This window comes from Gymnoscopelus braueri, assembly GCF_963280865.1.
Source record: "Gymnoscopelus braueri genome assembly, chromosome: 17".
Taxonomy (NCBI): domain Eukaryota; kingdom Metazoa; phylum Chordata; class Actinopteri; order Myctophiformes; family Myctophidae; genus Gymnoscopelus; species Gymnoscopelus braueri.
In genome coordinates, this window is record NC_137617.1 from 35,619,904 (window position 1) to 35,691,992 (window position 72,089).

General features: G+C 41.1%; 4 protein-coding genes across 4 annotated transcripts; 3 read left to right on the plus strand and 1 right to left on the minus strand.

The window, feature by feature from the left end:
• Positions 1-2,898: 2,898 nt before the first annotated feature.
• LOC308103996 (zinc finger CCHC domain-containing protein 24-like) lies at positions 2,899-34,569 on the plus strand. The gene is made up of 4 exons (XM_080454238.1): positions 2,899-3,673; positions 6,676-6,873; positions 31,562-31,726; positions 33,473-34,569. Exons 1-4 carry the CDS (start codon positions 3,440-3,442, stop codon positions 33,584-33,586), a joined length of 711 nt encoding a protein of 236 aa, XP_080310364.1. The 5' UTR covers positions 2,899-3,439; the 3' UTR covers positions 33,587-34,569.
• A 1,297-nt stretch (positions 34,570-35,866) lies between these two features.
• Positions 35,867-38,297, plus strand: LOC308104912 (zinc finger CCHC domain-containing protein 24-like). The gene is made up of 3 exons (XM_080455554.1): positions 35,867-35,958; positions 36,570-36,725; positions 37,170-38,297. Exons 1-3 carry the CDS (start codon positions 35,947-35,949, stop codon positions 37,287-37,289), a joined length of 288 nt encoding a protein of 95 aa, XP_080311680.1. The 5' UTR covers positions 35,867-35,946; the 3' UTR covers positions 37,290-38,297.
• A 1,363-nt stretch (positions 38,298-39,660) lies between these two features.
• Positions 39,661-46,039, minus strand: ppifb (peptidylprolyl isomerase Fb). The gene is made up of 6 exons (XM_080454890.1): positions 45,763-46,039; positions 45,042-45,072; positions 44,663-44,751; positions 43,405-43,501; positions 40,804-40,879; positions 39,661-40,167 (listed from the first exon to the last, which is right to left on the minus strand). Exons 1-6 carry the CDS (start codon positions 45,913-45,915, stop codon positions 40,032-40,034), a joined length of 582 nt encoding a protein of 193 aa, XP_080311016.1. The 5' UTR covers positions 45,916-46,039; the 3' UTR covers positions 39,661-40,031.
• Positions 46,040-48,176: 2,137 nt separating this feature from the next.
• On the plus strand, positions 48,177-52,154 carry LOC308105108 (aurora kinase B-like; the record flags this gene model as incomplete). Its single annotated transcript, XM_080455740.1, has 6 exons — positions 48,177-48,211; positions 49,008-49,196; positions 50,021-50,159; positions 50,477-50,625; positions 51,057-51,231; positions 51,993-52,154. 6 exons carry the CDS (start codon positions 48,177-48,179, stop codon positions 52,152-52,154), a joined length of 849 nt encoding a protein of 282 aa, XP_080311866.1.
• Positions 52,155-72,089: the final 19,935 nt, after the last annotated feature.

Genomic DNA, 72,089 nt, shown 5'->3' on the forward strand with positions numbered 1-72,089 from the left:
CATTTTGGAAGTATTTTGACAAATACAGGGGGATCCCAATGTTGTGGTGTATCTTGAAGACCAGGCCCATAGCAAGTTGCTGTACTCTGTCCTCAACCCTAAGCCATCCAATCCTAGCAAAATGAGCAGGGGTTAGATGGGTTTTGTGATTGAGGCCAAGAAGTAGCCTTACAAGTTTGTTTTGGGATGTTTGGAGCCTTGTTTTTAAGGCCTTGGAGGTGTTGTGATACCATGAAGTGCATGCATAATCATAATGACCTTGAATGAGGGCCCCTGCAAGAATCTTCAGAGTATTCTTACTGACTAGACGATCAATCCTCCACAAATAGCGTGTTGTTTGGTTGACATTTTTGATCACTTTTTCTGCGTTTTTGTTACCAGAGAGGTTTGCCTCCAAGATGGAGCCCAGGTAGGTAATTTCATCCTTTTTTTTGATGACATCATCACCCACTTTGATCGTGAAACTCTCTGCCTTGCTAAGGTTAGGACTGGACCCCAAAGAGGATGGATTCAGTTTTACCCAGGTGTAATGAAAGAGAGCCAGATGCAGATCTTGTTGAGTTCGGAGCTGAGAGTTTTCTCAACCTGCAGCCTGTCCCTGTCCGAGACTAGCAGGGCCGAGTCATCTGCGTACAGGAACAGTTTGCAGTCGCAGGCTGATGACATGTCATTCACATATATCAGGAACAGTAAAGGTCCTAGTATACTTCCTTGTGGGACACCACAAGTCACAGGGAGGGGGGGGGACTGGGTGCCGTTTACTTCCACCACTTGCTCCCTCCCTTCCAGGTAGGATCTCATCCAGTTCACTGACGTATCATCAAAACCTATTGCTTTGAGCTTATTGATCATAATTGGGTGATTAACGGTGTCAAAGGCCTTCTGGAGGTCCGGCATGACCATGCCGCAATATTTGCCCTTGTCGACATCTTGTTTGATAGAGTCGTTCAAATAGAGAAGGCATGTGTCAGTGGAGTGGTTTGTTCTGAAACCAGATTGGAATTTGTAGATTAGATTTCTTTTGGCAAGATACTTATCGACCTGTTCATAGACAATTTTTTCCATGACTTTCGAGATGGAGCTAAGAATAGAAATAGGGCGGTAGTTGCCAGGGTCTAATTTGTTTCCTTTTTTGTACAGAGGGGTCACCCTTGCTTTTTTGAAATCATTAGGGACCCGTCCCTGTATGATGGAGAGGTTTATTATGTGGGTAATGATTGGAGCAATGCGGCGGCTGAGTCTTTTAGAAATTTGGCGGGGATATTGTCGAGGCCTGTGGCTTTGTATTGATGAAGAGCACTCAATTTTTTAAACACCTCTTCTGTTTTCACAGGGGAGAGTTTAAAATCATCTTTGCGTACATCCTGTTTTTCGTAAAATGAGTCAACATACTCTTCACCATAGCACCCAGAGTGAGGGGGTAGTTTTTCAACCAAATCTGAGGTTATGGTCGTGAAGAATATGTAGAGGATTTTACTCACTTCCTGTTTGGATGTGGTGAGAGTGTCATTCACCTTGAGGCTTATGTTTGTAAACCTGGTTTTCAATTTCTTGCTGCAGCCTAGTAGGTTGTTGAATAGCTTCCAAAGCTCTCGTGGTTTGTTTTTATTTTCCTCAATTTTGTCATCGAGGAAGCTTTTTTCTGCTAATAGGAGCATGCCATTAACCATGCCATTGGTATTAAGCATGCCATTGGTAAAACCTGCAACCTCGCTTTCAGAGTAAAGACAACAATGCACTTGTCTAAGGCAACATTTTTTAACACAGTGAGAGAGACAGAATGGTCCGCAGCAGGGAGACATGTAGTCTTCCCTTGCAGTCTCACCAATGTTGCCGCTCCTTTTGCTGTTGTAGGAGGCGACCTCGGGCATTAGTCAGTGGGAGTTGGTGTTCTGTTCCACACACAGTCATAGATGCTCTGACAGAGATACTGGTGTGTGTGTGTGTGTGTGTGTGTGTGTGTGTGTGTGTGTGTGTGTGTGTGTGTGTGTGTGTGTGTGTGTGTGTGTGTGTGTGTGTGTGTGTGTGTATACACAAAATATATATTATATATTGTATATAATATGTGTGTGTGTATACAATATATATATTATATATTGTATATACATGACCACACACACACACACACACACACACACACACACACACACACACACACACACACACACACACACACACACACACACACACACACACACACACACACACACACACACACACACACACACACACACACACAATTTAGTTTTTCCTCCTGCAGTTAGATATTCTGGAAACCAATCTAACTTTAATGGGATTGGTAATTACTCACCATAAACACTAGATGGCAGCAAACTAATATGTTAAGATGCTGTTGGCTAGTATAGTTTTATCAACATATTTGGGCTATCATAAACTGGGATTAGACGATTGAAACCATAAGGTTTTTCATTAGCCTACTCTACTGTTTTTATGATAAAAAGGTGGCCTATTTTTATTGCACACGATTATTTCTCTCACCATGAAACATTAACACAACTAATAACACTGATTATGTGCACATTACCTTAATTTTGCATTGTGGGCTGCTTGTAGATCGGCTATTTTCAAATGGCCGAAATGTAAGTTTTTAATGTATGTTTTGTAATAGTAATCAAAATGTACAAAATAACTAAAGTTGTCAAATAATTGTAGTGGAGTAAAAAGTACAATATTTGCCTCTAAGATGTGGTGGAGTAGGCCTAGAAGTAAAAGTACTGAAAATTGGAAATACTCCACTAAAGTAAAAAAAAATACCTCAAAATTGTACTTCAGTACAGAACTTGAGTAAATGTACTTTAGTTACTTTCCACCGCTGCTGCTCAGCCTGGCTGCTGGAGTGGAGCGCACAGATTTTGTTGGGACTGGCACTAAAACATTCATTCTGCCCTGTCATGCTTTCCCTGCGCTCCCTCCGTGATCATCACAACCCAGGGACCACCGGGGGTCCCGTAGAGATCCTCCTGAAGCGAATGCATTAAAAAAGGATCTACGATATAATCCTACTACAGATCACAAGAAAGAAGTGGGAAAGAATGAATCGACTCGGGTGATCCATTCAGAAATACAGCTGTTCTGAACGGCGTGGAGGCGCAGAAGAATTCTTTCTTTCTTTCTTCCTGGGGACTAAAAACCTTTCTTTTTTAACAAGGCATTTGCCTAGATGGACATATTGATGCCTGAGTGTGTGTTTAAAAAAACAAATTTTAAAACTTTTTCTTAGCTGTGTATACCAGCATTGATCTGAATTTTATTCATTTCATTGTTTTTATTAGGATTATTTTTTAATTCTTTTTTTCTTGAAATGCAGCACTTTGAGATTTGGTACAAATAAAAAAGTGCGTTACAAATATACTACTATATTATAGTAGTATATTTATTTAGATACTATATTATTCCACTCAACAAAAAAAGAGCCAATATGATGTCCGCTATAGACACTGGTGGTCCTAGGTCTGTGTACCAGCAGCCCCCCGCACAGCTGCTAAACTGGGTCTACATGTCCCTGCAGGACACCCAGACCAACGCTTTTGATGCCTTCAGAACCTCTTCTCCTTCTTCTTCTTCTCCACCGGACCTGAGCCACGCCAAGCAGCGCCAAGCGGTGGAGCTGAGCTCCAACTATCTCAACAACTTCCTACAGCTGAGGAGTGAGGTAGAACTTGTGTTCTTACAGCTGAGGAGTGAGGTAGAACTTGTTCTTACAGCTGAGGAGTGAGGTAGAACTTGTTCTTACAGCTGAGGAGTGAGGTAGAACTTGTTCTTACAGCTGAGGAGTGAGGTAGAACTTGATCTTACAGCTGAGGAGTGAGGTAGAACTTGTTCTTACAGCTGAGGAGTGAGGTAGAACTTGTTCTTACAGCTGATGGAGTGAGGTAGAACTTGTTCTTACAGCTGATGGAGTGAGGTAGAACTTGTTCTTACAGCTGAGGAGTGAGGTAGAACTTGTTCTTACAGCTGAGGAGTGAGGTAGAACTTGTTCTTACAGCTGATGGAGTGAGGTAGAACTTGTTCTTACAGCTGAGGAGTGAGGTAGAACTTGTTCTTACAGCTGATGGAGTGAGGTAGAACTTGTTCTTACAGCTGAGGAGTGAGGTAGAACTTGTTCTTACAGCTGATGGAGTGAGGTAGAACTTGTTCTTACAGCTGAGGAGTGAGGTAGAACTTGTTCTTACAGCTGAGGAGTGAGGTAGAACTTGAATGAGGAGTGAGGTAGAACTTGTTCTTACAGCTGAGGAGTGAGGTAGAACTTGTGTTTCTTCCTCCTCAGTGGTCATTTAACTGAGAGAGTGTAAACTCTCACAGTTACAAATGGATACATTTGGCTACATTTAACTGTGTTGTAGTCTAGTGCATTTTGATTGATTGATTGAATACTTTATTAGAAGTTTGCAGAAAAAAGCACATGAAAGTACAGTTCAATACAAGGTCAGCTAACAGGATTTAAAACCCAAGAAAGCCGATGGCTTGTTTCCATTGGGGTCCTTTGTACTCAATTCATAGAGACATTAAATGACAGACAGATATACACGACTATGCAGAACATCATAAAAAAATCTTGATAACAGTTTAAAAATAAGAAAAACAAAAAAGATGCACAGTAAACAGTTCGAGGGGGGGGGGGGGGGGACTTTTACAGGGGCCAGTTTTGAATTGCAGCCACCTGTAGTGTATGTACTCTCTCAGGGCGGTTTTGAAGGAGAGTAGGGTTTTACACTCCTTCACTGCTTTTGGTAGGGCATTCCACATTTTTGTGGCATTGCAGGAGAACGAATTCAACCCCTTGTTTGTGCCAAATCTGGGTTGGACGTGATCAGTGGAGCTCCTCCCTCTGGCGTTCATTTACGTTTTTGAAGTACTCTGACAGGTACATGGATGTCTTAACGTTGTGGTGTATCTTGTAGACCAGGCCCATTGCAAGTTGCTGTACTTTGTCCTCAACCCTGAGCCACCCGACCCTAGCAAAATGAGCAGGGGTTAGGTGAGTTGTGGGTTCAAGGCCAAGAAGTAGCCTTAACAGTTTCTTTTGGGATGTCTGGAGCCTTGTTTTTAAGGCCTAAAGGCACCGGGTTATTGTGTACTGACGACTAATAAGGCTTTCCCGTGGATATTATTATTAATAAATTATTATTATTACACGCTCATCACACATTTCATACTCCAGGTTATTTTTTGCTGCCCCATAGGTCGGCTAAAACCTCACCTGCATACCTCCATTGGAGTCGCACTGCGGTGACAGAGTGAAGCCTAAGCGCATATGAATATGTTTTTTGTATACCCCTGTATACTGCCTGTGTGTGTATTCAGACTGTTCCGGTGTCAGTATGCAGCTGAGGGAGGTATGGCAGGTTGAGAGAGAGGCCTCTAAGCAAGGTTTTAAATAGATGAATGTAAAAGGGTTCACCCAGGTCGCCCTCCTCCTCTCTTTGGTCAGAGGAGTATGCATGGGTTCCCTGAAGGGGTTGGTGGTGCCATACCTGCAAGGAGACTGAGATATATAGGCTACAGCATTGGTTCTCAAAGGGGTCCTTGGGGGGGTTCCAGGGGGTCCCCAGCAAAATGTGTTAATATATCGTCACAATAATTTTAACCTTAATTTAATTTAAGGTTAAATTTAAAATTTAACCTTAATTTTAACCTTATACTTTGGCTATTCAAAAATAGCAGATTTGCTATTTTTGAAAAATCAACATTTGTAACTCAAATCTTTGCTTCTGGGGGTCCCTGGAACTAAATATTTTGAGATGGGGGTCCGCGGCCAATTTGACATGAAAAAGTTTGAGAACTACTGGGCTACAGCATACATTATATGCCTTCAATACAAATGCAAGTTTACAAACGGCAGCAAAATGACAAATTAATCATTTCACTTAAATTACTGAGTTACAAAAGCTTTAGTTGGCGGTGGCATTTTTGCAATCCAGAGTTGTATGGTTGTCTGAACTCTTTCATCTGTGGCTGGTGTTTAGTTGGTGTTTAGTTGGTGTTTAGTTGACGGCTGGTGTTTATTTGACGGTTTATTAACCAAGGGAAACACATGACAGTGTGACAGACTGATGTCTAAGACAAAACATCACCCACTGCAACGGACATCACTCTGTTATCCAATGCCAATACAATTCCTTTTCTGTGATGACTTGCCACTGTCTGCGTAAGCCTGGTTTTTCACGCTTTCTCACTGGTACCACAGAACCCATGTCCTCAAGAGAAACAATGGCACCGATTGTTATCATCCCAAACTCCCAACAGGACCAGTTGAAAAAAAAAAAAAAAAAAAACGCATGACAAGGGCATTTTGTTCTGTTAAGGAAATGGACACTATAAGCTTGTAGAGTAAATGTGGCGCATCTGCGGAAATGAAATAATGTCTGCTACTGTCCTCTGTACGGAGGAGACGGACTGGCACATAACAGAAACAATCAGTGTGATGGACTGATAGGGAAATGGCCTAGTAGTAAAAAAAAAAGCTCTTTCATGCAATGTTGCGGTTGTTGCGGTCCCACGTTTCTGCAGAAATATACAGGGGCATGCTGGGATGTGTCCTCAGTTTTCTTATTTTCTTCTGAAATTAGACGTAGTATATCAAGACACTTTCACAGCGTTTTGTTTTCAGTGATATATTATTCACACCTTTTTCTTCCTTTCTTTCTTTGACAGGCCTTGAACAATTTCTACAAGGGGTCCTCGCCATACGGGTCCCTCAACAATATTGTGGAGGGCCTCAGCTCGCTGACGGACCATTTCTCCGACCTCTCCCTGTCCCCCGAGACGCGCAAGTCCAGCAAAAGGCCTCCACCCAACTACCTGTGCCACCTCTGTTTCAACAAAGGCCACTACATCAAAGACTGCCCTCAGGTGAGATGTTGCACGATATGGTTTCTGACGCTTTATATGTCTCCTTCTTCTGGCATAGGTACAGTCCAGGCGGAGACTGGGGGGGAATGGGGGGTAGGGGGGGTGGACACAGAGACAGTGGCTTACTTTGAAACAGGTGTGTCATGTATCATGTGAACTGTATATCAAGTTAATTGTCAATGTCTTGAAGAACTAGTGTTGCCTTCTAAAAGGATTAAAATACATTTACAACTTCCCTCGTGGCTACACTAGGTTAAGGTTTTTCTCATCAGTGTTTCATTTGAATGTATTGAACATAATCACATTTACCAATCTCAAATCAGAATCTGATGTTGGCAGGCTTCTGTCAGAATGTTAAAGTGATTCGACAGCACATTATTGTATATGCACATATTTGAGTTAGTTGTACCAACCACAGGCTGGTAATGAAGAGCAGATGCTAGATTGGATCTGTTAGCCAGCCTTAATGAAAGACGATAGGCTTTTCTGTGGACCTAAGCAAAAGCTCCGCTCAAAACGGGGGCCTGAAATATTACCACAACTTTTAGTGCACCTGGAGTTGCCTATTGATCATTTTCAAAAGGAAATACCTGACATTTGTCAGATGTAATGAAAATGGATCAAATGATTGATGGGCAGGATGTAAGAGGTATGCAGTGTTAGAAAAACTACACATTGAAGTCCTTTTCAACTCAAAAAGGTATTTAAAAAAGGTAAAAATTCTATATGCACTGTTGAAGTGTAATGGTTTCATTTCGTGAGCCAAACCTTCTTTTTCCCTCCAAAGAATATATTCTCAGAATATTAAATTGTCATTTCACAAAATACAAACATGATCACAACAAAAGTACCAATAACTTTAGTGTATGCCTTAGAAAGGCTATTTTAGCTTGTCCCACCTTGTTGATGGTCATCTTCCATGTCAAATAAGTAAAATAAGTCTTAAGTCTACTTTAGATGTTTTCGTTCTGTGTCCTTTAATGGTGAAAAAACATTTAGTTATTGAAAGTGATAATTATTGTCCCACAACTTCAGTGCAGCCCTGTTACTTACCAAAGATGTGGAAAGATATGCCACCATCATTGACTCCCATTGTACTGGAACAGGACACAGTACCGTCTTCTACCAGAATGACCACGGGTCACACACAGACCTGAACACATGACAGTGAATGAAGCTAAATGCTAGAAAAGTTTCATCACTCTCGATTTTAGATTTTAGGGCTATTACAATAGTTCTAACATGGTCTGCTGATGATCATGAACACATAATTATACTACAGGGTGATGTTGTGGTTGGGATTACTCCACAACATCACTAGTATATGATATCCCTTTCTTTTCTTTCTTTTTTTTTGGGTTTTTTAATACCACTTTCTTCAAAGAATATGTACAGTTTTGAAGAAGGTTTATGCGTGAATGGTAGACCAAAGGTAGAATGACTCATTGAGCACTAAGTATTAATTTGTTATGACATGTACTGTATACCACTTTTCATCTTCTTGTATCCTTTTTCATGGGGGTAGGGAAACAGTTTGTGCTCCATTTCCAAGGGAGTACAACATGGTTCCTTCTGTTGATAGAAGAGAACCACTAATTGTATAAATCAATGTGTTAACATTGATTTACACAAAAAAGGTGACTGTTAGTGAAAGTACACAGCAAAATCCTCAGTTTTGATTTAACTCAAGAGAGTGTTAAATAACTCAATAACTCAATAACTCTTTAGTAAACAGAAAATGCATTATCAGCTCGAGATACCAATTTTATCCAATCAGTGGAGAGAACTCGCACAGGATACAGATTAAACAAGTGAAATTGGAAGTGATGACACAAAGAAATGAGCGGACACATTTTAAACTGGAACACTATAACATCTAAGCTGATGAAAGTGTACCCTCTCCTGATTGAATGATTTTTTAAAATTGTTTATTAAAGAGATGGAGACTGCAGAGACGGCGAGACCCCTGTTATTTAACAAACACTCCATAGCAATAATTACTACAGTATCTGAGAGCTTTAACCTTTTCACATAAAAACTGTCTTTAACCCAAAAATATCACTTACACTACCTTTAACTTATCACGGATGATTTTTCTGTGTACACACCAGTCTGTGGAATGCCCGTAACAGGCCTCCATAGCTGACTGGATTGGATTGGAGCAGCGAGGGATAGGAATCAGAGAATGTCATGGCTCAGTAAGAATGGAGAAGAAACACACAGGAAGTGGGTGCACAGGGTCTCCTCTCCGCTTTCACAACCTCTCAGCCAGACAGCCAGCCCGAGTCACTGAACTCTGAAAGTCTCTTTGATAAGGCAAGCTAGGCAACGTAGTGGGAATCTATGGCAGTTGTTCCCAAACACTTTTGTGTCAGGGACACCCACATATTTTTTTAAATACTTTCATTGCAATTAATTCATATTACATTTCATGTTACAATTTGCGATTTTGCAATTTACATTTAAAAAATGTACAAAGTACAAAAGGACAAAGTACTCACATTTCCACTTTTTCATTTGGCACACACAAATAAACGAACGCTTACGCGTTTCGGCTAAGAGCCTTCATCTTGCAATTGTTTTGGTTTCTTTTTTTCTTTTTATATACACACAGTGTTACAAACTAAATTGAAATACAATAAACAAAAACATGATTACAAATTGATGCGTAGATTATGTCCACGGACCCACATCCGAATAGATTTTGTGCCAGGGACCCCCATAAGAGAAGATTGTGTAATGAGAGAAATAGACCATGTCTTTCAATGTTGTGTTTCAACTGAAAGGACCCTACCAGTGGTCTGGCATTGACCACACGGTACGTGCTACATTTGACATTACTGCAGACCATTTTACAAAGCATCCTGTGGTTTGTTTGATTGTGGAGGAGTCACTGGATTCCATTCATTTCAGTATTGTTTGAAAGGCAACTTGAACCTCGTTCCCACTTGCTTGAAATGCCTGCAATCTTCTGGGATATTTAATTTTGGCATGATGTGGTTAATGTGCAGTGATTTTGAATGCTGGTATATTTGGTACCGGACATATTGTGTCTAGGGATGATATGAAAATTACATGTCAATATTATTGTGGCAAAAATAATTGCGAACAGTATTATCGCGATTATCAAAATATGCGCAAAACTGCAATGCGATGCAAGAGTGCGGTCTAGCCAACACCAACTCGGGACTGAATCCTGCTCTACAGTGTTGTTAGCTAAGCTGTCGCGCCGCAGTGCATCTACGTAGGTGGTGCGCTTCTTGCCTTTCCTGGCTTTGCTCTGGGTTGGCTCCCATAGTGTCAGTTTGCTTGCCACTAGTTCCGGGGGGGCCTGACGCAGTGCCCTGACAGCCTCATCCTTCTCTCTCTGACTTTGTCTGTGACCCGTGGTACAGTTGGTCCCCGTAGACGTAGAGGACCGCATTTCTGATGTGGCCCGTCGGACTCCGTCCATGTGACAACTACAGTAGTGCCATTCGTGGCATTCTTGTGTATAGTCCATCCAGGGCCCTTTCCTGTTGTGCTATGAAGGTCCATGTCTCAGCCCCCATACAGCAATACTGACTCCACTGTAGCAACGAACAGCCGCCTCTTGAGGTCTTCTCCCATGTCTGATTTCCACACTCTCCTCATCCCAGCTTACGACGCGTTTCGAGCTTGTAGATCGGCTATTTTTGGCGAATCGATTTGTGTACAATGAAATAAGAGCGCACCAAATGCGCTCTTTACAGGTCCGTCAAGTGTAGAGGGTCTTAAGTGGTACTGAATTTGCAGCTCAACAAAAACTAATTCATCTTGGTGAATCTTGGAGGACAATTTCACGAATAAATTAAAATCTCTGCGATGTGATTATTAACGCCCGAGATCTGAACCCTGGTTTCGCACGTGGAAAGCCAACATCTTAACCGCTAGACCAAAGGGGATATTAGACTTTCAGGTCATCAGGCTGAGGTTGTGAGCCACTCTGCTACTCTCACCCCCTTTTGACCTCCTGCCACGGGGAAACCTGATCCGGGTCATGGCACCAATGTAACACCCGGGATTCGAACCCGGGGTCTCCCTCGTGGAAAGCCAGCATCTTAACCGCTAAACCAAAGGAAATTCCCTATAGCTTGGGGGAGATATTAGACTTTTAGTCCATCTGGCTGAGGTTGTTGTGAGCCACTCTGCTACATGAACACTTAAGTGTGAACACAGAGCGTCACTATGCCAGTACCATGACCGACGTCATGTCAGTGTTTACACAAGACACATTCTATGAATAAAGTGTTGTTCTATCAACAAAAGGCTTCATATACAGTAAATCATGTTGGCATGATGACCCACCCACTGTATAGACTTATAGATTACGGTGCTTTTCTTCTACCACAGATCTTCATTGTTTGTTTAACCCATCAAGGCCTGAGACGATTTAAAAAAATATTTTCTAAATCCTAACAGTTTTCTGAAAAAATAATAATATATATTTCACGATTTTTCAAAAATAGCAGATCTACAAGCTCATAGCGGCACTCGGTGCCGCGCTATGAGCTTGTATATCTGCTATTTTTGAATAGCCAAAGAAATCTAAAGGTCTTAATGGTTTAAATCACCCTCAGACCTGCTTTGACATAATCTGTCTTTACGATTTAGCTGTTTCTGGTGACAGACACAGTGAACAAAGTGTGTGTCCACTAGGGATGGGACGAAAATCGTTATTATCGTTTATCGTGATAAAAAACCATTCACAATAATTGTAACGCAGTGATATTAACTTAAAGGGAAGACCACTCATTTTCAACATTGAACTATGTCTTTGATACACCTTAGAGCTGTTGTGTGGAAATAAGAAAAAAAGTCTCCCCCCCTTCTGTGTTGCCTAGAAAAGGATAATTGGTTGAGGTCATGTGATCAGTGACATACAGGACTTTTTTCTTATTTCCACACAAGCTCTAAGGTGTATTAAAGACATAGTTCAATGTTGAAAATGAGTGGTCTTCCCCTTTAACGCTAGGATGAATTAGCTATTGAGCTGCAAATTCAGTACCACTTAAACCCTCAATACTTGATAAAACAGACCTGTGAGGAGAACATTTGGTGCGCTCTGTGTGTGTGTGTGTGTGTGTGTGTGTGTGTGTGTGTGTGTGTGTGTGTGTGTGTGTGTGTGTGTGTGTGTGTGTGTGTGTGTGTGTGTGTGTGTGTGTGTGTGTGTGTGTGTGTGTGTGTACGTACATTATGTACATTAGCTGTGAACGTTGACACTGGAGGCATGGATTCACCCGTGTGGCCACACTGTGTGGAATCTGCTGATATACTAATCCAGTGAATCCCAACCTGTGAGCCGGGGCCCAATGGTGGACTGTGATGATGTTGCAAGTGGGCCCCCCAAATAATTGGCAAAAACTAATAGACCCCTTAACAGACGACGTCACACTGGTTGCAAGCGATCATACTGGTTGCAAATGATACCCATTCTGTCAGGTCTCGCTAGGGCGCGCAGCACTAGCCAACACACAAGAGGGGGAAACAAAAGGTTGAGAATTGATTGGATGAAACAATCACCTGTGCATCCAGTCTCAATGTTGGTAAACAAATAATTGGTCTATATTTTAATGATAATACAACATGAATATAAAATATATAAATATGTTATTTTTTTTAAAGGCATGGTATTTATTCTTTAAAACCTTGAAAATGTTGCTTTCTTTTGTGATAACGATAAATAAGAACTTAAAGTGCACTACGTTAGTTCAATTGATCCAAGCTGGAACACTTAGCGATTATCGTTAAAATAAACATGCCTATCAGCTGCCGTGTTAAGTGGTCAGATGGGGTGGGGACCTCTGCACTAGTCAACATCCTGTTGACAGGCAGCGTAGTCAAGAATTGGAACCTCGCAGCGAGGGTGAGACGTCCGTCCAAGGATTACTCTGAGATATTTACGATTCTCTTCACAGCCCCGCCCCTTTAAATGTGCAAAATCTGGAAGCCATTTCTGCTGGCTTGATGTTCCCCTTGCTCTGTTGTAGGAAGATGATGTCAGACTTTTATCATGTGTTGCTGAGCTTCGAACCCAAAGCGGTGATTAAAGAGCCGCCCCGCACGACAAAGAACTCCCCAGTTGAAGCTCGCCCGGCCGAGTATCTTGTAGCTAATGAACAAGCTGCTTATTGTGCCTGTCGGGTGGAATCTGTGGCATTCGTAGTGTGTTCAAGTCAACTGTAATATGTACAGTATGGATTGCTTATACTGTTGCCTATTGTTAACTGTTGGTTAACACACACAAAGAAAAAAGACATACCACAGACACAAGAGAAAGAAAAAGTGGCATGTCGTGGATATTTAAAATGACAATAATCACCCTCTTCAGTCAGTCCTCAAGCTGTTTATGTGTGACCTGATGGCTGTTTATTATATTTACCCAATCATTCTGCATATTGTAATAAACATGTCACCGGGGCCAGCCTGTCACACCCCTGCCCCCAAGGTCGTAACATTCCGGTGACCCTTTACCAATTAAGCCGCTGAACCCTGTGACTGTAATAGTGAATACACAAGTGACAATGTGCTGACAGTAAATGGCTGCGTGATGGGAAGGGCTTGGGCTAAATAAGGAGTGCATTGTTTCTGCAGAGAGGGGCTGGCGAACCAAAGGTCAGGAAGTCAGGCAGGCTGTATTGTTGGCTGTGCGGACGCTATGGCCGCAGTCATGCAGTCATCCCTGTCTGTCTGTCTGTCTGTCTGTCTGTCTGTCTGTCTGTCTGTCTGTGGTGTAAAGTAACTAAGTACATGTACTCAAGTACTGTACTTAAGTACAATTTTGAGGTATTTTTTTACTTTACTGGAGTGTTTCCAATTGTCAGTACTTTTACTTCTACTCCACTACATCTCAGAGGCAAATATTGTATTTTACTCCACTACAATTATTTGAAAACTTGAGTTACTAGTTACTTTGCAGATATAAATGATGACATTATAAAACATATAATAACCACTTTAGACCTATTTATACCTAGGCTATTTTCAAACATTTTAGTACTTTTACTTTTGGTACTTTTGTACTTTTAATCAAGTAAATTTTGAATTCCGGACTTTTACTTGTAACAGAGTACTTCTACATTGCAATCCTTGGTTCTGGTGACTCACGTATTAGGAGGGCAGGGTGAGTCACCAGAACCAGGGACGGGTGTTTTTGATGAATCTAACATGGTTAAAATGGAGTTTGAAGTTACAATGGGTTTGTATAGGAAGGGGGCGTGTCTGATAAAATGAATATCAAATATATAAATACTGAATCGAGCAACTTAAAAACTGTCTGGGGGGCTCACAAAGGCCTGAGTAGATGATAAAATGACCAAACGTTTTTTTGAAAGTGAAATATCCCTTTAAGTAAAACATTTGAAAACTTTTTCCACCACTGCTGTCTGTCTGTCTCACTTTGTCTCTGCGGACCGTCTCTCTGCCAGAGAGCCAACTGGTCCCTCCTTCAAAGAGGGCAGTGGTCAGACACACAGAGATGTCCGGACCCAGAACATGGTGTTTTTGGAGTCACGAGCACAGCTGAGGCGCACCGTGTCATTATTTGGGTTTTAATAATGTTTGAATGGAGGGTAGATGACAGGTTTGATGAATGAGTTCAGACAGAGAATCCTTTGGCGATTGCAAAGGGGCAGTGAGACAGAGAGCGCCTGGTCCGCTGCTTTGAAGTTTGAAGTCCTCTCGTTTCTCACCAGTTCACTTGTTACGTTTTCGCGTCTCTGGTTGAAAGCCTGTGAAATCTATTTGAAAACGGTGAAATTGGTGGGAGAAGAGAAGAGAATTAAAAGCCTTGAAAACCCCCCCAAAAGAAGCTTTCTTTGTTGTTTGCAGTGGTGGAAGAAGTACTCAGATATTTTACTTAAGTAAAAGTACCAATACCACAATATAAAAATACTCTATTACAAGTAAAAGGCCTGTGGTCAAAATGTTACTTGAGTAAAAGTACAAAAGCATTGGCTTCAAAATATACTTAAAGTACCAAAAGTACTAAAATATTTGAAAATAGCAGATCTACAAGCTCACAACGAATAGCCTATGTATAAAATAGGGCTGAAGTGGTTAATGTATGTTCAATAATATAATACTTTATATCTGCAAAGTAACTAGTAACTAAAGTTTTCTAATAATTGTAGTGGAGTAAAAGTACAATATTTGCCTCTGAGATGTAGTGGAGTAGAAGTAAAAGTATTGAAAATTGGAAATAATGAGGCGCAGTTTACGGAGCTAGTTCAGGCCAGGCAACTCAAGGGACTGGGCCAACCGATCAGGTGACTAGTCACATGCACTTTTCTCCTGGTCGGGTGGTTATAGGTACTGCGCTATTACCTGTTCACTCTGGCTTCCCTGTCTAGCTGAGCTGACGTGCCGTCGCTACCGCTGCTCTGCTGCCTGAGATCCTGCTGTACCGCTGCTCGCTTATCCTGCATGCTGCCGCCCATGAATAATCATCCCACCGCCTCCCCGGCATCCACCTGTAGGCTCTGTTTCTAGATCCCCATGGGGGGTCTTTATTCGTTCCCTGTAAATGCTATTTGGCATGTAACATTTATTAAAAATGTTATTCTTACAGGGAGTGAATGGATTCAGAGCCCTGACGCCAAACTATGCTTCTTTATGCTTCATATATCTATGCTCAAGCTTGCTTAATAAATATATATTCTAATCCAATCCAAGAGTTGTCTGACTGAACTCCAGTAAAGTAAAAGTACCTCAAAATTGTACTTAAGTACAGTACTTGAGTAAATGTACTTAGTTATTTTACACCACTGGCTTGTTTGCCATTGTTTGCCATTCAGACCAAAGATCCACATACTGCTTATGTTGAGCAATGGATATCATTGTTGTTATAGCATTGGGGAATGTACTGCATCTCTATAGTCATGTAGAGAGAGCGATACACTTCACAGATGAATGTGCGACTGGTGAATCTCAACACTGGCTCAAAGAGATTGCTTTGGTCCCTTTGTGTTTGCTGTTGATAAAGCGTGTTATCTCTGTCCTGAGCATGGTTTCTGTTGCTCTTGGCTGGGGAGTCTGCTGAGGATGGAGCATGCAGGAGGATGAACAAGATAGAGGAAACACTGGAATGTGGGGGTAGATAGCAGTGGTGGAAAGTATCTAAGTACATTTACTCAAGTACTGTACTTAAGTACAATTTTGACTTGTGGTATGTTTTACTTTACTTGTGTATTTCCATTTTTATACTTTTATATAGTATATATTTGTTATAGTTCTACTCCATTACATCTCAGAGGCAAATATTGTACTTTTTACTCCACTACAATTATTTGACAGCTTTAGTTACTAGTTACTTTGCAGATTTGGATTATTAAGACAAAACATTCATTAACCAACTAAGCCCTATTTTGTACTTCTATTTGAAAATAGCCGATCTACAAGCTCACAACACGTCGCTCTGCGACGCGTTGTGAGCTTGTAGATCTGCTATTTTCAAAAGACTTTTATACATTTTGAAGACTTTCTGCATAACGAGTACTTTTACTTTTGGTACTGTAAGTACAATTTGATGCCAACACTTTTGTACTTTTACTCAAGTAAAATGTGAATACAGAACTTTTACTTGTAACTTTTTACTTGTATTTCTATATTGCGGTATTGGTACTTTTACTCAAGTAAAAACATGTGAGCACTTCTTCCACCACTGGAAGACTCTCTCTGATAATCAGTTAGAGATCTAACCTACTGCACACACTGCAAGGAAACGCAAGTTAAAGAGCTTCAAAAGGATTCAAAGTGTTTCTCTCTACCTTCTCTGTTGCTGTGTTCACATGGATGTCCTGTGTTGTTGTTTGACCTAAAATAGCAACTATACGTTTCAGTGGGAGCGGGCCACATTTCACATCTTTGCTGTTATTATGACGGCTGTTATTATGACGGGACATTTGGTTATTATATGCAAAATCACTAATCGTCCCATTGACCAGGACATGAGAGAAGAAAAGGAAAGGGAAATAAGTGATATGAGCCTATTTTTGTCCATGGATACGATTATATCTTCTGTTATATTTTAGTTTTTAGTTTTAATTTGATACTAGGCAAAGCAACCAATTTATCAGTCAAGCCAGCCAAATCAAATGATACTCGGCTACTAGCTTTACATCCATTATCTTCTCTCCTAATGCAGTTATTCTGATAAAGGCCCCTCCCTGCCTTCACTAATAACATGTTTATAATCTTAGTAAAGCAAGGAAAGTTCCACTTTGTCTGCGGCAAGTCATCCATTCTAAAGTGTGTGTCTGTAGAAGAGAATGACAGCATGAGGCGTAACCTGTCCACCTCGGTTGGTTCTCTCTGTGGTCCATCTTGAATCCTGCACAGCACGGTACTTAGGAATAGGGCTGGACTTCAAATCAATAGAACGATTATTTATCATTTATTACGATTAATGAATGATTATAAAAATAAATATGTCTGTACAGGGCTGTTAAGTGGTTTATCAGACTAATCAATATAGATGATTATGAAAAGTCTATTAGAACCTTTTTCTGTCAATTCTTTGACAAAAATAAAAATGATTTAATTTATTCAATTAACCCATTCAAACCGGGAACGCATCTCTGTAATTTTTTGATTTCTTTGGGCTATTTTTGAAAAATCATGAAAATTGGTGCAAATATTTGTAACTAAAATCTTTGCTTCAAATGTTCGCTTTAAAAAATATATTATTCCAAGATTTGCACACATTTTCAACATTTTTCAAAAACAGCAGCTCATAGCGCTATGAGCGCTATGAGCTACATTTTCGGTTAATTGCCCCAGCCCTCTTTTTGAAATAAAGCTGGTAATATATATGTTGCCGTTACATTTCTTGTTTGTCTGGCAGCGCACCTGCCCCCCGTCAGTCAACCTAATATATGAAACATAACGCTGGTGTACAGCTGTATAAGTCGTCAACTTGACCGCAGTCACAACCTGCATGCGCTCGCTCAGGTTCTCCATGGGGCACGCCGCGTATCTTATGGCCATCACCATCGATTCTACTTGATAGACGATCCTCGTTCCATAAAGGCAACACTATCCGCTCTATTCTGTGCCAGTTTTCCCAGCCGCAACGCTACCCTTAACCTGATAATGGAGCTGCGCCGCCCCAATAGGTTATTCTAGCACCTGCTCTACCCGTCACCATTATGCCGACGCCGTTATTTGCGCGTGGAGGTGTGCCCGTGGGCGTGTTGTTGCTATATCCCCCACATTGCAATTCTACAGACACACATGGGTACGGCTTGGGGACGGGGGATAGTGGATTCTAGAAGCACCCGCTGGTTTATAAAATCACCCGTCAAGTGCACACAGACACTACAATGGCTTTGTGCGTTGGACCATGAGCCGTGTTGCCAGCCTTGGAGAGAAATAAGCAACCGCAGTCCGCAGGTCTATGAAAACAAAAAGAAGCAACTCTAAGGCCACATGAGCACTTCAAACTACTAACTAGAGCTTTCATATCCCCTAAATATTTCAGCCCGGCTCGACTAATAATTGACAAATTAGACCCAGCCCAGCCCGTCAGTCATTTTTCTAAAGAAGCCTTATTTCTCATTAAATCTTGGTAATTCGTTAAGAACAGGAGTCATTCTACCCTAACAGTCTATATTTTATTTAAAAAACAGCTTGGAGCAAATAGGGCTATATAAATATATACACTGCCCCATAACCATTTTAAAAATGATTATGGTTATTCTATGAAATATATGTTTCATAGAATAACCGTAATCATTTTTGCAATGGAGAAATCACATCAAATGTTACCTTCTGGCCGCTGCCTGTGCTTTCATTTGAAGAAATAATCCAACATTTATTTTGAGGTGAAAAAGACATGAAGAAAGTTCTGAAGATCCATTATTTATGTCATGTTATGGTTTAAACTTTAAAGGGAGCTCTCTACTGCTGCGTCATGACAAGACAGTGATTGATTTGACCTAGGCTACTTTAGCGTTGCGCTGCCCTGTTGATTAATTATTTGGCATCAGCTGTGTAGGAATATATAACTATTTTAAATGGCTTTCATATACTCTTGGGGATCTGACTAATATGACAAGCTTATTGTGAACACAATAGCCTACGCTACAAATTAATTAATATGTGAATTTATTTGGATGTAAAAAAAACTTAGACCCGGCTCAGCCGGTGCCGACGGGCCGGGTCGGGTCCCGTTGGGTTTGGGCTAAAATCTTAAGCACTTAAATTTTTTATAAGATGATCGGATCATAGTGTGATTTTCATTTTAGCTGCTGTCTCATTAAACCCATGCTGCGGGACGTGCGGGTGAATATTATATTATAGCCTATATTATATATATTAGCCTATATTATTATTATATTCCCCGCGTAAACGCTACGTTCATGACCCCCCAAAATAACCATATTTGAACTGGGGACCCCCCCATTTTGTTTGACTCGGTTCCACAGATAAATATTGTGAAAATAGCAGATCTACAAGCTCGCCAGGCGTTGGGTGCTCCATTGTGGTCTCGACCCACAGGTTGAGAACCACTGCATTAAAAGCTCCAAGCAAGTTACATGTCTAGTATGTTGTTGACCACGTAATGTAATGTTTTTGGTTTAGTGATAGGCTACTCCGTGGCGCGCGCGCGCCTCATTGTATGCTGTCCAAAATAACAGATCTGTAAGCTGTCGACACGACATGACGCAGCGCCGTTGATAGCTTGTATGTCTGTTATTTTGGGTAGGCGACGCACATACGCATCGCAGCAATGTGTTTGGGTTTGAGAGGCTTTGATTGATGTAAACTTAAAGTTTAGCTCTGTTCGGGATTACTGAACAAAGGTGGATGATGAAAGATAACGGGGACAATATGGATGTAAGTTAACTTTAACTGCGTCACTTCAGAGGAAACTATGGAGCAACTTCAGAGATGTTTACACACCCCTGGAATCCATTAGAACGGTGGAAATAGAACGATAACAGCCAACGTGAGTACATAGGCTATAGACCTTTCCTAAAACTGTCCAATTTATTATACCCATGTGCTACTGTTTGTCTGTGTACCACGTAGGAGCGTTGTCGCAACATGATGTAATTAATTATTTGGGAGCAGCCAGTGTGTACCAATAGTATACATATTTTAAATGGCTTTCATATACTATTCCGGATCTGACTAATATGACAAGCTTATTGTGAACACAATAGGCTACAAATTAATATAAAAATGTATTTGGATAAAACAAGCCCAATGTGGCTTATAATAATCAGACCAGGCAACAGTGCAGACAGGTAGATAGGCTAGAGCATATATTGGATCGGGATGACGGCTAGCGCAGTCTTCTCTTAAAGGCAATGGCTTCTGGCACGGTGATTGGTTTTATCATTGTAACGCCCAAACCACACCTATGCATAATGTAACGGGTAGCTCAGGTGTTTGGCGGGTGAGGGGGGTGCCATAGAATACCGCATTTTGCGGGGAAACGCCTCTTGCCTAGTCCGAAATCCCTAATTAGTGGTTTGTTCAAATGTCCCTGGGAATAGGGCCCATCTGAAGCAGATGTTAAGAAGTGTGGCATCTCTGGAACTGTGTGTGCGTGTGTGTGCGCGTGTGCGCGTGTGCATGCGTGTGTGTATTTGTATGAATATACTTGTGAGGGCCAAATGTCCCCACAAGTATTGCGGAAACAACTACACTTGTGGGGAATACTTGTTGTTTTATGGTTTCGATGTATTACTTAGTTGTGTGATGCTCACACACAAAATAGCAGACCTACACTAGGTGGCCAGTGACTTTGACCAGTTTCACTTTCAAAACCTTTGCATCATGCGTGTCAAACAAACAGAATAAAATGTGTTTTGTTGATATAACAAGTTTGTTCATATAGAATCCTATCCACAAATCCACCATTTAACTTCCACAATCCACATTATCAAAAGCATTGGTGTTGTGTGATTGATTCTGTTTGTGTGACATGCACGATGCAAAGGTTTTGAAAGTGAAACAGGTCAAAGTCACTGGCCACCTACTGTACAAGCTCACAGCGTGTCACAATTCAATGCGTTGTGAGCTTGTAGATCTGCTAATTTGAGTGTGCGACACTGGCACGCAGTTAAATTCAGGCTTTAGGCCTTTTTTAACCCTAGCCCTAAATTTTAGGGATAGAGAAAAAGGTGAAAAGTGCTAAAAATTGCAAATTAGGGGGGTTGTCAATATCCTGCAGTGTTGTGTTTGAATTATACTGTAAACACACATTCTGCAGACCATTCTGAACTTCAACAAGCCATGCCGTGGTTAAGTCAGAGTTACAAATGAAGGACTTATGGAAAACATGAAGAGTGATGCAAACAAACATAGAAGCAATCATCTTGTCTTTGTTTATGTTTGAGGGGGTGGGGGGGCAAGGTTAATCCGTGTTAGTTTTGATGATGTGGTAAGAGTTAGAGAAAATGGGCCTAAGAATAGATTACAGTTTCATATTGTACACATCATTGTTTGATATCTCCATGTTTCCATTATGTGAACCACTTAAACCCTCTATGCTTAGTCAAACGGACATGCGTTCGTTGGCTCTGTACTCGGTCCCAATGGTGCGCTCTCGTTTCCTTCAACACCAAAATCTCTTCGCCAGAAAAAGCAGATCTACAAGCTCGATCGGTGGCTTGTAGATCGGCCATTTCCGGCGAATGTTCACCCCGAATAGGGGCCACAGCTAGGGTTCAGGTTTAACCACTTGAACCGCGATACTTTGGGGAAACAGGGAAATGCCATTGTGTTAAACAGGACATAAGATTGCTTCCATTGGCTAAGAATGGGGAGCGTCTCTCATTTCCTTGTGAATTTCCCCGTTCAGCGGTTTGTTCATCATTTCGTCTCTTCTTTAGTGGTATGCAGTGGTGCAAATTAACTTTACTCAAGTACTTTCTGGGGTAGTTTGTTCAATCAATTACTCACCACATGAAGCCTGGAATTCATATTCAATATGAATTTAATATCCCAATGTTTGATTAATTGAAGTAAATAGGAGGCCAAGCCACAACTATATCATACCCGTCGGGGGATATGAGCACCCAAAGTATGTGCAGTTTGGGTTATGCGCCGTGCACAGACAGTAGCCTACATCAGGGAGAAAAAGTGACTTAGTACTTGGTACCTACAAACAGTTCCAACACACACACGCGTGCACGTCATGGTCCGCTTGTTTCACGGATGTGGCAACACCGGCGCTTGTTTCACGCACATGATTTGGCAACCTGGGAGCCAGTGAACACAACCCCCCCCCCCCTATTTTTTAATAGTCAAAGTATAAGATAATGGTTAAAGTGTTTTAAATCTAAAATGACAGATGCTCTCCCAGTCTTTAATGGGTTAAGTAAATAATCTGAGTACAGTATGAACAATTCAAGCAGCAGAGGAAGGGGATTTTTTTGGTTGTTGCTGGTGGGTGGGTGGGGACATTTCTGCATTCAAACTTATGTGCAATGCAGGAATGCCGTGTGCAGCGTTTATGGCAGCGAGAGCAGCTGTGCATATGAACAAAACCCAGGGCACGTCTGCGTAGTTATTCTGCAGCATGTAATCTTTATAACGCTTGGCCTCACCCAATGCATAATATGTCCCCGTGCTGTCTTAATCTATACAACAGTTACTGTACCTCGGGCTGCAGTACTAGTCCCTATATGCAACTCCAGCACTGGCAGGTTTAACAGAGTTATAAAGTTATTAAATGGACAGTTTGGTATTTTATTTTCCCTACCAAACCCTGAGTTGTGTCATGAAGACATGGTGGAGGGTGCATTTAGCCTAGTTTAGCCAAATTCCTAGAAGTCTATCAGATTAAGGGCACGGTCACACCGCACTTTTATTTTACCTTTGTCAATAAAAATGCGTGGATTCATGATCTTGCGAAACTTAACAGCGGGCAACCATATTTTGGTGTGCCCGTGCCCTTAAGCTGTATTCCTGACCTATTTTCCTTGTTCTTTCCTTCGATCTTTCTTTCTTTCTTTCTTTCTCTATTCTTCTCCCCTTTCCTGAAAAGTACAAATGATGGGAGCTTGTATGAAAAGAAATATTCCACCCTGTTCCTTACACCTGTAAACCTGTAAAGGTGACAGTATAAAGTTGAAGTTGAGTTTTAAATATTAGGGCCGCCAGGTTGAAAGTTGTAAAACACATACACTTGGAAAAAGGAGACAATTGAAAAGAATAAAACGTACACTAGCCTATATCTCTGTGGTTGTCAGTCTGGGCATTTTGTCTCAGTGTTTTCCTTTCAGTAACAGCTGGGCTCTGCTTGTGTGACATCGAGGGTCCTGTCCAAATGAAACACCATGGGCCAGAGGGAGAGGAGAGGAGAGGGCTTTGGGTTTGTTAGTGCAGAGTAATTGACCGCACGGTATCCAATGGGTTTGCTGTTCTCATGGTCTTCAGGATGGATTGATGTCCCGTGGGGAGTGGGGGAGAGAGAGAGGAAGGCGAAAGACAGGGAGAGAGAGCGAAAGAGAGAGATAGAGTGTGTGTGCGTGTGCGTGTGCGTGTGCGTGTGCGTGTGCGTGTGTGTGTGTGTGTGTGTGTGTGTGTGTGTGTGTGTGTGTGTGTATTAGTACAACCAGAGGAATTCACATTGTGAGGACCATTTTACCAATCACAAAAAATTAAACATTTTAGCTTTAGGTGTTGGGTTAGAGTTTTTTCTGCTATTTTTCTGCTTCTTATGATGGTGTCCTAAAAGGCTGATGTCCTCAGTAGTATACAAACGTGCACGCGTGTGTGCGTGTGTGTGCGTGTGTGTGTGTGTGTGTGTGTGTGTGTGTGTGTGTGTGTGTGTGTGTGTGTGTGTGTGTGTGTGTGTGTGTGTGTGTGTGTGTGTGTGTGTGTGTGTGCGTGCGTGTGTGCGTGTGTGTGTGTGTGAGAGAGAGAGAGAGGGTGGGGGTGGAGGGGGGGGGGGATGGGTTGGCTTCCAGGCTTTGGAGAACCCCATTGTTGCTCCTGATGGTTTCCAGATGATGGCAGAGGGAGGTGGCTAGCCTCCCGGGCCCCTCACACACCAGGAACACAAGGATCCAGACCCAAAAGTTCCTGGCACTAGAATATATATTTCTTTTACCTTGCCCCACAAGGAGGTCTCATTTGACCCGCAGAGTGAGTGTCTTTGTGATATAGAGGATGTGTGGAGGGACTACCTGGAAATGCACTTGATGGAGGAACACGTGTTTTCATAAATTCAACAAAGTGCGAGACGTAAAAGTACATCTTGATCTTAATCTGTTTCACATATGTTGTGGTTTCTAGATACAAAGATCTGTGATAGAAGATGGAATAAAAAAAAAGAATATGCTGAAGGGGGGTGAAAGAACATATGGCCCCATGCTCCTTTTGTACTCGGCAGCAAGTCATGAAATAATTAATTCAAACAACAGGCTTCTCCAATAACGTTTACATACTATTAAAAACAGATCCTCTCTCTGGGATGATGGAACAACGTAACGTCCAGTAAAAGAGTTGCGCAAATGCTTCACAAGGCGTTGCTGTCGTCGGGCAGAGAAACCTCATAACTTCCATATTTCAACTTTGTTCGTTTTTTTCGTAAATGAGTTCCCTACTTCGTCATACAAGGGTGTCGCACAAAGCTTGTGAAAATAGCCGATCTACAAGCTCACGACTCTTCTCATCACGTTGTGAGATTGTAGATGCTGCTATTTTCACTATTTTATAATAAAAAAATAATAGTAATAAAAATGGAACGGTTTGGGACATTTAAGGTTTCCACCCAACAGCGACAGAGGCCAGGGTCATTTTATTCACAGGAATCGTCCCCCACCCCGTTCTCAGGCCAGGTCCATTCGTCCACACAATGCAGTGTCATCTTGTGACAACGTCCGCGTGTCAAATGTCAAAGCAACATCTTTGTTGGGCCCGGTGGAAAGTGTGGCGTGTGCCATGCCCTTTGGTCAGTGCTCTACAGGCTGGTTTGTTTTGCTTTGCTCTGTTGAGTGAAAGCTGTTTCCTCCTCCAGGAAAGAAGATGCACTCTGCCCATAATGCGGGCTTAGGAGAGAGAGAGAGCAGTGGTTCTCAAACATTTTCATGTCAAGGACCCCCAAATTGATGCTTATTAGCCCGTGGGCCCCCATTTGAAAAGATATGACAGGGACCCCCCATAAGAGAAGATTTTTACGGCTCTTAGCAGTGATTCTCAACCATTCTAATTTCAAGGACCCCCAGTTTGACATGCATTATGTTACGGACTCCCATTTAATGGCATTTCTATCTCTGGGACCCCAATCTATATTGTAAAATCAATGTTAATTTAACTCAGAGAGTGTACAAATGGAACCAAATGGACCCTTACGGGTCCATTTGGTTCCATTTGTACACTCGCTAAGTTACAGACCCATAAGGGTCCATTTGGTTCCATTTGTACACTCACTGAGTTACAGACCCATAAGGGTCCATTTGGTTCCTAACTATTCATCATCTAGCTGGGGACCCCCTGGAACTCCCTCAAGGATCCCTAGGGGTCCCCGGACCCCACTATGAGAACCACCGGCACCGGGGAGAGAGCACTGTCAGATATCTTATCATGTGCCCCTGCCCACTATCCTCCCACAGCGCCTCACTGTGGCAGAAGCAGTACAACTACAGGCCACTAATGACTCCAGTCCACACCACTCAGCCATATGGAGTACAGTATTACAAGGCAGTGGTTCTCAAACTTTTTTATTTCAATTTCAACCCAAGTTTGGTATACATTCGACCCCATAACTCTGACACTCTCAAGAGAGTTACAGATCTGCAAGAGTCCATTTGGTTCCTAACTATTAATCATTTTGCTGGGGACCCGCTGGAACCCCCCCTCAAGGACCCCAGGGGGTCCCTGGACCCCACTTTGAGAACCACTGGTATAAGGAATGCTAGTGTCCCTAACCTGGGGGAAAACACTCAATGAAACGTTCGCAACGCAATGCGACACCTTGTGAGCTTAAAGAGATGTGGTGTAGAGCAGTGGTTCTCAACCAGTGGTCCGCGGTTCCAGGTGGTCCCCATGATTGAGCTAAATGATTGAGAGTTGGTAACCAAATGGACCCTATAGATCTTTAAATCTTGAGAGTGTAAAATGAAACCAAATGGACCCGTTTGGTTTCATTTTACGCTCTCAAAGAGTTAAATAATTGTTAAACATCTGGCATTACTAAATTTAAATATTGTTATTTTGATCAACGTTTGCCTGTTGTCTATCATATGGCGCCACATCAATACAGCGTGGAATTGTGGACCAAATATTTTTGGGTCTGAGAGGCTAAATCTCATTAAACGGTAGTCCGTCGCTCAAACGCCAAATAAATAATGGACCTTGATATGAAAATGGTTGAAAAAAAAGGAAGGGACCAAAAGACATCCGGGCGACCCAGGTCAACTAAGTATATAGAGGATGGTTAAGACAAGAGTTGAGAAACGTATACATTATAAACACGTGAATTTGGAAGTGATGACACGAAGAAATAAGCAGACAAATGTTGAACTGGAACACTATAACATTTAAGCTGATAAATGAGTCCACTTTCCTGATTGGCTGAAATTGGCAACCCACCTGAAAATGTATTTTCTGTTTATTAAAGAGCTCTAGAGAACCCCTGCTACTGAACAAACACACTGTATAGCAATGCTTACTATCAGAATACAGAGCTTTGACTTTCTTAACAAAAAAACGCCTCGTTTTAACCCAAAAACTACCTTTAACTCGTACTTCTAAATCTTACATACATATGGTCTCACTATGATATCAAAACAAGACTCCCATCCAGTTCAATTCAATCCTGGCTCGTCGCCCTAATTATGACATGCCCTACTTTTCAGCCCAAGTGCATTTAATTCGATCCAGCCTTGTTGGGGATGATTTTGTTTATGATTGGTTTAGGATTCTGTCATGTTATACAAGTGCAAGGGTTCATCTGGGTTTGATTTCCTTCTCCCCCCCCCGAGTTCTCTGGGTCCTGATTGGCTGGCCGGGGCCAGCTGGGAGGGGATGACAGAGAGCCTGAGGTATTTGTCCTGTTAGTTGAGCGGGCCTCTCCCATTGGTTCCCTCCAACTGGCTCGGGCCTCCTTTGTGGTCTCTGGGGAGCACAGCTGGAGGGAGGGGAGCTCTCTCTCAATTCTAATGGGAAAGTTGAACCTCTTCTTTTTTTTCCTTTCTTATAAATAAATTAAACCAGGGATTCTCTACCTTTTTAATTTGACACATAGTTGTTATTGTTGTTGTTTGTTTGTTTGCAGTGGTGTAAAGTAACTAAGTACATTTACTCAAGTACTGTACTTAAGTACAATTGTGATGTACTTTTACTTTGCTGGAGTATTTCCAATTGTCTCTATACTTTACTCCTACTACACTACATCTCAGAGGCAAATATTGTACTTTTTACTCCACTACAATTATTTGAAAACTTTAGTTATAGTTACTTTGCAGATTTAAATGATTACATTATAAAACATACATTAACCACTTTAGCCCTATTTTATACCTAGGCTATATGAAAATAGCCGATATACAAGCTCACAATGTGTCGCATCGCTATGCGTTGTGAGCTTGTAGATCTGCTATCAGAGTTGCAGAACCACAAGAGGTCTATTTGGAGTCCTGGTGGTCCCCAGACATGACTTTTAAGAACCGGTGAATTAAACCCGCTATTGATTCGCTATTCCCCTAACACCCTTGCCCTACATAAGCCATTAAAGTTTTATTGGAAAAAGGAGACTGTGTGCTGGTACAATGGATATTCCCATCTACACACCCGTGGTTGTTTTAAATAGTGCATTAAAATAGAATTTCAGGCCTATGAATGTGTGGCGAGTCTGGCGACTGCACCAGGATTAGAAAGTATAATGACAAATTTCCCAACGCGGAATATTCAAAGTACATTTGGCTGTTTTCCTAACTGATAAACCCTATATCAGCGTCACATTTCCCACTCCAAAGTCTCCAGTGATATAAAGTAACTAAGCACATTTAGCACAGGTAGCACAGGTGCTTTTACTGGAGTATTTCCAGTTTTCATTACTTTTACTTCTACTCCACTACATCTCAGAGGCAAATATTGTACTTTTACTCCACTACAATTATTTTAAAACTTTAGTTACTAGTTACTTCTCAGATATAAATTATTATATTATAAAACAGACATTAACCACTTTAGCCCTATTTTATACATAGGCTATTTGAAAATATCCGATCTGAATACTTTTTCCACCACTGAAAGTCTCCCCTCTTGACTTGGCCACCAGCAAAGGCTGCCATCAGCTCCCCTTATAATCACGCCGTGCTTTGAGTTGGCTGCCGTCCAAAGACAACCACGTAGGTCAGTCTCCTACAGTAAAAGGTGATGAGAAGCAAAAGCCAAACGTTTATTCAAAGCCTTATGAGTTTTTACACGTTGAAAGTTGCCCCATATTATTACATCTGAACTAATGATATAGCCCTAGTTTGTTGACGGCTTGTAATGGATGAAATTAAGGTGGTAAACATTGTACTCACGTCATCACACATACTCATCACACAAAATAGCAGATCTACAAGCTCATAGCGTGGCACCGAGTGCCGCACTATGAGCTTGTAGATCTGCTATTTAAAAAAAAAATCATTTGTGCAAATCTTTGAATATATATATATTTTTAAAGCGAAAGTTTGTATCTCAAATCTTTGCTTCTGGAAGTCCCTGGAACAAAACATTTTGAGATGGGGGTCCGCAGCCAAATACATATCTAACTAGAAAATGTGCTCCTCGGAGCACAGGTCTCCGCTAGCAGACCCGTGCTATTTTAATCAAATGAAATCACTTACCCTATCTTTAACCATAGTTTTCTGGGAATGTTCTTCTTTTCCTTTCGATGTTCTTTACAGACTCTTGTACTTTTTCTTCCAGAGATTGTAGCAATCTTTGCTGTGTCATGTTATCAGCATTTGTGGCTCGTCTTCGTTTTTTGTCATTTAGGGATTCTTTGTCTCTGTTTAGTGTTCTTTGTCTCTGTTTCTTAGCTTTGGCCTTCTGCGCCTTTGCTTCTTCATCAGGTTTCAGACGATGATTTGCTGCTTCTTCAGTTTGCGTAATGGGAGTTAGTTTCATTGTGTGATCTCAGCTGTGATCTCTGTTTGTACTGGATAGTACTGTTCCTGTCTAAGCTATTTATATATTTATATTACATATTGTGATGTCACGTGAAACTTGACCAATGTTAGGTGTTCTCAGAGGGACACACACACGCACGGACGGGTGATTTGTACTGGAAGGTACTGTTCCAAACAAGACTGATTGATCCTGTCTTACCTCACTTCAAAAAACATAAATGTTTTTTTGAAGTGACACGCCTATTTATAGAATTTTATTTCGTCATGCGTCTCGCTAGCCAATCAAAAGCATTGGTGACAACATATTGTCACGTGTCACGTGAAGCTTGACCAATGTTAGCTTGGCTAGGGGGGGGGGACACACAGCGGGACAGAACGAAAACATACTCTCCACCTCTGGCGGAGACAAAAATGTTTTCTAAATCCCAACAGTATGTTGCTATATCAGTGGTGCTCCAACTTTTCCATGTCAAGGACCCTCAAAATGATATGTATTTGGCCACGGACCCCCATCTCAAAATATGTTGTTCCAGGGACCCCCCCAGAAGCACAGATCGGAGTAATTTTTTTTCGCTTTTAGGCACATTTTCCACGAATTTTCAAAAAAATAGCAGATCTACAAGTATATCTGCTAATTTTGTATAGCCAAAGAAATCTTAGAATGACACAGATGCGTCCCCGAACCGGTCTTAATGGAAAACGAAACTGTGTTTATTGGGGATATCCATTGGGGAGAAACGAAACTCTGACGTTACGCACAGAGATAAGGAGGTGATAAAGGTTGTTGTTACCTGTGAGATGTGGCTATGAGGACACCACTGTGTGTGGTTTACTGACATTGAACCGACCGACTGAACCAAACAAATGGGACGCAGAGTGATTAGACAGAAATGGTGCCATGTTATTATAATGAGCATTAGTGAGGACCAATTATACGAAGAAAGGTTGAAAATGGGTGAAGTGGCCCTTTAAGACGTATTTTATACTTGCTATGCTATTTTCAAAAACGTTTTTGTGCTTTTTCTCAAATACATTTTTTCATGCATGTTTTACTTGTAATAGAGTATTTCTATATTTTGGTATTGCTACTTTTATTTAAAGGGATAGTTTCCATCGATTAGTCACCCCATGGAGCGGTTCCGGTAGGAGACACAAAGAGTCTCCTTTGTGTCTTCTACCGGAACCGCTGCCTACCGGTCCACTGGTCATCAAATTATTGGCTTAGGAATGTGACAAAAACATAAAAGAATATCCATGAATTCAAGTCTCCATGGGGTGACTAATCCATAAAAATAAAAACAAAATTGGGTGAACTATCCCTTTAAGTAAAAAAAAGAAAAACTAGAAAAAGTGCTCCTCGGAGCACAGATCTCCGCCAGGTCAGGTAGATTATTGTGGCCTCCTGGTGGCGCTATAATAGGCCAATGTGAAAAGGGTGCCATTTCTTATTAGGCCTTGCACGACAATCGGACACTGCATTCATGATTTGAGGCATTTTGTTCCAAAAATGTGGTTTGCTAAATTAGACCTGCTGGTGGCGCTATAACAGGCCAATGTGAAAAGGGTGGCATTTCTTCCTGGGCCAAGTGGGAATCTCTGTGGAAAATCTCACGGAAATCGGATGCTGTGTTCATGATTTGAGGCATTTTGTTCAAAATGAACCAATCCTGCAAACTTTGGAAGCCAATCTTAACCAATCAGGATGGAATATGGTAAATCGGACAGATCCGTGATGATCACATGACTATAGAGATACTGTCTACCGATTTGCGTGTTTTTTGGAGAAAATCTGTAGGAGTCATATCCAATAATGTGTTTTACAAAAGTCGGCCTCATGGTGGCGCTATAAAAAGCAGATGTGAAAAATGCAGGGCAGATGTTTTTCCTTGGCTTCTGGGGAGTGTGCGTGCAAAGTTTCACGCAGATCGGTGCAGTTATAGGGAAAAACGTGAATCGGCCTATTATAGCGCCACCATGAGGCTGTTAGGAAAGTTTTCAAGTGGCATTTCTTCCTGGGCCAAGTGGGAATCTACGTGGAAAATGTCACGGAAATCGCATGCTTCGTTCATGATTTGAGGCATTGTGTTCAAAATGATCCAATCCTGCAAACTTTGGGAGCCAATCTTAGCCAATCAGGATGGAATCTGGTAAATCGGACAGATCCGTGATGATCACATGACTATAGAGATACTGTGTACTGATTTGCGTGTTTTTTGGAGAAAATCTGTAGGAGTCATATCCAAAAATGTGTTTTGCAAAAGTCGGCCTCATGGTGGCGCTATGACAGCCTGATCTGAAAAATGTGGGGCAGAGGTTCTGCTGGGACATCCAGGGAGTGTGTGTGTGCAGTTTCACAGCGACCGGGCCAACGGTGGCGGAGATTAGCTGGTCGCAGTCAAGGACGGACACACGGACGGACGGACGGACGGGGGGTAAAACATACTCTCTCGCCATGCCTTTCGGCCTGGCGGAGACAAAAATCAGAGTAGTTCTTCCACCACTGGGTTGCACATTGTGTCAACCAAGTACACCACGTATGAATCAAGCGTTACTTTTGTTGTTTGAATTGAATTTGTTTTGTTCCACAGGCTCGACCAAAAGGTGAAGGCTTGACCCCCTACCAGGGAAAGAAGAGGTGCTTTGGAGAGTACAAATGTCCCAAGTGCAAGAGGAAGTGGATGAGTGGGAACTCCTGGGCCAACATGGGACAGGAATGTATAAAGTGCCACATCAACGTTTACCCTCACAAACAGGTAATGATCCATAATCCAATCATTCTAAAAGTTCCTATGCTCAAACTCATAATGTTGATAAAGTAAGTGCTGGCTCCTTAACTCATTAAGACCGGAGGCAGGAACGCATCTCTGTACCCGCTTAAAACATTGTTTTATACTTAAAGTTGTACAATGCAAAATCACAAATAACGATTTTTAGCAACCTCTGCTGGTCACTACCGTCACTGCATACAATTTCCGTAGTCCTCGATTACCCAGAATTCCATTCGTTTTCACCGGAAGCCGGAAGTGTTTCAAAAAGCGATCTTTTAACACATCAGGTGCCAGCATTTTTTCATAACAACTTACGTTGGGTGCCAGCATTCTCCCCATTGACTGCGCTTTGCTGTTTAAAGCTCTAGACTCCACGAGGAGCAAATCCATGTAAAAAAAAACATCCATTCATGTTGCGCGATGACCCTGGCTACAGCCTGGAACGATAACATTTCACTCGCGAGTTACAATGGGGGGGGATCGCGCATCGCGCATGACCGGTTTTCCCCACCGGAAACAGATTCGGAGATATAGGTGTTTTAAAGAAGGAAATAGACAGGAAGTGGATGGGAGCCATGTTTTTGTTTTTCCGGTGATCTATCTGGCCTATCCTTCTCAAGATCACAATGGGTACTCCCAGAGCTGCTCTAGCCCCGCCCGTGTGGAGAAAAACGAAAAAAACAAAAAGACATATTTCACGGTCTGGACCGTGTTCGGCACCGGACCGCTACTCTGCGCAAACACGGTTCAGACCGTGTTTGGCACCCGATGTGTTAATTGTTTTATACTATCTACGGATCGTTTCTCTTAGCCAGTGGAGCATTAGTTACCATGAGCTGTGCTTTCTTTTTCTGTTCTTTTTCGATCTTCCAATCCTACATTCTCTTAAAATCAGTGTGAGGTTCCTTTTTGTTATTAGCGCGGTAGTTCCTGGCCAAACAGGAAACCGTTGCGGTATTTCCTGGCCGACGTCATGACGTCGGCCAGGACGTCGGCCACGACGTCATGACGTTGGCCAGGAACGTAATTTTCCCGGGAAAGTCCCCCCCGTCCACGTTCAATAGAAAATATATAAATAAAAGGCTTCCGGGGGTGAAATTCATGGAGTGGGTGTTGTGAAACTTTTGCCACTCACAAAAGATATACAATTTAACTTTAGTTTTGTTGAAAACGTTACCTAGTATGCCTTTAACTTTGGCTATTCAAAAATATCAGATATACGAAAATGTGCAATCGCGACGCATTGGGAGCTTGTACATCTGCTTTTTTCAAAAAATATATATATATTTGAAAACTTGAAACAGGACATTCTGCACAATGAGTACTTTTACTTTTGGTACTTTAAGTACATTTTGATGCCAACACTATTGTACTTTTACTCAAGTACATTTTGAATTCCGGACTTTTACTTGTAACAGAGTATTTCTATATTGCAGTATGGAGCATTCCTAAGCCAAAAATGTGATGACCGGCGGAAAGACGCTAATGTCTTCGGTAGGAGACTCAAAGTTGACACTTTGAGTCTCCTAGACTCCTACCGGAGCCGCCACCTCGGTCATCAAATTATCGTTTTAGGAATGCGACAAAAACAGAAAAAAAATAAAAACAGTCTCCATGGGGTGTGTAATCGATAGGAAAAAAAAGTCATTTTGGGGGTGAACTATCCCTTTAAGTAAAACATGTGAGTACTTTTTCCACCACTGCTAACAATCTGTGATTTTTGCATTTCAGCGTCCTCTGGAGAAACCCGACGGGCTGGATGTGTCAGACCAGAGCAAGGAGCATCCTCAACACCTGTGTGAAAAATGCAAAGTCCTTGGCTACTACTGCCGCCGTGTACAATAACACTACTTGTGCGTTATTATGCCCACAAACCTCCCCAAAAGCTTTACCAAGAAGGGATAACTAGTTCAGTCACTAAGAAGACTTGATAAGAAACTTTTATAGTACTGTATTTCATCTAACTGTTTATCCCCCATAATGTTTCTTGACTATATGACACAGTATTAGAAGTTCACTGTGGTGGATTTTTTTGTACATTACCTCAGCGGAGTCCAATAGTTTTGTTTGCTGCGGTCTTTCTTCTTTCTTTCTTTATTTTAAATGGACCCTTACGACTATGTAAATAGGTATTTTAAGTCTTAATATTGAACAGTGCATCATATCAACTGTGAATTAAGAAAATGTGGATCTGTTGACATCTTTTCTCAACGGGCAACCCGTTTGACCCAAGAGTTTACTTTGGACTGAAATGTTGGTTTCCACTTGTATGTATATTATAGAAATAACTTTATGGAAAATAGACATTGTGTACCATGATATTGTCTGTATAAAATATGCAACAGTTCTTTACTAAAAAGGGATAATTTGTGTATCTGTATTATGATCAGTGTTATAGATGGTACCATTTTATATATATTTGAAAAGCCATTATTGTTTTGATGATTATTATTACCGCATCATGTGAAGGACTCTATTAACCAAGTAACACTTATATCTTTTTAGGTTCCAAACGTTTTAAGAAATCACAGCACCCTCTTCCCCTCCCAAGTGTGTGTGTATGTGGGGAGATTATACCTACACCTAGTGCTAGAAAACACCAAAGTGCTCTTTTAAGACCTGGCAATAGCCCAATAGCCATGTTTACTGGAACAATACTGCACAACACAAAATGATAATGGAAGGCTGGATGTGCGGGCTTTGATCTTAACGTTTTATTTTTATTTTTACAAAGTTCTGTCAAGTAAACTTCAGATAAAAGGGAAAATCGGACCTCTTGTTTGCGTTTAAACACCATTTTATGTGCCTTAAGTCTGAGTACCCCATGACAAGGATTTAATTATATATTTGGAAATGTTTGTATTAAAATATATTCAACAATTTATTGGCTTTCATGCGTTTTTTTCTTATGTTCAGTGAATCCTGAGGGGCGGCGTGCAAGATTATAACTCATCCAAAAATAAAAATAGCAGATATACAAGCACTGAGTGCCGCGCTATGAGCTAGTAGATCTGCATTTTTTTGAAAAATATATATATATTTTTTGCAAATCTTTGAATATATATATTTTTTCAAACTCAAATCTTTGCTTCTGGGGGTCCCCGGAACAAAATATTTTCAGATGGGGGTCCAAATACATACATTTTGGGGGTCCTTGACATGAAAAAGTTTGAGCACCGCTGATATAGCAACATACGATTTTTCATTTGTAGAACCCCCAGAAGCAAAGATTTGAGATACAAATGTTCGCTTTAAAAAATATATATATTCAAAGATTTGCAAAAACTTTTCACGATTTTTCAAAAATAGCAGATCTACAAGCTCAGTGCCGCGCTATGAGCTTGTAGATCTGCTAGTTTTGAATAGCCAAAGAAATCTAAAATGACACCGATGCTTTCCGGTGTTAATGGGTTAACCCATTCAATCCGGGAATGCGTCTGTGTTCATTTTAAGATTTCTTTGGCTATTCAAAAATAGCAGATATATAAGCTCATAGCGCGGCACAGAGTGCTGCACTATGAGCTTGTAGATCTGCTATTTTTTTTAAATCTTGAACATTTGTGCAAATCTTTGAATATGTGTTTTTTTAAAGCGAATATTTGTAACTCAAATCTTTGCTTCTGAGGGGGGGGGGGGGGGGGGTCCCTGGAACAACACATTTTTAGATGGGGGTCCGCAGCCAAATACATATCTAAAAATGTTTTCTACATCCTAACAGTATGTTGTTATATCAGTGGTGCTCCAACTTTTCCATGTCAAGGACCCCCAAAATGATATGTATTTGGCCATGGACCCCCATCTCAAAATATGTTGTTCCAGGGACCCCCTAGAAGCACAGATCGGAGTTAAAAATGTTCGCTTTAAAACATATATATATAGGCCTATTCAAAGATTTGCAAACATTTTCCACGATTTTTCAAAAAATAGCAGATATACAAGCTCATAGCGCGGCACACAAATCTTAGAATGACACAGATGCGTCCCTGCAGTTTCGTTTAATGGAAAACGAAACTGTGTTTATTGTGATATCCATTGGAGAGAAACGAAACTCTGACGTTACGCACAGAGATAAATAAGGAGGTGATAAAGGGAGTTGTTACCTGTGACCAGTGCCATCTATTAGAACGCAATAGAAGGCTCTGCCTGTGACCTGTGGCTAAGTAAACCACTGAATGTGCTGACATCGAACCGACTGAACCGAACAAATGGAACGCAGAGTAAGTAGACAGCAATGGTGCATTAGTGAGGACCAATTATACGAAGATAGGTTGGTCTTTTAAGCCATATTTTATACTTGTGCTATTTTCTAAAAGGTTTTTGTACTTTTACTCAAATACAAACTTGAATGCATGTTTTACTTGTAATAATAATACTTGTAGTATTGCTACTTTTACTTAAAGGAATAGTTCACCTAAAAAAATACTTATTTTCTATCAATTACACACACCATGAAGCCTTGAATTCATGGAGATTTTTTTGTTTTTGATGCATTCCTGAGCCAATAATTTGATGACGGGTGTATTTCCGGTAGGAGACTCAAAGAGTCTACTTTGAGTCTCCTACCGGATACAATAGCATATTTCCGCCTGTAATCAAATAATTGGCTTAGGAATGTGACAAAAACAAAAAAATCAACATGAATTCAATGCTTCATGATGTGTGTAATTTATAGAAAATAAGTATTTTTTTTAGTGAACTACTCCTTTAAGAAAAAATCTAATCAGTTCTTCCACCATGGGTTGCACCTCGATCGTGTCAACCAAGTACACCACGTATAAATCACGCGTTACTTTTTTTTTGTTTGAATTGAATTTGTTTTGTTCCACAGGCTGGTGCAGGTTTGACCCCCTATCAGGGAAAGGGGAGGTGCTTTGGAGAGTACAGATGTACTGAGTGCAGTAGGAAGTGGATGAGTGGGAACTCCTGGGCCGACATGGGACAGGAATGTACAAAATGCCGCATCAACGTTTACCCTCACAAACAGGTAATGCCATAATCCAATCATTCTAAAAGTTCCTATGCTCAAACTCATAATGTTGATAAAGTCAGTGCTGGCTCCTTAACCCATTAAGACTGGGAACGCATCTGTGTACCTGCATGCGCTTAAACAATTATTTTATACTTTGGGCTATTAAAAAAAAAAGAAAAATCGTGAAAATGTGTGCAATTCTTTGAATATATATATTTTTAAAGCAAACATGTTTGAACTCAAATCTTTGCTTCTGGGGATGTAGTGGAGTAGAAGTAAAAGTACTGAAAAGTGGAAATACTCCAGTAAAGTACAAATACCTCAAAATTGTACTTAAGTAGCCTACAGTACTTGAGTAAATGTACTTAAGTTACTTTACACCACTGCCGATGGTGGAGGAAAGGAACCATGCAAGGCACCAACCTCACAGACTAACAATCTGTGATTTTTGCATTTCAGAGTCCTCTGGAGAAACCCGACGGGCTGGATGTGTCAGACCCGAACAAGGAGCATCTTCAAAGCCTGTGTGAAAAATGCAAAGTCCTTGGCTACAACTGCCGCCGTGGTGTACGATGGTGAACAACACTACCTGCCTTATATACTGTACTTCTTAAAATTAGAAAAAAATAAGTACACATTGCGTGGCTCTATCTCAAAATTCTATAAGGCATGGCAACCTTTTCTATCGCACGTTGATAATCTTGCACTTGAACCCCCAACGGAACCTGATTGAGTCTGTAACCTGTATATATGGCAGTAGCCAATCTGTTGTGTGATAAACCCTTGGTGTATTCCTGCTTGACACCTCACTGACGTGTACATTGCTTTCAATGAACATACCTGTGTTTATGTTGATAGACCATGGACTTTTTCTTTTATCAGACATGCAAAAGTGTCACTTTTCAGCTACAGTCACCTTTTTGAACCCAAATAGGGCAATTGTGTGACACCTGACCTGAAAGAAAACAACTTGTTGTCACCTTTTTCACCTCGGGGCTGTTTGCATGCCTGTTTTATATATACGTGTTATTGGAGATTTTAAGTTGTGTATTTGTATTTGTTTTGTTGTCTGTTGTTGTTTTCCTTTATGTATGTTGGTTTTCGCCGCAGGCTGAAAACCCACCTCTTCAGGAAACACTACCCTTCCTCTCTGCCTGACCTACTTGTTGTTAACTAGTTGTACGAACGCTTGTTTTCTATTGTTGTATTGTTTATTGGATCTTGTTTAGTCGATACACTTATTTGTTTTAGCTCATGCTCATTTGATGTAGCTATTTTGTGTCATCTGTTTAAGGAAATAGGTAGCTGATATATTGCACTTTTACCTTAGCGCTAGGTATACTCTTGGTTGCTTGTTTTTGCAGAAAATGCACTAAAGACTTCTGGTGATTAGTAGTTTTCGTTCCCTACCTATGTTGAATACACTTATTGTAAGTCGCTTTGGATAAAAGCGTCTGCTAAATGACTGTAATGTAATGTAATGTAATGTTTTGTTGTCTTGTTTTGCTGTTTATATCCTATTCAATCTATCTTTTTTCATACTTGAGATTTGTCTATCCTGTAACCTAATTATTTTGACCCTTTGGAGATACTCTGTTTATTTGCTTCAGTAATTACTGTATTACTTGTGAGTATGCAAAACAAATAAAATAATAAACAAAACGTTTAAAAAATAAAAAATAAACACTACCTGCCTTATTATGCCCACAAACCTCCCCAAAAGCTTTACCAAGAAGGGATAACTAGTTCAGTCACTAAGAAGACTTGATAAGAAACTTTTATAGTACTGTATTTCATCTAACTGTTTATCCCCTATAAATGTGTGTTTCTTGACAATATGACAGTTTTAGAAGTTCACTGTAGTTAGTGGATGTTTTTGTACAATACCTCAGCGGAGTCCAATAGGTTTGTTTGCTGCGGTCTTGTACATGTGTTTGTTTGTTTCTTTATTTTAAATGGACCCTTACGACTATGTAAATAGGTATTTTAAGTCTTAATATTGAACAGTGCATCATATCAACTGTGAATTAAGAAAATGTGGATCTGGTGACATCTTTTCTCAACGGGCAACCCGTTTGACCCAAGAGTTTGGACTGAAATGTTCGGTTTCCACTTTGTATGTATATTACAGAAATAACTTTATGGAAAATAGACATTGTGTACCACGATATTGTCTGTATAAAATATGCAAAAATTCTTTACTAAAAAGGGATAAATTGTGTATCTGTATTATGATTATGATAGTCCAATAGCCATGTTTACTGGAACAATACTGCACAACACAAAAAGATAATGGAAGGCTGGATGTGCGGGCTTTGATCTTAAAGTCTTTTTTTACAAAGTTCTGTCTAGTAAACTTCAGATTAAAAAGGGAAAATCTGACCTCTTGTTTGCGTAAAAACACCATTTTATGTGCCTTAAGTCTGAGTACCCCATGAAATGGATTTAATTATATATTTGAAAATGTTTCTATTAAATATATTCAACAATTTCTTGGCGTTTTGTTTTTCTTTATGTTCAGTGAATCCTGCGGGAGGGCGTGCAAGATTATAACTCATGCAAACTTGTTTTCTTCACAATATAATACAAAAACTCATGAAACCCATTAAACAAATGGGAAAGCATGTGTCATTTTATATTATTGCGTTGGCTATTCAAAAATAGCAGATATACAAGCTCACAGCGATGCGAGCTTGTACATCTGCTATTTTTGAACATTTTTTTTAAATCTTGAAAGTGTGAGAACAACTGATTTAGAAGGCATTTGCAGAATCGGCCTCAGGTCTTTATGTGTTAATATTCTGGCCAGATTATGGCAAAGGCAATAACAAATCCTATACTAGTTCAAGATATACTATAGGTCAGAATAATCACTATACTTCCCTTGAGTCTAGTGTTCATCACATCGCCCTGCTCAACGGTGTGGAACAGATGAGACAAAATGCACAAATAAATTATTGTATTTTAATATGACGAAATGTAGCCCTGAATGAAATGCATGACGAAGCAGTGTACACTTCACACACTTTGTTTTTATAATCCCACGTTCACATTGTTAAGTGCTTTGTTCAAACACGACCCGTAAAGTATGGAAATTCTACCCAAGAATCCACTACTAAGGCAAAACCAAAGTGTAAAAAACAAAAGTACTGAGACTGACACCGTATCCCTGTTAGGTAAACTACCGCCAACACCCAGGGGTGCCGCGGTGCACCCTGAACCAAACAGTAGAGCCACTGTGTGACTTGACCATTTCACATTGAAATCACAGTAGGGGGGTGGCGAGGCCGACGAGACCATGTCGGCTCTCCGGCTCGAGATCTAGTCCAGCTCTCCACAATCTGTGATAGTGATCCTCTTGGAGGTACGCCCAGACCGAGACCCGAAGGCCTCCACTTTCTTGACCACCTCCAATCCGTCCTTGACACTGCCAAAGACAACATGCCTGCCATCCAGCCTAAAAGGGAAGAATGAAGAGGGTTTATTATTATCATTATCACCGCCCCCGGACAGTGTCAAAATTCATGTTACTCTTAACCCAGTGCTTCTCCAATCTTTTTTCATTTCAAGGACCCCCCCCGGTTTGGTATGCGTTAAGTCCACCGCCATTTTGATGAAGTGTTTTGTTTTATCTGTGAACCCCAATCTACACGGTCAAATTTAACTCTGAGAAGTTTATAAACTGACCCTTACTGGGTCCATTCAGTTCTGTACTTTGTATACTCTCAAGAGTTACAGATCTGTTAAGGGCCCATTTGGAATCCTGGTGGTCCACGGACCTGACATTGAGAACTGGTGCTCTAGAGCCCATTGGTTCTCGTAGTAGAGTCCGGGACCGCCATGGGTCTTTGGGGGGGGGGGGGGGGGGTTCCAGGGGGAATGTGTTAATATAGCATCACAATTTTAACCATTTCAACCTTTTATACTTTGGCTATTCAAAAATAGCAGATATACAAGCTCATAGCGCGGCTAACAGGATATTTTGAGATGGGGGTCCGCGGCCAAATACATATCATTTTGGGGGTCCTTGACATGAAAAAGTTTGAGAAACGGTGCTCTAGGCCCTTGCGATGTTCTGCGTCTCAGCACATACCATTCTGTTTTAGCGGTGCAGATGAAGAACTGAGATCCATTGGTGTTGGCTCCGGCGTTGGCCATGGACAAGATGCCTAAGACACAAGGATAAGAACAGTCAGTGGTGTAAAGTAACTAAGTACATTTACTCACGTTCTGTACTACACGTTCTGTGCATGCGTGTGTGCGTGTGTGCATGCGCACACGCACACATGCACACATGCACACATGTGTGTCGTCGTGGACACTGGATAGTAACCATAGACTGTAACCCATGAAAATATCTATTCTCCCCCTATCGGTTAACAACTCGGACGGCGCTGATTCGACTAGCAGACCTTCGGCCGGTTGGGCGCGCCTCCTCGGCCCCAAGCTCTGCTGAGTCGGCGAGCCTCCGTCATGGACAATAACTATTATCACGTGTGCGTGTGAACGCGTGTTCAGCGTTCCCCTAGCGTAGCTTCCTGGTTGCTATGTGGGGGGGAACAACAAAAGCCAGGTCGGCCTCGCATCAAAGCCCCGCCTCGCGCCTCCTCCTCGCGCCGCCTCGTATCAAAGCCCTGCTTCGCGCCTCCTCCTCCTCCTCCTCACGCCGCCTCGTATCAAAGCCCCGCCTCGCGCCGCCTCCTCCTCCTCCTCCACGCGAGCCTCGCGTAAAAAAAAACCTGTCTCGAAAAGCCCGAAGCCCCGCGCCTAAAAGCGAGCGCTCCTCTTTCAATTTCCCTAGAATGACAATTTCCCTGTGACATATATACACTTCACGTATTCTAAAATATCCAATCTACAAGCTTGCGGTGCATTGTGAGCTTGTAGATCAGCTATTTTCTAACAAGTTGGTACTGTACGTATATTTTGATGGCAATGCTTTTGTACTTTTACTTAAAGGTAGGGTAAGTGATATTCTTTATCATAGCAGTCATTGCTATAGAGTGTTTGTTCGGTACCATGTCTCCATGTCTCTCCAGCGCTTTATTAAAGAGAAAATGCATTTTCAGGTTGGGATACCAATTTTATCCAATCAGGAAAGAGAATTCACACAGGATACCGATTAAACCAGTGGAATTGGAAGTGATGACACAAAGAAATGAGCAGACACAATTGCAACTGGAACATGTTAAGCTGATAAATGGGTACTCTCTCCTGATTGGCTGGAATTTTGTCACCCACTTGAAATTTTATTTCCTGTTTATTAAAGAGCTGGAGAGACAGGGAGACTCCTGTTACTGAACAAACACTCTATAGCAATGATTACTATGAGAATATAGTGCTTTAACCTTTTAACAAAATACTTTTTTGTTTTTACCAAAAAATATCACTTACCATACCTTTAAGTAACATTTTGAGTACAGGACTTGTAACAGAATAGTTCTACACTGTGGTAATGCTACTTTTACTTGAGCAAAAAAGAAAGAAAGAAGAGAAAATCTGAGTACTTCTTCCAGCACTGGCAACAATGCTCAGTTTTCCTGCCAGTCATGTTTCAAATCCATCTCAAGAACCAGATAATGGAGCCGGCATGCAAACTTTAGCTTTTATCAGCGCTGTGGACAATAAGGGTTGTAATCCGATTAGTAAAAATGATAAATAAAACATCCTTCATAGCAAGCCACAAATCCAAATATATCAAATCAACAACATTCATGGGGGAAATTACACAGCCTTGTTTGTAAATCCAAACCTCATGGTCAATTTGGGCAAAATAGGTCATCTCACACACACCACACTGAGTTGATTATGTTCAGGATGAGCGGTCCATGGAGACATTACTCGCAACCGCGCTGCCATCTGGTGGAGAGCAGGAGCTATGACAATACCACAAAGACAGCTGGTCTACGCTCAACAGCTGCAAGTTTAAAATTAACACCACTTAAACCTTAAAGCAGGGGTCTTCAACGTTTTCAGGGCAAGGACCCCCTAGCTGAGCGAGAGATGAAGCAGGGACCCCCTCTATATTGTATAAAATTGTGTTTCAGATTAAACTTTTTTTGTTTACTTGGGTCTGCTCTTTTTCCCCCCTCTACACCTATACCTCTTTGCCAGAAATAGCAGATCTACAAGCTCACAACGCCTCGCAGTGAGCTTGTAGATCTGCTATTTTTGGCTAAAGTTCTCCTCAGAAAAGGGATGCTAGGGTTCAAGTGGTTAAGGTAAAAAATTAAATCATATCACACAAAGATTTGGTGGACCCCCTGTAGTAACTCTGTGGACCCCCTAGGGGTCCCGGACCCCCTTGTGAAGACCCCTGCCCTAAAGATTTTGTTGACGGGGTCCCCCGGGGCTCCCTCCTTTTTTCCCCCACTCTATGCTAAACCTCTTTGCCAAAAATAGCCAATTGTGAGCTTGTAGTTCTGCTATTTTCACCAAATGTTCACCCCCAGAGTTGGGTTCATGTGGTTAAAACCTTTTAATGCATGATTTGGATTTCACAATACCAGCAATGTATGACAATTGGATTGACAGTAGATCCAAATACATTCAAATACATAATTAAGAAAATATACAGCACTGCACTGACTGTGTCTTCAAGTGGAATGCTGTCCCCAGGATAACAGTGACCGAGGAGGAACAGCCTTCATCTCTAACCAGTGAGCAAAGGGTTAAATAAATATACACACTGTACCTGCTTGAGTGTGCTTCAGTTTGAAGTTCTCATCAGGGAACTTCCATCCATAGATAGACTTTCCTCCGGTTCCGTTGTGGTTGGTGAAATCTCCACCCTTTAAAAATCATGAAAAAACAACCCTTTGACAACCACTATATCCACAACATCATTCTGTTTACGACTTGTATAGGGTTGTCACGACTACACATTTAAGTTGACGATTAATTGTCACTCGCACAATTATTGCGATTAACGATTTAATTGTATTTTTGGCATTGAACATTTGAACATAAAAAATATATATTTCTGTTTGCCTTTTAGGGTTCATAATCAAAAATTGCAAAGGGATGATATGACAAATAACTTAAACATACAAGAAACTATTGCATATTTAATCATTTTATACATACAAAAATAGCAGAAATAGCTATTCTACAAGCTTACAAAGCGTCACTTCGTGACATGTTGTAAGCTTGTAGATTTCTGCTTTTTTCAATATTTGAAAATGTGTGAACATTTTTCAACATGGAAACGATTATGACGATTATGCAAAAATAATTGCGATTATCTCAAATAATTGCGATTAGACGATTGTGTAAAAATTGTGACAGGCTTAAAGGAGAATTCCGGACAAATTAAGTGTTATCTTTGATGTCTCGTTACTCACCTAACGACATGAAAAGTGGCGTTCTTTTTTTCCATATATTCCCCTGTCGTCATTTTTTAAACCCCCTCCGTTGTCATAATGGGAGCGCGTGGGTAAGGGAGATTCGTCTATTATAACCGAGGCAAAGTTGTTTTTCTCTCTTCTGCTAGTCATTGTGGAGTCTCATGATAGTCAAACGTGCGTTGAAATGTCCTGCGAGGCCACCGTTAATGGCGAACGATTTAACACTGGATGCTTGTTTCTTTCCAGAACCTGGCAACTCGTGTTGCCAGATTCTGGAAACAAGCAACCAGTGTTAACTCGTTCGCCATTGACGGCAGCCTCGCAGATAGTTTCAACGCATGTTTGACTATCATGAGACTCTACTATGAATACTAGTAGAGAAAAAAACAACTTTGCGTCGGTTATAATAGACGAATTTCCCTTACCCACGCGCTCCCATTATGACAACGGAGGGGGTTTAAAAAATGACGACAGGGGAATATATGGAAAAAAAGAACGCCACTTTTCATGTCGTTAGGTGAGTAACGAGACATCAAAGATAACACTTAATTTGTCCGGAATTCTCCTTTAAACTTGCATTGAGGATTTACTCATCATGTAGCTTACCTGGCACATGAACTGGGGTATCACCCTGTGAAAGATTGATCCCTTGTAACCAAAGCCGTGCTCTCCAGTGCACAGGGCTCTGAAGTTTTCTGTGAGTAAAAACAATAGTTAAGATAAAGATAGTCGTGTTGTCACATGTCTTAAGATGTGAAGTCATTCAAGGTTGCAGCCTGCATGATATTATGTGATGCAGGCATTGCAAGTCCTTTTTTTCCCCACAGCAGCCAATTTGACATGAAATACAGGATAAATAAATACAGATATGACCAATGCTACTAAATAAGACTGTGTTATACAGAGTCAAGAGTGCTTAACATCTGTTTAACCCTATACTCTTTCATGTCAATATGACTGCCAGGCAGCCTAGTAGGGTGTTTACCTGCTGTTTTGGGCACAACATCCGCATTCAGCTGCAAGAATAATGAAAGAAAGTTGGAGAAAATACTTAAAAAAATTAAATTCTTTACAAAAGAATATATACAGACTTTGCACGTAACAATTAGTTATGACAGTAGGGAAAGCTTGTTTAGATATGCAAGAGCAGTGGTGTAAAGCAACTTACTACATTTACTCAAGTACTGTACTTAAAGGGATACTCCACTTTCAAATAAAATAAACATTAAAAAAATATATTAAAAATAAATGAAAAAAGTAATGGAAAAATCACGGCCCCTCACGCATTAGAGTGTCCTACTAATGTGTGAGGGGCCGTGATTTTGCCATAACTTCTTTCATTTTTTAAAAATATTTATTTTTAATGTTTATTTTATTTGAAAGTGAAATATCCCTTTAAGTACAATTTTGAGGTGTTTTTACTTTGCTGGAGTATTTCCAATTTTCAGTACTTTTGATGTATGTTTTGTGATAATAATACAAATCTACAAAGTAAATAACTTAAGTTTTCAAATAATTGTAGTGGAGTAAAAGTACAAGATTTGCCTGTGAGATGTATAGTGGAGCAGAAGTAAAAGTACTGAAAATTGGAAATACTCAAGTAAAGTAAAAAAAAAATAACTCAAAATTGTACTCAAGTACAGTACTAGAGTAAATGTACTTATAGTTACTTTCCACCAATGCATGATGAGAGACTCATAACTGACCTCGAAGGTGACTCTGCCTACAGGCTCGTTGTCAGCCGCTAGGTCAAAGTAAACCACAGGGTTCTTGTTGGCCGCAGCAGGACCGCTGCTGTACATGCGCGCTGCGGTGAACGCCAACGAACATACTTTGATCCTATTAGATATCAACAGCATCTCTGAAACGGACCGTATACGTTATTAAACTGCAAAAAAAATTTACACTGTAGCTACTGTACGCATGGATGCATGCAGTGCATGAACACCTGACTGTTATTCAAGCAGTTATACAGGAAGCAGCTTTGCACTTGCCAGATTGTGTGAGAGAAATAAGCATCCTGTAGTTAGTAGGTACAGTCATGGACCCACTTGTTCCTGGTTTTAGATTTTTTTGTTACATTTACAACTCTCACACGCAAATATAAAGTGCTTAACCCCGAGCCACGGATGTAACAAGTTGAGCTGGACCGCGATAAGTACCCGTATCTCCCGTATTGTTCAATAAAAAGCATTTTAATCCGATCTGCGGACATTTTCTATTATTTCTTTTTTAAAGTATTTTTGTAATGTTTCAGAGTGCAATGCACCTCCCAACCAGTAGTGTCGCATAGTTGAAAATTCGGAGAAGATGGCCGGCGATCGGATTAAAAGGCTTTTTATTGAACAATACGGAATATACAGGTACTTAGATCTTTGCCGGCTCAACTTGTTACATGCGTGGCATGGGGGTCAGCACTTTATATTTGAAATTTGAACGTTTATGTAGATGTAGCAGTTGTGAATGTAAAAAGAATCGAAAACCAGGAACAAATGGCTCCATGACGCTTGTGACAGACTAGCGTCATGTGAACCATGGCTATAGTATGCCTATGAAAACAAGCCCAAAAGAAGCGGCCACATGACCACTTTGAACCTAACCTCGCGTCACCAGACTTTCCACCTATTAGCCAATTGATCACACGACGATACCAATATTTACGAGCAACTTTACAGAAAAGCAAGCACAAAGTTGCTTATACTAAGCAGACCTGGCAACACAGTCAGGAAGTAGTTATTCTTCTTCTTCCTCATCTCCTTCTTCTTCTGTTGACATTTAAGTGTCGCGTTATCGCCATCTACTGGAAACTAGCTTCATAGCGCAAACTATCACAGTCAGTGTTGTTTGAGATCAAAGTGGTTAAAATAATAATAATAATAATAAAATAAATTATATATATATATATATTATATATATATAAACTGTTAATAAAGCATTAAATCAATCAATCAATCAGTAATTTGTATTGTGAATTTGTACTTCCATGTAGGCTACTGTTGTTCTCATGTCTTACTAAATAAAGTACATCAATCAATCAATCAATCAATCAATCAATCAATCAATCAATCAATCAATCAATCAATCAATCAATCAATCAATCAATCAATCAATCAATCAATCAATCAATCAATCAATCAATCTATTGTGAAGGAAGTGACGAAACGGTCTTTAAAACCTCAGCTGTTACAAACACACATTAATCACACAACAGGTTGCAGAGTGCGTGTACCTGCGTGGAGGACTAGCGCAACGCTACTAGTGTTGCTATCAAGTGTTTTTAACTGTTTTTACGGAATTCTTCTTGATGCAGGTAACTTAATTATTTATGTCCTTGTCTCCATGTCATTGATCGATAGTAGTCTTGGATCAAGAGACTATCATACATGTATTTGATCGAGTCTGACTTTCTTCGTATCTATGATAGATATGCAAATGGAAGAATCGATAGAGCACATCTATCGTCTTGATCCAATAGTTTTTTGATTGATTGAATACTTTATTAGCAGTTTGCAAAAAAAAAAGCACAGGCTAGAGCGATAGTAAAGCTGGCAAGATCAGCTGGACAAGTCTAGGCTAGTTGTTCAGTGGTGGAAAAAGTGTGCACAGTTTTTACTTAAGTAAAAGTATCAATACTGCAATATAGAAATGCTTTGTTACAAGTAAAAGTCCGGAATTCAAAATATACGAGTAAGGTAAAAGTATTGGCATCAAAATATGCTTAAAGTACTCATGCAGACTGTCCCATTTCAAGTTTTCAAATGTATACAAATCGTTTGAAAATAGCAGATCTACAAGCTCACAAGCATTGTGAGCTTGTAGAAATCTACAAAGTAACAGTAACTAACGTTTTCAAATAATTGTAGTGGAGTAAAAGTATAATATTTGCCCCTGAGATGTATTGGAAGTAATTACAAATATCTCAAAATTGTACTTATACAGTACATGTATTTAGTTACTTTCCACCACTGCTTAAGTTCGAGATATTATATTTTCATAGCTATGATTCCCATCACACTTGAGCTCAGATTGCTTGGTTCACTCAATTGGGCGTTTAAATAAATTAATAACATAATTCACTTTTTTCCTACAGAGCCAGATGGCTGACAAGCCTGGGACAACGATGGGGATGAACCCATACGCCACCTCAACAGCAAAGTGAGTCAAACAGTAGACATTTATGCTAAACAGCCAAGACTTATTTGTTTTATTAATATCATTAATGAATAGACATGTGAAATTCAGACATGCCTTGTTATGATATACATATTGTGAGAAGTGTTGTAAATTAACCAAGTCAATTGTCTACAAGCTCGGAGCTCGTACGTCTTGTACAGTAAATTTGCGGTTTCTGAATAGACACAATGTAAATGGGGCTTTATTTTTCTGCTGACACCCCCTGGAACCCCTTCAAGGCCCCCTGTGGGTCCCCAGACCCCACTCTGAGAACCAGTGGGTTATGGTGTGGAAGCAATAAGTTGTCCCCTGTTGGTACATTCTTCACTAGTGTTGTCCAGTCTGTTGGCCAATCACCTCATCTCTATTGCACTGTTGATTTTGACAGCAAATTTTGATTTAGTAGTCAGTCTTAAGACTATAGTTTTAGTCATCTGAAATGTTTTAGTCGACTAAATCTACGGTTGATTTGGTTGACTAAAAATGCTTTTGGCAGTGCCTTGCTGGCGTCGTAATGGCTGATATTACACTTGGCTGCACTACAAGATCTACAAGCTTGTAGATCTGCTATTTTCAATGCGCAATACCTGAGCGCATCCAAACATAAATGACATTTTAGGTCTAGTTTTTATTTGTTGATGAAATTGACAATATATTTGGTTTTAGTCGTCATAGCTTAGTTTTTGTTTAGTTTTCGTCAGTGAAAAAAGGTAGTCGACAAACATTTTTAGTGGATGAAATCATCACTGCTCTATTGTCTGTGCATCCTTCTCATCAGGAAATGGACTCTGAATGACTTTGAAATCGGTAGGCCACTGGGTAAGGGCCAGTACGGGAACATCTACCTTGCGAGGGAGAAGTCATTGAAGGCCGTTGTGGTGCTGAAGGTGTTGTTCAAGTCTCAGATAGTAAAACATGACATGGAACATCAGCTCAGAAGGGAGATCGAGATTCAGTCCCATCTCAGGTTGGTATTATGTAATTTGGCATTAAAAGGATCCCCCTAACGAGCCTTATACGCCTTAAAATTGCCCTCTATTAACTAAGATGGAAAAACGGCTTAAATATTTCATTTATTTTAGAAATGGTTCATCTTTTACTCAAGGGAGACGACGCTTGTCACAAGTTGATATGTCATTTGTCCATGTGTGGTCCAGCCCTATGGACTGCATGTGCTAATAAAAAACAAAATACTTCCTATATTATTATGTATTAAGCCACATAAGGCTTAGTGGCCAGGGATCCTTTTAACAAGCTCTTTCATAAGACGTTGTACTGCAAAACCAAAACACAATTCAGCACCTGTTTACTGGCTCCATGACCAGATTACTGACTACTGATTAAAAAATTAAATGTTAAGTTCATGTTTTTGATAAAAGTATACGATGTGTGACTGAAAGTCCAGTATTAGTATCTGTATAGTTAGGGAGGTAAAATTACACTGTCAACAATTTTTGGCAGCTTTTGCAGCGGTTGAGGAAACTCAAGCTCCTGTGAAGTACCTTTGCCATTGTAACAGTCAGTTGGCATATGCAATGCCAGTTGGTACCACAAGGTGGTGCTTCCTTTTGTTTTGCAGTTCTTCAGAGTGTGTACATTGTATCTGACTGACATCACTTCCATTATATTCTTTGTAGTATGTTGGCGTGCGCGATCTTTGGTCGCCTCAGTCAAGTAACATGTTTTCAGATCTCTGGCCTTGTGACATTGTCTGGTAATGTGTGCATATTAAATGATCATTTAATTTCTTCTAACTTTGACTCCTGCAATGTCACTCTTCCCTCTCCTCAGACATCCAAATATCCTGAGCTTCTATAACTACTTCCATGACCGCACACGAGTTTTTCTGATCCTTGAGTACGCCCCGCGTGGTGAGCTATACAAGGAGCTGCAGAAATGTGGACGATTTGACGAGCAGCGCACTGCCACGGTACGACTTAATGTTTCAACCATTGAAGCCCTGTATACTTGGTCGTACGATGAACCACTTTCACCTGGCCACTGTAAGAGGTTACTTTAATCCTAGCATCCCTATTCTGGGGGGGGGAACATTCGCTGAAAATGTGTGAGCTTGTAGATCGGATATTTTTGGCAAAGATTTGGTGTAGAGGTAAAAAAGAGAGCACAAACTACACAGCCAACTTGGGGCTGTTTTACCAAGTATAGAGGGTTTAACTGTTTTGTTGTGTGACAAGGTGATGGCAATGTGGTCTAGTGTGGTCTAATGCTAACATTTGAAATTGTCAGTACATGGAGGAGGTGTCCCACGCACTCAAATACTGCCACGAGAATAAAGTCATTCATCGTGACATCAAGCCAGAGAATCTGCTTCTTGGCTTACAGGGGGAGCTTAAAATCGCAGACTTTGGCTGGTCCGTCCATGCGCCTTCTTTAAGGTAAGGAAGTCCCACGTAATCCGAGCTACTGTGACGTGACTTGGCCAAAATATTATTTTAATAAAAAGTTAATGCGTTTAACTGTCTGGAATATATTGATGAGCGATACTGTTTTAAGTATACTGTATATAGTCTCTGTCAGGTGGAAACCTCATATGTGCAAAACTCGTACTTTTCAGGATTCAATTCAAAGATGGCAAAAAAAGCGGAAGCCCGAAACGCGTCGCTTCACGCCGTGTTTCGAGCTTGTGGAGCTGCTACTTTTGTGTGACGCTGTAGTATGATCAATTAGGGAATAATTTACAAAAAAACATTCAAAGTTAAAATAACAATTTTTCTGCCCGACAGCAATGATGTACAGTATGAAGCGGTTACTGGCTGAATAGATGGGCTCTGCTAAAAGGCCTAAAATGTACATTTAACCTTTTCAGGCGAAGAACCATGTGTGGGACGCTGGACTACCTGCCCCCAGAGATGATCGAGGGCGGCTCCCACAACGAGAAGGTGGACTTCTGGTGCATTGGAGTCCTCTGCTATGAATGCCTGGTTGGCGTCCCACCTTTTGAATCTGAAGGCCACACAGACACCTACAACAAAATTAGAAAGGTTAACATCTCTTTATTTTATATACGCTTTTTTTTCCTATTCCTCTGAGCTATGAAAGTTGATGAAGTAAAATAAAAACATGGACAGCCTCTGCAAAATCTAGCTGTTGTAGGGAATCAAATGATTGTAATTGGAACTACCTGAACAGAGGTAGGGTAAAACGGTTAATCGAACTAATTGTTTCAATTGCAAAAAAAATATCTATTTGAACAAATTATTTTGAAGAAAAAAATGGACCAACAAATTTCTTTTTGTCTTTAAAAATGTTGTAAAAATGGCAGATCTACCAACAGACTCGCAACGTGACACGTTGAGCTTGTAGATCGACTATTTTCACTATTTTTGTGCGACATCATATTAATCGAAACCTTTTCACATTGTTCTCATCAATTCGTTTTATAAAAAATAAAACCAATTATCCCCCAAACGTGCTTCTCGGTTATTCGATTAAAAGGTAATCTAAAGCTCATATGTTGTATATTGTATTTATCTAATGCATGTATTTATTTAATGAATGTGCGCATGTTTATTTAACATCTCACTTATTTAGCCATTTGTGTTTTTATGCTTGTCTGACCGGATTTTTTAATTTTGTGTCTACATGTGTGTATGTGTTTTTTTTCTGTCTTTTCCCTGTTTATGGCCTCTTCTGTGCATTGGTGATCTCACCTGTTTCTGATTACCTTTAAAAAAAGGTAATCTATAGAATAGTTGGTTGCAGCTCTAAACGGAGACGATATTTAACTTGTTGATATTTTCAGGTGGACCTGAGCTTCCCACCGTTCGTATCGGAGGGAGCCAGAGACCTCATTACGAGGTTGCTGCGCTATCGTCCAGACGAGAGACTCCCCCTGCAGAAGGTCATCGACCACACCTGGGTGCGTGCCAACTCCACACGGGTCCTACCCCCTGCCTGGCGATGAAGACTATGACTCTATTGAATGTCTGTTTAATAAAAGTATTTGCATTGGTGACGTGCGTAGTGTGGTTGTTTGTCATGTGTCCGGTGTGCGATAGACTTCGGTTTCAATTTTTCAATTCACTGTTGTCCAGTGGTGTAAAGTAACTAAGTACATTTACTTTTTTTTATTACAAAACATGCATTAACCACTTCAGCCCTATATACATTTCGGCTGATCTACAAGCTCTCACAATGTGAGCTTGTAGCTCTGCTATTTTCAAAAGATTTCTTTACATTTGAACACATGAAATGGGACTTTATGCATAATGAATACTTTTACTCAATACATTTTGAATTCTGGACTTATAATTGTAACAGAATATTTCTATATTATAGTCTTGATACTTTTACTAAAGCAAAAGATTTGAGCACTTTTTCCACCACTGGCAGTGCTTTTGTCCCCCTCAGTATTTAGGTCAAATGCTTGTCCCCAGCTGTCCCCATCACCTTTCAGTATAGAGTGGCTCATGATGGCTGTTCAGGTTGAAGCACAGAAAAGCATGTGCAGCCGTGAGTCTGGTACCAACTCAGTCAGGTTAAGAATCTGGCCCGGTCAACGTTAGAACACCCACCATACGCTACTGACCAACTGTAGCTGGTATGTCAATAGTATGGTTTGTCAAGCTCATACTGTATGTGTAGAAAAGAGCCTCATACCATTCCTAAGTCTGATGTATGCCGTCTCCTCATGAGAGCAGGTTTCACCTCAACAGTTATAAAGCCCACGTTATAACGTTGCATACCCTATTTAACGTTAATTATAAATTGTTATAACATAGGCCATGATCTGTGGAAACCAGCTTGACAACCAGTGGAGACATGCATCATTCATTATGTTTGGGATTGGACCTCTAGGGAGGTAAGTATTTAGATAGGACAGACATGTCACTTTATTGGTCCCGTAATTCCTGCTGGCAGATACTTCAGTTTTTGCTGGGCGCTGAGAGGATTTTAGTGTTCCAATGGAACTGCTATAGGATTCGGATCTGGTAGAAGTTATCATGTTCCAATATAATCCTATAGGATTCTGAATATTGCTATAATTTGTGTCACCTCAGAAATCCTATTAAAGGTATCATGACATTCATTTTCACTTTTTTTATTTTCAATGTTTTATTTGGGGTTTTATGACCTCAATTACACCCAAAAAACCTGAACTTAAAACATTCAGTGGATTTTCTGTGGTCTGGGGTTTTCTGAATAATTAGGCTGAAAAGTAATCTGAGCTTGGCCCTTCGACAGTGAGGTCACTGTCGAATAATCCCGCCCACTCTCCTCCTCGCCCCTCCCCTCCCCTATCCTTTCCTTTGGGGGGGGCGGAGCAGAGGCGATGATTGACAGGCAAAATCCCTCACCAGCGACACCCGCAGGCAAAGATTTCTTTTTTCATTGCAGTTGAAAAGGCTTTAGAAATGTGAGAGAAAAACACCTGCCATGGATCACTGGAATGGGATTTTCACTTAAAACTTTTTGTACACTTTTGAAGGACCAGGACAAAGACTTTGAATGTGGTGTAAAAGTGAATGTCATTAAACCTTTAAAACATCCTCCATTAATGTTAGGCAACTGGATTTGAGCTATATAATTAAAAAGCACTTCCAGTCATTGCATGGTTGAAACATGGATCTTCTACAGTAATCATACAATACAATCACAGACATGTTCAAATTCCAAATAAGATGGACACTTAGTTGTGGTAAACAAGAAAGGACTACTTCCTCCAGCGGAGGGACTCGAATCTACCTGAGAGGCGGAGCAATATCCACCACTGAACTCTGGTGTCAGTCGCGCGGCTCCCGCCACTTTTAAAATCCTCTCCTGACCATAGAGTTAGCTCCTGACTCCGTCAGTGAACGCAGCTTGTGACAGGAGGACAGTAATAGGGGACTTTTCAGGCGTCAAGAGGTGAGTCACCTTGAAAAACTAAACTAGTTATTCTTCAAGTAGCCTATATTAACCAGAGTTATAATATATATCGTTAACAGTTATGTAGGTAGGTAGCCAGTAGCCACTATAGCCAGTAAGCTAATAGTGTTTTATTTGATTCATCCTGGGTTTTTCGCTGGAAGCCACAGCCATGAACACGTAGTCAATTAGCTGTTTGCTCGAGCTAAGTAAGCTAATAAGTTGCGAGCATTCATTTTAATGTTTCTATAAAATAGGCCATTGTACTAAAAAGATGAGTTGATCATTATAATGCTTTAAAACCCGCTTGGGCTTTTTTTTTGTTGTAAAACAAAAAACAAACGAGTTTTGAGCAGCATCCCTTTAGACCTATAGGGATGCCGCCCAAAACTAGGGGTGGGTGTGTGTGTGTGGCTTCAGTGACGCAGCCTAACGTTCTCTTTTTACACCCCCATCTCTCTCTCTCTGTCTATTTCTTTTATCCAGAATTCCAGACCTATATAAGTGATGAACTATTGCCCAGGTGGAACAGGCCATGATTCCAAGCCCAATGGCTGACAGAGCTACTACTTCACCATTGGAAGGAAGAGGAGAGAGAGATGGTAGGCTACATATTTTTCTCTGCTTTTTGATGGTGAACAGTGGTGGAAAAAGTATTCACATTCTTTACTTAAGTAAAAGTATCAATACTGCAATGTAGAAATATACTCTGTTACAAGGAAAAGTCAGGAACTAAAAATATACTTGAGTAAAAGTACCAAAAGTAAAAAGTACTCATTCTTTAGTTTAGAATGTCCCATCTCACAAGTTTAAAAATGTATAAAATCTTTTGAAAATAGCAGATCTACAAGCTCACAATGCATCATGTGTGGACCCCCCTGGGGGTCCCGACCCACAGGTTGAGAACCACTGTCCTAGATTAATGGGAATATAGAAGATTACTCTTAAGAAAATATAGGAATCGGATTACAACAGAATTAATTATTCTTTATAAGAAATTGGTCAAAGAATCCTAAAGGATTCCAACAGAAAAATCAAATTAAAAATCCTATGAGATTTGGGAGCAAATCCTATTGGACTCCCACATTTCTCAGATTTATTCTTATAGGATAATAATCCAGTAGGATTCGTTCCAAAATCTTATAGGATTTTAATAGGATTTTTCCATCAGAATCCTATAGGACTTTTTGACTAGACTGAAAGGTTTGCACTCTCATCTGTATACAGCCCTGTAATGGTCTCAAATATATGGATTTAAGATTCAGACTCTAGTCTGACACACACACACACACACACACACACACACACACACACACACACACACACACACACACACACACACACACGCTATAATTGAATAGGTTATGCCGTAAATCATTGGTTCTCAAAATGGGGGGGGGGGGGGGGACAGGGGTCCTTGGGGGTGTTCCAGGGGGTCCTCAGCAAAATTAGTTAACATAGCATCACAATCATTTTAACCACTTTATCCATTTACATGTTGGCTATTTAAAAAATAGCAGATCTACAAGCTCACAACACGCGTTGGGAAAAAATTGAATCATTTAGATGTTCTTTTCTTCTGGGGGTCCCCGGCTCAAAACATTTTCAGATAAGGGCCAAATACATATCAATTTGGGGGTCCTTGACACGAAAAGGTTTGAGAACCACTGCTGTAAATTATGTTGGTGTGTGGGGTTCGTGAACTTTGAGAACCTGCCGCTACAGCGGACTCTCTGCAGGGCCCTGCCCTATTGTAATGGTATTACAGTGTTGCAATGACACTTGTGTGAGTATAGTATCAAATTCCTTTAATCCCATGTTATCATTTCCTCAAATTATAGCACATCATATCTCTCTCCACTAGATGGCACTACATAACACCGAATGCATATACCTGTGTGTTTATGGAACTCAGGAACTGGCTGTCTAATAGGTTAGTTTGAGACATGCAGTGGTGGAAAGTAACTAAGTACATACTCAAGTACTGTACTTAAGTACAATTTTGAGGTATTTGTACCTTACTTGAGTATTTCCAAATTCCAATACTTTTAATTCTACTCCACTACATCTTAGAGGCAAATATTGTACTTTTACTCCACTGCAATCATTTTAAAACTTTAGTTACTAGTTACTTTGTAGATTTTGATTATTATTACAAAACATACATTAACCGCTTCAACCCTATACACATTTCGGCCATTTGAAAATAGCCGATCTATAAGCTCACAATGCGTCGCATCGCGACGCATTGTGAGCTTATAGATCGGCTATTTTCAAAAGATTTTTATACAATTGAAAACTTGAAATGGGACATTCTGCATAATGAGTGCTTTTACTTTTGGTACTTTAAGGATATTTTGATGCCAATACTTTTGTACTTTTGTCATTTTTTATTCCAGACTTTGCAGTACATTGCAGTATAGATACTTTTACTTAAGTAAAAAAAAATAGTACTTTTTCCACCAATGGAGACATGTGTAGGCTACATCTGTCGTTACACTTCAGCACTGATTGTCCATCTGAAGAATAAACTCACAGTGATAAGGTTGTATGTGTTGTTTTGTTTTTAATTGATACAGGAGCACGTAGAGCGAGCGGCCGATGACCAACAACACAGCAACACAGGTTCCACAGTGGACATCAAACCTATAGAATCGTTGCAGTGATGTGGTCAGCATATTATCTACTGTTTGGGCCTTACATGGTAAGTAAGCCTATATGGTACATGGAGTTTTAAACACAGTTTCAAATGCCCTATTGCCTAGAACGGGACATTCAGCTGTTGGGCGGCCTGCGTGTGGCCACAGCTGAATGATTAGAGAGGCCGTCTGGGAAACGGAAGGCTTGATTCCCAGCCCTGGCTATGTGCCGAAGTGTCCATGAGCAAGACACCTAACCCTAACTGCCCCCCCCCTGAGTAGCACTCAGCAGGGTGATTTGATTGATTGATTGATTGAATATTTTATTAGGCAAAAAAATGTAAACATCACAATTACATTTATAATACTTTGTCTAAAAGGTCCGTCTTCTACCCTGAGCCAGCCTAGGCTGGCAAAATGAGTGGGAGAGAGGTGGGTCATGGGCCCCAGTCCGAGAAGTAGTTGAATCAGTTTGTTTTGGGAGGTTTGAAGCTTAGTCTTCAGTGACACTGAGGTGTTGGAGTACCAAGAGGTGCAAGCATAATCAAAAAGGGGCTGAATCAGGGCCCCTGAGAGGGTCTTGAGGGCATTCTTGTTGACAAAAGAGGAAACTCTGCCCATAAATCTGGTTCTCTGGTTTACTCTTTTGACCACCTTTGTTGCCATGCTTTCGCCTGTCAGGTATTTGTCAAGAATACATCCCAAATAGGTAATCTCTTCTTTGCTAGAGATGATTGTGTCGTCGACTTTGACCTTGAAATCATTTACAATCGTCTTACTGAGGGAATGTTTGATCCCAAAGAGAATGGATTCAGTTTTCCCAAGGTGTAGTGACAGTTTGTTATCGGTAAGCCAAGTACGGATTTTGGAGAGTTCAGAGCTGAGAGCTTCCTCAACTTGCAACTTGTCCTCACCCGAGATCAGGAGGGGTGAAGCTGAAACTTAATTTCCCCCGTGAGATTAATAAGGTCTACATTATTATCATTTACACATGCCATAGGTTGAGTGCAGGGACCAATCTTACATGATTGTTATATATTCTTTGAAAATGGTTATGAACCGTAAAATCTAGAGTGTTAATTTAACTAACTTAAACTACCGGTATTTAAAAAAAATGACAACATTTCCCCCATAATGCCATGCCCAAAATTGGAGAGAAAGTGTTTAAAAATGCCCCGCGAGGGTCCATTTTTACACTCTCTGTGTTAATTAGTTAACGCTCAGGATTTTGCAGCGTATGGTGGCACACGGTGTAATTATGTGTAAAGATTCTCATATTCCCTTCAAAGTAAATCAGAGGGACGTGTTGTTGTTGCTAATGACGCTCTGCAGTAGCAGCTCTATATGATCCTCCCTGTAACCAGCGTCACCACCATCACCCTCTGTCTGTGAAACACTAAATCACACACACAGGAGCCTTTATAGTCTAATCATCTGGACACACACACACACACACACACACACACACACACACACACACACACACACACACACACACACACACACACACACACACACACACACACACACACACACACACTCGTACGCACACACACAGGGAATTCTCTGTGGAGAAATTAAACCTGCATATCAGACCACATAGATCTGGCCGTGCTGCAAACCAGGTCTCTCTCATAGCAGTGGTTCTCAAACCTTTTCATGTCAAGGGCCCCCATATTGATATGTATATGGCCGCGGACCCCCATCTCAAAATATTTTGTTCCAGGGACCCCCCGGAAGCAAAGTTTTGAGTTGAACAAAAATATATATATTCATATATAGCAGATCTATAAGCTCGTAGCACGGCACTCGGTGTCCTGTCCTCCGACCATGCATCTGTCAGTGCATCAACATTTGTGTTGCAATCCCTGGGGTTGTTTGGTGACCGGGTACTTCCTTTAACTGTATTGACATGGCATGGTTCACCTAATGAAGAATAAATAATTGATTAGAAATTACAGTCAAAGCTATGGTGAGAGGCCCTGAAATGAAAAAAATAGGGAAAGAAAGAAAGAATAACGAATGAATGAATGAATGAATCACGGCAGTAGTTCTCAAAGTGGGATCCGGGGACCCCCAAGGGTCCTTGAGGGGGTTCCAGGGGGTCCCCAGATAAATTAATACTGCATAAAAATGTGTTTAACCACTAACTGTATATATATCAGCTATTTGAAAGTAGACGAAAAAAGTCAAAAAAAATCTTTCCAAAAATCTTTTCCGATGGGAGTCTGCGGCCAAATACATATTAATATGGGGGTCATTGACATGAAAAAGTTTGAGAAGAACCACTGAATTGCGGTATACACACAGAGCAGTATCTCATCCCCATCCATCTCCTGACATCTGTATTGCTAGCCTTCACAACACATCCCAGCCAGTTATAGTGTGTTTACTTACTGTATATTAATGCATTATGCAGAACATAACAGCAGATCAATGTGACCGCCGTCTTTGTGTAATTAACATGAGTAATTGCGGTGCTTAATTTGCAGAGCCACCCAAGGTTCATAATGGGGCTGTGAAACACTGACCCATGACAATTGATTGATCCGTCCCTCTCTTAAAACCATTCTCCCTTCTAATGACTAAGTAATGAGGAGATAGTGTGTAGCCTCGCTGGCTAACGCCGCTTTCAATCTCCCTTTCCTGATTGGCTGATTCCTCCCCCCCCCCCCCCCACACATACACTTCTCCTGCCTCTTCCTCTACTCCCCCTCTTCCTCTCCTCCCCCCTCCTCCTCTCCTCCCCCCTCCTCCTTTCTCCTCCTCTAGTTCCCCTGCAATGGTGTCAGCTCCTCGCTTGGAGGCTCTGTTCCTTCACTGTATATCCTCACTCTCTCTGCCTCTCTCTTTCGCCCCCCCCCACCCACCCCTTCACTCTCTCTCTCACTCTTCCTCTTCCTCTCCTTCTCTCTCTCTCTCCTTCTCTCTCTCTCTCTCTCTCTTTCTGTGTGCGTCTGCATGTGTGCACTCCTCAGTAATCAGCCACACAGACTCGCCTTTGGTGGCTGGAGACTGATTCAATATTCCACTGGGTAATTTATGCAGAACTAATTCTCTACAGGAATGGAAGGGCTTGGAGGGAGAGAGAGAGAGAGAGGCAGAGAGAGAGGGAGAGAGAGAGAGAGAGAGAGAGAGAGAGGGGGGGAGAGAGAAAAAACATAGAGGGGAAGAAATCTGTGGTGAAATAATTATCCCCGGTGTCACTGTAGCAACATTCTGTGAAGTTGCTGTCAATAAAATATTGAACTACACAATCCATTTCAATTTAACCTCAAAAGGATGCTGCAGTGGGTTTGGGGGGGGGCTGTGGAGGCAGTGAGCACAAGTGCACACGCGTGCGTGCGTGTGTGTGTGCGTGCGTGCGCACCCTTGCGTGCTTCCGTGCGTGCGTTTTAACACACTTACCCACCCACTATACGCAACCGAGGTGGTGGCTGTGGCGACGTGGGCTGCCTACAGACTGGGCTGGCTTGGTGAAGGGAAGCACATCGTTGCCTGTACTCGTTTAACTTGTCAAAACAGCGGGGCTCCTTGTCTCCTCACATTTGGATTTAGCAGCCTCGAATTAGTGCGAATCAAATGAAAAAGAGAGGAGGGGCGGGGTTGGGGGTATATGAGAGGGAAAACGATACGAGGATCGCATTCCTGTGAGAGCCATTTCGGTCAAGAATACTGATTACGGTCATTTGTGACCAACGGGGCTTGTAGTAGTATAAGTGCCCTGCGCCAGGCCGTCGTCTGTCTGTATGTGTGTATGTACTGTGTGTTAGCCAGTACAACATGCACAGGCTTTCGTGGTATTTGTCTCACAGCTGATGTCATTAAAATTGGATGCACAGCCATTCTTGGCAGGTTTCCGGGGGAAGAGAGAGAGACACACAGTTGATCATCAATCAGCACACGGCTTGTCTGAGATGCCTAGGATTTGCACCACTCCTTGAGCATTTATAATGGATGCAACTGTATCCGCCCACAGGCATCCGGCAACGCTAAGCCACCATTTATACTTCGTCGTAAGGCGGCGGCGGCGAAAACAGGCGACCGACAAGCTCACAGCACGCCGTGGACGCGGCACGCTGTGAGCTTGTAGATCGGCTGTTTTCGTGGCAGGCTGACACACCGTGGTACGACGGAGCATAAATTAAGCATTGCGAGAGAGGGAAAGACTGATCTTGACTTGGAAGTCATTTTTCTGCCTCCGAACAGCATTCAATTTTACATTACCTTAAAAATAATGAGCTCCCTGCTCATAGTTACAGCTCCCTGTCCAAGCCTATATACGCAAACCGGAGGGAGACAACCTGAAGGACTCCTGACGACGCGGTGTACCTCTTTAGTGTCTGTCTAATGCCTGTAATTGGCGGGAACAGACAGGTCCGTCTCTGAATTATTACCTGACAGATATTGTTCATCAGTTGTCACCCCGTGTGTTGAGCTATCAGTTGTCAACGGCCCGTATATCTTTCAGCCGGATAAACACAGGCTGTTGAATTTTGTTGCAGGGAAAAGCCGTCCCTATAGAGAGTGATGCTTGTGCTAATGATCATCCGGTACGATTTGAATAATCGGACACTAGCCTGACAGGTAGGGAAATGTGGGGCATAATTTGCTGCTACACACCCCGTAATGCGCGCCACAAATCTGTACACCGTAGGAATTTTCTTTCTTTTCCCCGTTGCTCTCTCTGTGGACACTTCGCTAGTGCTCCAAGACACTAACTCATTATTTTGCATCTTCGTCACTCTTATTAAATCCATACATCTTGGCTCAGGGCAACGCGCTGGAATACATACATGTCAAAACATTAGCTCTGTGTGTGTGTGCGCACACACACGTGTGTATGCATGTGTTTGTGTGTGTGTGTGTGTGTGTGTGTGTAAAGCATACGCACGCACTGTCCTGCACTCCGGAGAGCCATGTGCAAAATGAATAATTTATCCAGATGAATTATAATGCCAGTATCTTCCCCACCAAGGCTTTTGTCTGCGTGTGATTCCCGCTCACATTTCAGTTCATACATTTGGCCTTGCATAACCCATTAAGACCGGGAACGCATCTGTGTCATTTTAAGATTTCTCTATCGGCTATTCAAAAATAGCAGATATACAAGCTCGGTGCCGCGCTATGAGCTTGTAGATCTGCTATTTATTTTATTTTTGTCGTGAAGATTTGCGCAATTTGGCCGATTCTACAAATGTCTTCTAACAGTTTAAAAAAACAAACTCATGTTGCTATAATATCAGTGGAACTTTTTCATGTCAAGGACCACCCAAAATGAAATGTATTTGGCCGTGGATGTTTTGTTCTAGGGACCCCCCCAGAGGCAAAGATTTGAGTTACAAATGTTGGCTTTAAAAATATATATATTCAAAGATTTGCACAACATTGTCACGATTTTTAAAAAAAAATAGCAGATCTACAAGCTCATAGAGCGGCACTCGGTGCCGCGCTATGAGCTTGTATATCTGCTATTTTTGAATAGCCCAAAGAAATCTTAAAATGACACGGATACGGTTCCAGCCGGTCTGAACGGGATAAACTAGATACCTCTCTGGACAGATTTGCATAGAAACACCCTGGAACGTGGAGAGAAGGGAGCAATTAGGATGCATGACAGTGCCTCCCCCCCCCCCTGGATGCTCTGCTATACCGTGTGAGACGGCAGGCAGGAAGCTGATTGAAATGGAGGAACGTGGCCTTGTTCGTTCGGTGTGTGTCTCTCCTCCTTCTATCTTGCGCCATCCTCCTGGGAAAGGCAGGGCCAACTCCAGCCTTCGGGCCCACCACGGTCCACTCTCTCCTCTTCGCCCTCCTCTTCCTTCCTTTTTCCGATCCTCCTATTCATTGGGATTCTCTTGCCCAGACCCAGATTAGCGGGGTCCAGGCGGGAAAGCGAACGTTTTCGTGGCACAGGTTAACAACATCATCAAACACCTGGTATGATTAGTATAGTTTAGAGAGAACGTGGCGGGGTCACATTTGTGCAGTTGTTTTGAAAACAGGTGATGTTGTGTCCTCCTCGCTGTGCTTTCTGTCTGTGTGGGTGTTTGGGAGAGCGTGGGCGGAGGTTTGACACAAATGAGGCTTCCAACTCCGGCAGAACCAGGAACAGATGGTGTTGGAAAATGAGGCACCTCTCAGAAGCATTGAAACCCCCTCCAAGGACCACCCCCCAGTTCTCTCTCTCTCTCTCTCTCTCTCTCTCTCTCTCTCTCTCTCTCTCTCTCTCTCTCTCTCTCTCTCTCTCTCTCTCAATCTCTTTCTATCTCTCATAAAGGAAACCAGACCCTTGCCAAGATTATTTAACCCATTAAGACCGGGAACGCACCTGTGTAAACACTTTATCCACATTTTCACTTTGGCTATTCAAAAATAGCAGATATACAAGCTCATATAGCTATGAGCTTGTAGATCTGCTATTATTTTTTAAATCGTGATTTTTTTTTGCAAATCTTTGATTATATATATTTTTTAAGCGAACACTTTAACTCAAATCTTTGCTTCTGGGCGGTCCCTTGAACAAAATATCTTAGATGGGGGGTCCGCGGCGAAATACATATCATTTTGGGGGTCCTTGACATGAAAAAGTTTGGGAACCACTGATACAGCAACAGGATTTAGGATTTAGAAGACATTTGTAGAATATATATTCATAGATTTGCACACATTTTCACGATTTTCCCAAGAAAATAGCAGATCTACAAGCTCATAGCGCGGCACTCGGTGCCACGCTATGAGCTTGTATATCTGCTATTTTTTTGAATAGCCAAAGAAATCTAAAAATGACACACAGATGCCTTCCTGGTCTTAGTGGGTTAACAGTGACAGTGATTGCCACTTGTGCAAGTACTGTGTTCTTGTTTTTGCGTTTTTTTTTAAAGCTTGTAAATTGTCCTATAAGGACAGGCCAGTCAGTGTAAGTCAGAGTAAAGATGGTGGAGAGGTGGTTCTTGTGTGCTATAGTTATACCACCAGGGTTCTGTAGGGTCTTTCACCGATACGAGGCTTTTTGCACTTCCAGGATGGAAGTACCAGATGGCCAGGCTGGGTCACACAGCACCTCCAGGGAAAGGCATGCAGAAGAACACGCTGCGTGTTTCTTTAGCTGTTTTTACCTGGCTTTGAAGTAGGGCTGCTTGATATAACTTCAAAATCGATACCACTATGAACGATTATTTCAAACCTTTGCCTTGATTACGATTAAAGAATGACTTCACCCATTTTCACCCATTTTCAACCTATCTTCATATAATAGGTCCTCACTAATGCTCCTGATAAAATGGTGTCATTTTTGTCTCCGCCAGGCCGAAAGGCATGGCCAGAGTATGTTTTACCGTCCGTCCGTCCGTCCGTCCGTCCGTCCGTCCGTCCGTCCGTCCGTCCGTCTGCGAGCGGCTAATCTCCGACACCGTTGGCCCGCTCGCTCCGAAACTGTACACACACTCTCCCTGGATGCCAATTCAGAACCTCTACCGCAATTTTTCACATAGCCCTGTTATAGCGCCACCAGGAGGCCGATTTGTGCAAAACCCATTTACTCCTACAGATTTTATCCAAACGTCATGCAAATCGGTACACAGTATCTCTATAGTCATGTGATCAACACAGATCTGTCCGATTTCCCATATTCCATCCTCATTGGCTAAGGTTGGCTTCCAAAGTTTGCAGGATTGGTCCGTTTTGAACAAAATTCCTCAAATCATGAACGCAGCTTGCGATTTCCGTGAAATTTCACACGCACATTCCCACTAGGCCGAGGAAGAAATGCCACCCATTTCACAGTGGCCTTGGTTATAGCACCACCAGTAGGTCTAATTTAGCAAAACACATTTTTGGAACAAAAGCCTCAAATCATGAATGCAGCGTCTGAAAAGCCTAAGAAGAAATGGCACGCTTTTCACATTGGCCTATTATAGCGCCATCAGGAGGCCACAATAACGTACCTGACCTGGCGGAGACCTGTGCTCCGAGGAGCACTTTTTCTAGTTTTCTACTCAGTCTGTGTCTCATAGGAGGGCTGTGGATAGAAACCCGCCTACTAGTGACATAGTGCCATATTATCATGAGCATTAGTGAGGACCAATTATATGAAGGACAGGTTGAAAATGGTTGAAGTCGTCCTTTAATGAACGATTACGACATCTGTTTGAAGCACGTCTTTATTTATTCTGTTCAAGTAGATTGCAATGCAATCTGAGAGGAGGAATAGACAAGACTGTTGAAAGTACGATAACCCTGGCATCCCAAATTAGCTTTGGCTATTCAAAAATAGCAGATCTACAAGCTCACAATGTGTCACGCACCGCGACTCGTCGTGAGCTGGTAGATCAGCTGTTTCCGGGAATCATTCAGGAAATGTTTGTGGTTTAAGTGGTTAATGCGTGTAGTTTTCCTTATTGACAATACACGAAAGGCTCTTAGATACATATTTCCTTACAATATGTTATGCAAATATGTACACGGCAAGCCAGAGACTCTGGGAATAACTCAGGGAAAAGCCTGGTGTTCACGGTTTGTAAAATAATTGGTTGAATAATGTATGTAATAAATCAACAGGCATTATGTTTTAATTTGTGTGAATAAGTAATGTAGCCTATACAATGTATTGAGAGTAAATCTTTAATTTCACAAAGCACTGCCTAAAGTATTGTGCCTTTGACTTAAGATCTCTGCTTTAAAGGTCAGCTTTGATGTGTTGAGGGCACACAACCTCGTATCTCCATGTTTAAACTATTCTTTCATACATTCTGTGGTGGAAGAAGTACTGTACTACTCAGATATTTTACTTAAGTAAAAGTAGCAATACCACAATATAAAAATACTCTGTTACAAGTAAAAGGCCTGTGTTCAAAATGTTACTTGAGTAAAAGTACTGGCATCAAAATATACTTAAAGTACCAAAAGTAAAAGTACTAAAATGTTTGAAAATAGCTGATCTACAAGCTCCCAACGAGTCGCGATGCGACGCGCTGTGAGTGCGGCACTCGCTGCTAATGAGCTTGTAGATCTGCTATTTTTGAATAGCCAAAGTATAGAATATGGATGAAGGGGTTAAAATGATTGTGAATCTTTATCAACGAATTTTGCTGGGGATCCCCTGGTATCCCCCCCAAGGACCCCTGGGGGTCCCCGCCGGACCATTTCCTAGAAAAGTAACAGTTTTGTGGACATACAAGCTTTCATGATGCACCCTAGCCGCCGACACACCGACGACGTTATGCTACAGATTCTCAATTATTGAACGTGTTATTTTGGTTTCGCACAAAACACCAAAAAAAAAGAGAAAAGAAACACAATGTGATGTATGCAGTCTGCTGCTCCATGGCCCGCAGTGTGTGGTTGGTTTCAGTTCGACAGACGAGGAGAGAGAGAGAGAGAGAGAGAACTTGTGTTTCATTCCAGTCGTGTTTGCTTCCCTCCCAAGCTCTCTCTCCCCTCCTGTCTCCTGCAGCAATCTGTCTGAAAAATGCATACATAACATCCTGTGAAAATAGCTTTCTGCAGGGACTCCTCCACTAGAAAGTCTCCCCGCCGCTGCCGCCGCCCGCCGTATCAAATGTTTCTGTCATTCTGGGCTGGTAGTCGACCAAGTTGATGGCAAAACATTTGCATATACTGCACACAATCTGAGAGATCAGAGCTTTAAGCCATTTAATCCGGGGAACGCTTCTGTGTCATTTTTTGGGCGGTGAAACCGCCCCTATATGTGAGGTTTGGATATTTGCACACCAAATCCTGCGCTGTGATTGGCCACAAATGTACCCCCCTAACCCTGCACCGTGATTGGCCAATCACAGTCTATTCAGGACTGTGATCGGCTAGGGAAACATGACACATGTGCATAGCCCTATAAATAGGACCATAACTTAAAATAAATGTGTTTTTTTTAAGTTATGGTTTCTTCCATCACTTCTTCCATCACTTCTTCCATCACTGTGATGACCACTGTGACCACACCGCCCACTTCACACTGGGTGTGATTTTTGATTTCTTTGGGATTAAAAAAAAAAGCAGATATACAAGCTTATAGCGTGGCACCCGTGCCGCGCTACGAGCTTGTAGATCTGCTATTTTTGAAAAATCTTTTAACATTTGCACACATCTTTGAATATTATGTGAAATGAAAAAAGTTGAAAAAAGTTTGAGAACCACTGATTATAGCAACATATGTTTTTTTTCTTCTCAAAAAGACATTTGTAGAATCCCTAGAAGCAAAGATTTGAGTCACAAATGTTCGCTTAAAAAAGATTATATATATATATTCAAAGATTTGCACACATTTTCACGATTTGCTTTCGTATATCTGCTATTTTTTTAATAGCCTCAAAAATATTTTGGGGCTAATGACACAGATGCTTTCCCGGTCTTGATGGGTTAAAATGTGTGGGTTGAGAAAGTGTGTGTGTGTGTGTGTGTGTGTGTGTGTGTGTGTGTGCGCGTGTGCGTACATGCATGTGTGTCTACATTAAGCCCAATTTATACTTCAGTGTTTCGGCTGCGTCTCTCTGTGAAAATAACAGATTTTCACAACAAAAAAAAAAACGTAGCCATGCATCACGTTTTTCCGGTTGAAAATCTGTTCTTTTCAGAGAAAGTATAAATGAGTCATTACTGTACCATCTGTTTCCCTTGCATCTCCACTTGTTAATCTTGAATGGAAGTGTAAGAAGTGTTTCTTAATATGGTTGGCAGCCATATTATTAACCACTTCTTACCCAGTGGTGGAAAGTTACTACCGTAAGTACATTTACTCGAGTCCTGTACTTAGTTACAATTCTACGGTATTTTTTTACTTTACTGGAGTATTTCCGATTTTCGATACTTTTACATCCACTCCACTATATCTCAGAGGCAAATATTGTACTTTTATTTAGTTTACTATTTACTTTGTAGATTATGATTATTATTACAAAACCTACATTAACCACCTCAGCCCCGTTTATACTTAAGCTATTTGAAAATAGACGATGTACAAGCTCACAACGCGCCGCTTTATAAACGATTAAGCACATTAGATGCTAAGGAGCGTCATGTCTTTCTCAGCCAGTGTGCCACAGTACCTCATTTGTCCTGGTCGGTAACTTGGTACCAATCTGACGATGATGACAATGTCAATTCAATGTTGTCAACATCAAGCCCTGCAAGTCAATTTGACTTGATTTATCAGATACTTGATAATACATGTCCTTATTAAATCCTCTCCCCTCACTTAACCCATTAAGTCCGGGAACGCATCTGTGTCATTTTAAGTTTTCTTCAGCTATTTTTTAAAGAAATCGTGAAAATCTGTGCAAATCTTTGAAAAAATAAATATTTTAAAGCGAAAGTTTTTTAACTAAAATCTTTACTTCTGGGGGATTCTACAAATGTCAGTTTTTTTAAAAACACTTTTGTTGCGATAATCAGTGGTTCTCAAATTTTTTCATGTCAAGGACCCCCAAAATGATATGTATCTGGCCGCGGACGCGTATTTTGTTCCAGGGACCCCCCAGAAGCAAAGATTTGAGTTAAAAATGTTCGCTTTAAAAAATATATATATATTCAAAGATTTGCACACATTTTCACGATGTTTCTAAAAAATAGCAGATCTACAAGCTCGTAGCGCTATGAGCTTGTAGATCTGCTATTTTTGAATAGCCAAAGTATAAAATAATGGTTAAAGTGGTTACACAAAATGCGTTCCCGGTCTTAATAGGTTAAAGAGTGGGCGAGGAAAAAACTAAATACAACTACAGGAATCAGTATGCCAATGGCCAAAAAGACAATTAAGGCAGAGAAGAGGGGTTATTTCATTACTGTCTCTCATCCCTAGTGGAAGAGGGAGTATGGTAGATTCGATTCTCCAGATATGATTACCCAGCCCTTGGCTATAGAGATAGATGAGTGTGAATCAATTGCGTTTCAAGGAGACTCTCACCGGGGCCACTGCTAGTAGTTAAAGAAGAGAACGGACTCCATTGTAAAGCAGCTGCTCTTGCTTAAACAGAGCATCAGTGGTAGTATCATCACGGACTCACAAAGTCACACATCCCCCCGTGCGCTCTCTCTCGTGCACCACCTTGAATATTCATGTTATACTTAAGGGAAAAAGGAAAACGGTGCATAATATTCAAACAGGATGCCCTTTTCGCCTCGGCGTGAGCCGTGGTTAAATGAGCAAAGTATAGTCACTGCAGCGAGGCGGCCCGGATGAGGAATGTTTTCAGCCCTCCCTCGTTTGCTCCGTGTTCGTCCAATCAGGTTTTAAATACGCGCCCAAGACAATACTAATCACGCCAGGCTGCTCGCTCATTATAAGGTTTTTACGTAATGCCTCCGAGAGCTCCCCCCAGTCGTCGTGTACTCTCTGCCACTAGTCAGCCATGTAAAACACCGGAGCGCACAGAGTGTGGTGTAACACTACATCCTACTGGAACAAACGTACAAGTGTACAAGGGTCCCTTACAAGGGCTTCTGTGTGGGGGGCGGGGTTGGGGGGGGGGATTTCCAGTGGTGGAAAGTAACTAAGTACATGTACTTAAAGGAGGAGTTCACCCAAAAAATTACTTATTTTCTATCAATTGCACACCCTATGAAGCCTTGAATCCATGGATTCTTTTTAGTTTTTGTCGCATTCCTAAGCTAATAATTTGATTCCCGTCTCCTACCGGCTAATGTATCCGGTAGGAGACACAAAGTAGATTATTTGTGTCTCCTACCGGAAATGCACACGGTCATCAAATTATTGTCTTAGGAATGCCACAAAAACTATAATAAATCCATGAAATCAAGGCTTCATGGGGTGTGTAATTGATAGAAAATAAGTAATTTTTTGGGTGAACTCCTCCAATTTTTTGTTTTGAGTTACTTTTTTACTTTACGAGAGTATTTCCAATTTGCAATACTTTTTACTTATACTCCGCTACATCTCGGAGGCAAATATTGTACTTTTTACTCCGATGCAATTATTTGAAAACTTTAGTTACTAGTTACTTTTCAGATATAAATTGCTATATTATAAAACACGCATTAACCACTTTAGCCCTATTTTATACATAGGCTATTTGAAAATAGCCGATCTACAAGCTCACAACGCGTCGCGATTATTAGCTTGTAACTGCTCTTTTCAAACATTAGTACTTTTACTTTTGGTACTTTTAAGTACATTTTGATGCCAATACCTTTGTACTTTTACTCAAGTAACATTTTGAACACGGGCCTTTTACTTGTGAGTATTTTTATATTGTGGTATTGGTACTTATAGTACTTCTTCCACCACTGGGGGATTTCCGTGTGTTCTGCTCAGCAGAAAGTGACACACAAGGCTGTTGTGATGTTTGAGATGATCTCATCCTCTTACATTATATCATCAAAGGAAAAAAAAATACCCCAAGACAGACTCTCTAAATAACGGCATGGCTTCCCTCTGCAGTTTGTTTGTTATAGATCAGTGGTTCTCAACCAGTGGTCCTTGGGGGGGTACCAGGGGGTCCCCAGCTAAATTAGTAAACATAGCGTCACAATCATTTTAACCACTTAGCTTTGGCTATTCAAAAACAGCAGATCTACAAGCTCATAGCGCGGCACCGAGTGCCGCGCTATGAGCTTGTAGATCTGCTGTTTTTGAACATTTTTAACTCAAATCTTTGCGTCTGGGGGGGTCCCTGGCACAAAACATTTTCAGATAGGGGTCTGCGGCCAAATGTATATCAATTTAGTGGTCCTTGGCATGATGAAAGAGGTTGAAAACCACCACTATAGATAGCAAGTTATTAGGTGTGCAGTTTGTGAACAAAGCACCCACGATGTGCTAACGGGAGCTTTGTGTGCCAACACAAAGCTATGGAGCCTGGACTTTGTAGTTTGCTGTGGGCGACGCATTGTGAGCTTGTAGATCGGCTATTGTCAAATGGCCGAAATATATATAGGGCTGAAGTGGTTACTGTATGTTTTGTAATAATCTAAATCTGCAAAGTAACTAGTAACTAAAGCTGTCAAATAATTGTAGTGGAGTAAAAGTACAATATTTGCCTCTGAGATGTAGTGGAGTAGAAGTAAAAGCATTGAAAATGGGAAACACTCCAGTAAAGTAGAAATTCCTCAAAAGTGTACTTAAGGACAGTACTTAAGTAAATGTACTTAGTTACTCAACACCACTGGAAACAACATCACGAAAAGACCATCAGCAATGAACGGCAGTATACTGTATTATGACAATATGCACCCGACACAGTATCCTGAGCACTGTGCAGGAACAAACACACCCAATCACAGTGTCGTTACGACATCAACAGAATGCACTGATATCGATACAGTGTCAACAGTATTATCAGTACAATAAATCATCACCCAGCACGGTGTATCAGCTGAGCTGTTTGCTTCACTGTCATTGGTCTAGAGACAGAGATACAGACAAACCCTGTTCGAGATGTGCTGGCGGCCTCTTTGGCGCCACGGACCACGCTGTAAAAAAGAAAGAAAACAACCTCATGGCATACGAGTTGTTTGCTCTTACACATACATACATGTATAAGTGGAACTATGAAGCAGCTGTCATAATACGCTCTCTCCTGCATCCCTCTCTAGTCTCTACACTACAGCACTGTTTCCCCAACCACCAAGGGTCCAAATTGTGACCCTTATGGGTCTGTAACTTTGAGAGTGTCCAAACGGAACCAAATGGTCCCTTTATACGGAGCCATTTGGATCCATTTGTACACTCTCAAAGACTCAGTGGTGGAAAACGTACTCAAATGTTTTACTTAAGTAAAAGTATCAATACTGCAATGTAGAAGTGCTCTGTTACAAGTAAAAGTCCGGAATTCAAAATTTACTTGAGTAAAAGTACAAAAGTGTTGGTATCAAAATGTACTTAAAGTACCAAAAGTAAAAGTACAAAAATGTTTGAAAATTTCAGTGTAACGTTAGTTCATGTAGACACGGAAGGCAGATGTTTATATACTTCATTCACACTCCCCACATTCGCTAACAAGCTTATACAGTTGTACTCCTTTAAGGCATACGTTCAACCTCTTGTCATTCTCATTGGCTACAAGCTAACTCACTCACGCCCTCATACCCACAGTGCATCTCAGGCGGTTCATTTAAGCAGCCTCTGTTCTCTGTTCATTCTACGTGCTTAGCTGTCAGTGCCGGTTGCACAGCTGTCAGTGTCAAAATTCCTCCACCTCCCCGGCCTCCTCCCTGGCATCTGGTTGTTGGTGGGATAGTTCTGTAGATGGCGTTGTATCATGGTGATGGTTGTACATTAAGGGTCTAATGTTGTGTTATGTTATAACTGTTGTGTCAGGTAAAAACTGTTATATTTATAACTGTTGTGTTATAACTGTTGTGTGATGTTATAACTGTTT

What these genes read in the sequence shown, in the direction of transcription:
- LOC308103996 (XM_080454238.1), top strand. Translation starts at nt 3,440, where the DNA reads ATGATGTCCGCTATAGACACTGGTGGTCCTAGGTCTGTGTACCAGCAG. An exon ending in TCCTACAGCTGAGGAGTGAG is followed by an intron (nt 3,674 to 6,675) that starts GTAGAACTTGTG and finishes TTTCTTTGACAG; the next exon opens with GCCTTGAACAATTTCTACAA. An exon ending in ACATCAAAGACTGCCCTCAG is followed by an intron (nt 6,874 to 31,561) that starts GTGAGATGTTGC and finishes TTTGTTCCACAG; the next exon opens with GCTCGACCAAAAGGTGAAGG.
- ppifb (XM_080454890.1), bottom strand. Translation starts at nt 45,915, where the DNA reads ATGCTGTTGATATCTAATAGGATCAAAGTATGTTCGTTGGCGTTCACC. An exon ending in TAGGCAGAGTCACCTTCGAG is followed by an intron (nt 45,073 to 45,762) that starts GTCAGTTATGAG and finishes TTATTCTTGCAG; the next exon opens with CTGAATGCGGATGTTGTGCC. An exon ending in TGTTGTGCCCAAAACAGCAG is followed by an intron (nt 44,752 to 45,041) that starts GTAAACACCCTA and finishes TTTTACTCACAG; the next exon opens with AAAACTTCAGAGCCCTGTGC.
- LOC308104912 (XM_080455554.1), top strand. An exon ending in ACGTTTACCCTCACAAACAG is followed by an intron (nt 36,726 to 37,169) that starts GTAATGCCATAA and finishes TTTGCATTTCAG; the next exon opens with AGTCCTCTGGAGAAACCCGA.